The sequence below is a fragment of the Phalacrocorax carbo genome, chromosome 4 (assembly GCF_963921805.1).
Source record: "Phalacrocorax carbo chromosome 4, bPhaCar2.1, whole genome shotgun sequence".
In the NCBI taxonomy this organism is placed as follows: Eukaryota; Metazoa; Chordata; class Aves; order Suliformes; family Phalacrocoracidae; genus Phalacrocorax; species Phalacrocorax carbo.
Window position 1 is genome coordinate 2,254,436 of NC_087516.1, and position 69,957 is coordinate 2,324,392.

General features: G+C 52.8%; 1 protein-coding gene across 1 annotated transcript; it reads left to right on the forward strand.

The window, feature by feature from the left end:
• The first annotated feature begins 3,211 nt into the window (after positions 1–3,211).
• Positions 3,212–35,638, forward strand: ADAM33 (ADAM metallopeptidase domain 33). The gene is made up of 24 exons (XM_064448820.1): positions 3,212–3,371; positions 6,224–6,306; positions 13,391–13,467; positions 17,064–17,139; positions 17,625–17,701; positions 18,258–18,444; positions 18,878–18,943; positions 19,061–19,132; positions 19,623–19,789; positions 19,903–19,987; positions 20,672–20,814; positions 23,047–23,224; positions 23,589–23,678; positions 24,449–24,644; positions 26,255–26,363; positions 26,904–27,108; positions 28,044–28,121; positions 29,611–29,719; positions 30,067–30,217; positions 30,836–30,926; positions 31,666–31,911; positions 32,215–32,378; positions 33,136–33,153; positions 34,450–35,638. The coding sequence occupies exons 1-24, from the start codon at positions 3,248–3,250 to the stop codon at positions 34,499–34,501; spliced, it is 2,844 nt and encodes a 947-aa protein (XP_064304890.1). The 5' UTR covers positions 3,212–3,247; the 3' UTR covers positions 34,502–35,638.
• The last annotated feature ends 34,319 nt before the right edge of the window (positions 35,639–69,957 follow it).

The following is a 69,957-nucleotide window of genomic DNA, read 5'->3' on the forward strand; positions in this document are numbered from 1 at the left end:
CAGATCAAACTTTAATCCAGTAAAGAATATCTTAATATATTGCTTCCTATATGCTGCATTTATTAGTTGGGCAGCTGTACTTCTGTAAAGCTTAAAAGCGTGACATGAAGTCATTGGACATGCTCGTAGGCTCGGGGAAGGAATTCAGCTGAACTGCTGTAAATGGAAAAGACATGATTCTTTCACACAAGCAAGGTTTGAAAGTCAAACTTTTATTAATATTTTTCTCCCTACATCAGCAGATAAACTGAATTCTCCAGGCCAAATTAGACCCTGCGGGAGGGTGAATGACCTCCGCATGACAAATGAAAACCACGTTGATTAATACGCTTCTGGAAGGCACTCAAATTCCACGGTGATGAGGACAGTTGTAAGAGGTCTTGATAGGGAAGAAGGGTTTGGATTTTTTAAAATATAATTTAATTTTATTCATGTACCCATGTGCTGCAGCCCTGTCGCTTTCTAGCTTTATCAGAAGCTACTTCAAACTTCACGATGCAAGAGAAAGGAGACTCCAGCTCATTCTCCCAAAATTGTGTTGGCTCCTCTATCCGAGTTCGCTTTGGTACGTCCTGTGAATCACTGTGCTGTAGGGGGCTTCCTGCTGGCCAAGTCTCATTGAGTCATCTCCTGAGTAGCCAGCCCTGGCCTTCCCCTGGAGAAGAGTAAGTCTCTTGGACTCTGCGACTTGCCGGATGGATCTGGAGGGCGTAGCATGCCAGCTGTGCTCCGTGGCCTCCTGAGCACCTGTGCACGAGGTGTGGAGTTCCTGCGGCATCGTGTGCAGACTGAATAGTCATTTTAATGGGAGATTATGTGACATTGGGTCTAAAGGCACAGGTTTTTATGGATGGCATCGAGCGGCTTTACTACGTTACAGGTGTCCTTGTCCTTTGCAGAAGGACCCGTAACAGGCTGAGAGTGATGGCCTTTGTGCTGATGAGGCAGTGGTGGAAGACCCAGAGCGTGGGTGCTCAGGATCTTCCTGAGCACACCCCCTGTGCTTGCGGGACTCGATGTGCTGGTTGCCTCCTTCGTGACTGAAGAACTAGTGCCTGGGAGGACAGGAACACCCAGAAAATAGATACCAAGGGCCTCTCCCTGTCTTTAATTCCACAGTTGTGAGTGATCCCCCGTCCCTGCTTCACATGTGCTGCTCTTGGCTCACGCCGGGATGCAGAAATCCCCGATGTCGGTCTCAGCTGCCAGGCTGTGTGACCCAGCTGCAGACCATGGTCGGGTGCCACAGCTTCTGTAGGCTTTTGTCAGCAGAGATATCAAGTGATCGAGGCTGTAGGCAGGAGGAAGAACGCCTGTTCCTTTGCACAAAAAGGCCTTTTATAAGCTGCTCTGGATAACCACCAGCCGTTACAGCCCCCAGCCCCGTGTAGGGCCATATACTCCTCCACGGCCAACAGCTACGCTCAGGTTCCCAGTGCCACTGGGAAGCCGAGAGGACTCTGCCTTCACCTCCCCCTGCGACAGCCCTACTTTCAGTAGTTTGCACTGATTGTGAAAGTGGAGGAATGAGTAAAAATGTCACGTAACGTAGTAACGGTGCAGCTCTGCTGGAACTGATGGGCTGCTGGGGGAAGACCGGAGCCTGTTGGCTGCCCAGGGTTTCCTCTGGCTTACGGTCCCTACTCCATCCCAGCCCCTGGCTCACCCCTCCACGGCAGTCCTGGCCACCAGCTGCCCTTTCTTGGAAAGACGTTCGCAGCGCTCTGCAGCTCTGCGCAGCCTCGTCCCTCTGGACCTTGCTGATGATGGTTTCCTGATGGCTGAAATCCCTGTCGTGCGTTTGAATCTCCTGCTTGTGTGCCAGGCTTCCGATTTACAACTGCTCTGCCCGACTTCCACCGAGCCGCCTGCATCCGCGGCGGGATGGCAGTGCCCTCTGTTCCTCACCGCGCTTCCACGGCTTTATGCTTTGGGGTGACTTTATTTCTCGCAGCATTTGGCCTCCTGTGGAAGTGGTGGGACCTGCGCAGCCCTGCCATGGTGAGCTTTAGCAGGAGACGGCCTTCAAGCTTCAGGGAGTCCTCGCTGGTGTTCTGCAAAGCTTGAGCCAGAGAGAGAGGAAGATGCCTGGGGGAGCTTGTGGTGAGAGCGAGGTTTTGCCAAATGATATTAACCCACCTGAAAAAAAGCTGTATCCGAGGCTAATGGGGCTTTGGAGGTGCCTCCGAGCTAGCCAAGACTCGCTAACACTGCCCAGATGTTTGCATCTGCTGGTTGCATCCGAGGGCCGTGTTTGAGTGCCAGGAGGGCTCTGACTGCGCTGCTGCTGCCGCTGTGCCATTTCAATTCGCCCTTTGTGCTGGGAAACCCCAGAAAAGTCCCCCGTCCCTTCCCCCCCTGAAATGCCACCTTGGGCAGGCGTGCCCAGAGGTCCCTAGGGCACTTTGGGTAAGGGTGTCTTGCAGCTGTCCCCATTTTTAGAGTAAAATCATTCGTAAAGCATTAATTACTAGCGTTAATCAATATTATTATTAGGGCTTTGATAACTATTGATGAATCCTTGCCCTGAACTTAGGAGGAGAGTTGGGTGATGCCAGGAGAGGGCCCAAAAGGGTTGAAACAGAGTGGGGAAGGCACAGCGTGCGTGCAGGAAGGAAAGCGAGCAGCACCCCATCCCCGCGCCGCCTCGGGCCCTCGCTTGGGGGGCGGTGAGCTGTGCCCACCGCCCGCTCCATGGGGCTGGATGCAGGCGCCAAGCTCCAGTTAGAAAAAAAAAAAAGTTAATATTAGTAATAACTGTGGAGTGTTTTGAGGGTCGCAGAAGCGTCTCTGCTCCGTCTCACCCCGGTGGGACGGGTGGGGTTATTTAATTGCTTGCTTTTCCCCCCCTTTCCTTGGGCAGGCAGCCTCTCGGTACCCCCTCGCTTCTCCTCCCGGAGGAAAGGCGGCGGGATGCCCCGGCGGGGGGAGCCTGGGAGCAGCCTTCTCCTCCGGTCTGGTTTTCATTAAGCTGGGCCCGGCTGGGCCAAGAAACACAGCAATAAATAAAGGCGAACAATACCTCCCCCACCTCTCCCTCCCTCCAGCCGCCCCCTCCCGCCGCCCAGCCCCAGGACCCAGCCGGGCGCCTGGGAAAGGGGGCTCGGGCGAGCGGGACCGGCCGGGGCGAGTGAATGGGGCTGGTGGGGGGAAGCCGGGCGGAGGGGAGGGGACCCGAGAGCATAAGAAGGGAAGGCAGAGCCGGAGGCAGCGAGCAGAGGCGGTGACAGCCCCGGGGAGCGGCGGCATGGCCGGGAGGGCCCCCCGCAAGCCCTCCGGCCGGGGGGGCTTGACTGCTTTTTGGGGGAGCCGCATCTTTCTCCTGGGGTTGCTGCTGCACCCCGGGCGGGGGGATGCTTCTGGACCTCGAGGTAAGGAGAAGGGGGCGAGGGGGAGGCGCACCCCACATTCGGCCCGTGGGGTGGGGGTACCCCGGGGTTTGCAAAGCGGGGGTGGGGGATGGATGTGGATTTTGGGGTCACGTCTCTGGGCTTGGATGGGGGGGGAGACTGCAGGCAGCGCTCTCTCCCTTCGGCCCCATTGCCCTGCTGGGGATGTGCCCCCCAAATCCCCCCTCTCGGCAGGTCCCCCAAACCCCATCCCAAAGCTGCCCGGGCCAAGGCGGCCAGACCCCGTGCTATGACTCTATATGGTCTGGTTGGGATGGGAGGGCTGGGACTGGCCAGCGACCCCCACCCCCCCGCCCCCGAGAGGGGATGGATTTGGCTCCTCACCCCCCTGCTCCCCCAGCACCCCCCAAACGGCAGAGGCACCCCTCGTCTCCCCCATCCCACACCTCCCTTGGGTCCCTGCAGCCGTCCCTGCTCTGGGAAGCGGCACCTTGAAAGGGAACTGGCAGCGTCTTGTGTTGCTGATGCATGTTTTAGGGTGAAACCTGGCTTTTTTGGTTGTTGAAGAAATACATTATTTCCCTTAGATGTTCTTATCGCGTTTCAAATGTGGAGAGGGGCTGGGGGGGGTGCCAGGTTGGGTTCAGCCTTGTGTAATGTCTCTTCTCCATCCCTAATTCCTTCCACGACCCCACCAAGAAGCTGCTTCTCCACGCAAAGCACAATTTTTATTATTATTTTCTTACTTTCGAGCTTTGCTGGGTTCTCTGCTGTTGCTGAAAATAAGTTTTCCAGCAACTCCAGGAGGGACCCGTGCAAGCCGCACAGCTGGGAGAGGAAGAGGGAGGGTGGTGGGAGCCAGAAACCTCTGTTTGGATTTAAGAGGAGAGGAGCGACAGACGGGAAAGCTGCCCGCTTCGGCTGGAGCCTGGGTGCTGTGGGACTCATCTTTGGGCTCAAGCATCACCCAAACGCGGGGCTGCCCGGCCGCAGTGGTGCAAACATCCCAAATACCAAAGCAACTCTGCTCCCGGCGCAGCATTCCCAGAAAGGGCTGGGAGTGAATGTGTTTTTAGGAAAAAGAGAGGGGGGGTGGGAAACCCCCTCTGCACTACATTTGGGTTTATTTGACTTAGGTTTTTAAGGCCCTATCTCATGCTCTGAGTCTCTCTTCCCAGCAAAATCCCCAAATTCCCACCAAAAGCTATAGTCAAAACAGTGAGATGCTTAATATAATAACCAAGAGGTTTTTTGACGTGGCCCGAAGCCCAGACGAGTAATCCCTGCAGGATGGTGGCCCCTCGTGTCCCATCCTCTCCCCAGACGGTGTGGGAGAAGAACGGGCTTTGCAGCAAGCCGGGAGAGGCAGCGTCTCCCTGCCCTTCTCCCTCTGCGGCAGCCAGCAAAATAAAAATTGGGCTTTTTTTTTCCCCCCCTTTCTCTGTAACGGGGAGGCAGCAAACCCCGACGGAGCCGCTCGCCCCGTGTGGCTGAATGCACGTTACGTCGTGGCCGCGCCTCAGTTTCCCCACCAGAAAACTGGGCTTATATATGGCTGGGGGGTTGGAGGGCTTCGCTAACGCTTTCGGAGGAGGTGAGGAGACGGAAACTGGGATGGTGCCACCACCTTATCTGCAGTTATTCCTGGAATCTGATTACATGCTATATATAATGAAAGCAGATTAAATGCCACTGCATGATAGCGCCGGGTGTGTCCTGGTGCCTGGTGGGACAGACGTGGCGGGACTGGGTAGCTCGGTCACATTAAACACTCAATCTGCAGTTCCCAACCAATAACTCCATCTTTTTTTTTTTTAAATCTTTTCAATAACTTTAACTTTCCTCAAGCCAAATCCCCCCCAGATCATTGCACAGGGAACCAAAACAAGCATATAAAATTATAAAGCCATAAGCCCTGTTATTCCACTCCCTTAGTAAATAACTTTGTCCTTTGCTGGGGAAAGTTATTAGATCCAAGCTTTCACTGACAACATTTGGCTTGGCCAGGTGGTCCAGCCCTTGACATTTCTGCTAGACCTCATCCCCTCTCCGCAACGTCTTCAGGTTTTATTGTTTTCTGTTGTTGTCTAGGCTTAAGTCAGCAGTAGCTGGACTCTCTGCTGCAATCAAATGCCGCCACATTGTTTAGGAAAAGGAAAAAAAAAATCTTAGAAAGTCTGCCTGTGTCTAATCGAGCCAAGGAATTGCTTGTACTGCTCTGCCAGGGGGAGCTGGGATGGCTCAGAGAAACCCATAACGTGCTGCAGCTATTTTAGCTCCCTGCTCAAGCCCAGCTCTGGCTGGAAAGATGATGGCTTGATTTCCGTGTGATCGAACCACGCTTCCCCATCCTGTAAATGACGATGATTGATGGCGTAAAAGCATCAAGCCAAAAAAAAAAAAAGCAAAAAAAGAAGCTGTTTGTGTGATTCAGGGGAGATGGGGTGGGCAGGCGGACGCCGCTCCGGGCTGGGGTACTCTGCAGGTGCTCGGTGGGGTTTCCCTGGGCTGGCTGGTGATGGCAGGGATGTGAGCAGAGCCAGGGTGGTGCCACCCATGTGCCAACTGCTCCTCTAGGATGTGTTTCAGGGGATTTAGGCCACTGGTTTGGGACCTGGGTGGGCAGCAATGCTCCTGGGAGGCTTCCAAGGCTGGGCCGGCAATGAGGGTGCTGGCTGGAGAGGGGGCGATGCTTTGGCTTCACGCTGGTATCTGTCCCCCACAAGCACCTAAGAGGTGGTCCTGGACATCAGCCAGAGCCTCCAGCTCTGTCTCTTCCCCCCGTTTCTCTCTTGCTGTGGCTGCGGAGCAGCTCCCGCTCTCAAGGGCTCGCGAGGCCGGTTCACACGCTCACCAGGTCTTCTCTTTCCCAGGGCCACTGTCCTACGGAGAGCGGGTCACCCCACGCTGGCTGCTCGGGGGCCGTACCAGAAGAGCCGTCAGCCTGGATGAAAAGGTAAGGGCAGAGCCGGTTCCTCTCCCCTGCACTGCACGGCTGGGTCCTGCCCCCAGAGGTCGTCATGGTGGGAGTCAGATGTCGAGTTTGAGAGTCCCATGAGCAGGATGTTCAGTTTATAGGACCCTTCATCCTGTTCAGGTGATGAACAGGGAAAGCAGAGGATGCAACAGCGAGTTAATTAAATGAGGTCTTGACTATCGGGCTGTAGGAAGGGTGGCCCGAGAGCTACAGGGTGAGCGGAAAGGAGCTGGGCCGTTTGGAGAGAGGAGATGGAGGTAATTTGTGAGACTGATGGTTTGGCCAGGATAGACAGACCAGCTGTATTAGCTAAAGGGAACGTGCTGCAGGATTTAAGAGCGATATCCTTGGGAAGACTGTAGAGAAGCCGGGCATGGGCTGCAGGGAGTAGGGAACATCTCTTCCCAGGGCCGCTCTGCTGGCTGTCACACCCTCCCCGCCACCCCCACCGTCTCCAAATCCACTTTATGAGATGCTTGTGGTGACCCTCGCCTGGATTTGGCACCTTGCCGTGCTCTGGGGTCAATTGGCTCCGCAGCTGCCCATCAGCTGCAGCAGCTGGTCCTTGTACCCAGCAGGTGGGAGGGTCTCGGGGGCTGTGGTCTCCTTTGGGGCAGATTAAATCACTTCCCAGCAAAACAAGCACCAATATGGATGGTTACGGGAAAATGTGTTTTGGGGCTAAGCAGATTGGCTGCTGAGAAGACTTAGTGCTGGGAAGTGACTTTCTGCAGTGGTGTCTTCCTGGAGCAGGGGCTGAGGATGTGGCTTTGAAGCCACCTGAGATGCCTCCAAGTGAGACCTCGTTGCTCCAGGCAGGAGATACTGAAGGAGGGGGTCAGCCCCGCTTCCTGGCAGCAAAAGCAGAGGGGCTTTGTGCTGCCCTGCCTCCTCTGAGGGGCTGGATGATGCCTTTTCCCAGGGGAAGTGGGAGCATCGCCCCCGTTGGTGCCAGCTGCTGGGAATTGTGCTCCTCCGGGAGCTGAAATAGCCCATCGTGTTGGGGAAGCTGTGGTCAGCCTGCAGAAATGTTTCCTCCCTTCCTAGCAGCCCCAGATCGGTCTATATTTAGGTTGGAGGGCACTCGAGATGAGAGGTTTATTTATACTCTCCCTAACTACCCGATGCCCAAAATTGCTGGGTGCAAATCGCAGGCGTGCGAGGTGTTTCAGGAGTCGCGGGGGGCACCCCAGGGCCAGTGGGGCTGGGACGGCCACTGGCCAGGGCTGGGGTGTCTGGGCAGGTCCTGGCGCATTTCCTGGCATCTGCTCTGCCTCTGCTGGCTCCAGCCAGCCCGAAACAAGGAGGTTCCTGTTCCTCGGAGAAGGGAGAAGGAGGGGAGAGGGAGGGTGGTCGCAGCCGAGAGTGGGGAAGCTTCGTGGGGGAAGGACGGTGGCAACCAGACAAAGGATGGGGTAGAGGCGAGCGGGCTCCCCACATCTGGACAGACCCCCAGACTTGTCCTTTTTGCCCTGGTACTGCTGATGTGTATTTTTAGGATCAATTTAGTCCCCTCCATGCCAACCCCGTCTCCTCCTGCCTCCGGCAAAGATCCTGGAAATAAATATGACTGCGTGATTGCTGCCAGCCTGCTCTGTTTGTCCGGGCATGGCTGGCTTTCGAGGCAGGAGTCTGCGAGGACAAAACACCCGAGCATGTGAAATGGTGGGTTCAAGTGTGGTGACTGCCCTGAGGGTCCTTCATCCCGTCCCTGGGGACTGCTCCTCTGCACAGCGGGTGGGATGCTGCGGGGTGGCCCGTGCCACGCTCCCAGGGGGACATCACCGTGTCTCCTTTCCCTCCTCCCCAAGGAGCGAGGTTGAGCCAGTGGGAAGAGAAGGAGGATGGTGGTGGTGGCTCCGCGGTCCCATCGTGTGTGGGCTGGCATGGCACTGGGCGGGCCGGATCCTGCCTCCCCCCTCTACACCCTCTTCTCTCCTATTGTTCGTGGCTGAACTCCCTGCGGGCTCGACGGCTCCCAGCACACATGGTAGCGATTTCGGAGAGGCCAGGGAGGAGGTCATGGGGACCCTGATTGCAAACAGCTCCCTCGCTGCTGCAGGCTTGGGGTGGGCTCCTGCCCCGCTGCTGCTGGCATCCTCCTCCTCCCGCTCCTTCAGCCCCACTCGGGGCATGGGGCGAAGGCTGCCAGAGCTGACCGTGGGCTTTTCCCACCCTTTGGAGCTGGAAATTGAGGTTGTGCCCAGCATCCTGGCCCAGGCGTCCCACCGGTACCCAGCCCTTGGGCGCAGGATGCCCTTGTCCCTACCCTGGGGACCCACCTAGCGTGTCGTGCTACCTGTGGTTCCCCGCCTTCCCTCCTTCTCTTTGTAATTGCTTTTTCTCAAGCATGGTTTCTCGCTGCAATGGTTTTAAACTGAAAGAGAGTAGGTTTAGGTTGGACATGAGGAAGAAATTTTCACGATGAGGCTGGTGAGACACTGGACCAGGTTGCCCAGAGAAGCTGTGGATGCCCTATCACTGGCAGTGTCCAAAGTCATGTTGGACGGGGCTTTGAGCAACCTGGACTAGTGGAAGGTGTCCCTGCCCATGGCAGGGGGTTGGACTAGGTGGTCTTTGAGGGTTCTTTCCAACCCAAACCATTCTGTGATCCTGTGATTCTGTAAACTACAAGGACTGATCCTATAAATCACAAGGACTGAGGAGCGCCAAGGCAGAAGAACCCCTCGGCATCCCTCCAGGATTCTCCTGGCACCCGGTCCCTGTACAGGAACACACCTTAGTGTCAATGGAGCATCCTTGCACCCATCGCTACCCCTCACACCACGGGATCATCTGCTGGGTCCCTGGGGCAGCCGGTGTCTGCTTGTCCTGGGAATGGGACGTGTCTCCTTCATCCCCGCTGACGAACGCTTGGAGCATCGCCGCTGGTCACGGTTGGGGTGCGATACCCCGTCCCTCCCCCAGCCCTGCGGTGCGGGCCCCTCCCCTGGGAGGATCACATCCGTGTGGGGTCACAGCCCTGCTTGGGCAGGAGGAAGGGAGGAGAGGACCGTTCGCGGTTTGGGGCGAGCTGCAGGTGCCAAGGACATGCACTCCTGCAATCTGTTTCCTGCAAGAAAGCCTTTTCCCTTGGCAACGTGTGGCAGGACTGAGCAAACCCTGACGTGATCCCTGAGCCGAGTTTGCTTCAAAACAACCAAAATCCTGCCTCTGCCTCCAGGGCCTGGATTACCCTGTTCCCCTCGACTCCCCTAGAGCTGGCTGCTGCCAGGATGCTTTTTTCAATGAGCAGCTGGAGCGAGAGGCTTGTCCTTGAGGTCTCGGATCCTGATCCCGGTGTGTATTTTGGGCAAGGCAATGCAGTCTCCAAGCTGTGCTCTTCAAACCCTAACTCTGCTGCTGGGATCCAGCTTCCCGGGGAGAACCTGGCTCAGCCATGATGCTCCAGCTGCAAAACCCATCACCAAATCCTCTACGGAGCATCTCCTGGTTACTCCGATCCTCGTCTTCCTCATTATGTCCAGGCTTGCATGCGTTTACTTAGGAAATCAGGGCTTGTGGGACCTGCCTGAGCAGATGACCGGGCTGTGATCTGAGCGTGGCTTTTGGATTTTGGATTAACCAGTGATTTCCCAAGGAGCTCAGCACTCTCTGAGCCTGCTCCTGGGTGAGCTGTTCTTCTGCAGGGCAGTGGGAGCTTTCCAGCAAGGGTGGAGGAGGGAGCCTGGGTGAGGAGGATGGCCAGGAGCCGTGGGGAAAGAAAGATCGTCTTTCCCCTCAAAAAAGCAACACAAACCCTTTGGCCTCAGCTCCTCTGCAAGCATCACTGTGGTTTTTCTGATCAGTGGACTGAAAAAGAAAAACAGACTCGAACTCAGGGCACTGGGTCTTCTGGGCTGCTCACAGGCTGGCTCCTGGCCAGGGAGGTTTCATCCCAGCTGCTCTTCGCCTCTCCCAACCCAGCCGCCGATGGGACTGGCTTTGCTGGGATGTCCTGGAGAGGAGCCACCACCTCCACATCCAGCCAGGGCGTCGGGGAGGTTGCTCCTGCAGCCTGTGGCAGGGCTGGTGCGTCCTTTTCTTGGCCGCTGGAGAAAGGAGGTTGTGGCATTTGGATGAGGGAGGAAGACGCTGGAGCCCAGGAAGGTGCTAGAGCCTGGGACGATGCTGGATCCTGGGATGATGCTGGAGCCCAGGAAGGTGCTGATCCTTGCTCATTCCTGGTGCATAACATCTTGGCTGGCAGCTCTTGGGGACCCAACTGCCTGACAGCCTCAAGGCAAAGTGATCAATGTTTAATTAATGCAATAACCTTTTCTGGCCTTAGAGTTGGGTTGTTTGGCTCCTGCCTGGCACAAGGGGTGCGCGCACCCTCCCTCTCCCTCATCTTACTCATTGCTATTTATTTCTCCAGGGACTGAGCTGGTTTCAGCCCATCTCAGCTGGTGCCAGGATCGGTTCCCTGCTCCCCACTCACTTGTGGAGAGCTCCACTTGCTCTCAGGGGAAACTGAGGCACAGGGAAGGAGAGAGCTTGCGATGTGCCACCTCGCAGGGGTCGGGCAGAGATCCCAGTAGCAGTGGTTTGTTTTCCAGCCTTTGGCAGCCTGGGAAACGGGACGGGGCATGGATGGGAAGCTGCAGATGCTGGGATGACTCTGCACACACACGTGTCCCTTTAAGACGGCAGCTGGGAAAGAGCATTTTGCCAGTAAAGGCCCTTAAGTCAAGGCAGGGAGTAATTGCTGGGGAATTCAAAACTGGGAAGGAGCCGGCAGGGATTTGGGGGGGAGGAGGAGATGGGCTGTGGGGAGAGGGTGTTAGGGAGATCGGAGACGGGGAGAAACAGGCTTGAAAAAAAGGGAGGGCGGGGTAGGGGGGGAAGAAGGGAAATGGCAAGAAAAATGTACAGACCATGTTTGGCTAGGGAGTGATGTTTGTATAAGATCATGTTCTAAAAATACAGCCCGTTCCCACCACCGCTGAAGGAGGGGAGCCCTCTGCCCTGGCTTCCTCCTCCCTGTATCACACAGGGCCCCTCGCCGGGAGCGGGGACCCTGGCCATGCCGTGGCTGTGCTGTGGCCGTGCCGAAGGGGCTCGTCGGGAGGCAGCAGGGCCTCAGGCTCGGCTTGCTTTGCTGTTGTTTTTTTGTCTTTAAAGTACTGTGTCTGGTCTCCTTTTTTGGAGCTGGGAAGATGGTGTTGGAGGTGGAGTGGGGGGCTCAGCCAGCCCCACTCCATCACTGTGTCCCCGTGCTGCCATGGACTGGGGTGACCAGCACCTCCCCATCCTCTGGAAATGGGGCCATAAGGGCTCAGACCTGTCGGTCCCCTTGGGGCCAGAAGCAGCCCTGTGGCCAATTTGAGCAGCTTAATGGGGTCCCTCCACCCGTGGAGCTCAATTTGGAGCGGACCTTCGGGAACACCCATCCTGGCAGCACAAACCCCGTGTCCTGGGGTGCAGCAGTGGTGGTAGCCGGCTGCCCTGCACCCTGAAATGCTTTGTCCCATGATGCTGCCCCTTAAAAACACGATGGTCTTAAGGAGGGTGGCCCTGGGCCTGCCAGGCTGGAGGTTCCCCAGTGTCCCAGGTGCCCAGGACGTGACGTGGGGACCAGGGCGCATGAGGAGCAAAACCTTGCCGGCCATCTCCGTAGGGATGAGAGGAGACAGCAGGATTTGGCCTCTGTTTCAGCCCAAGCTGGGAATCACCCAACTTTACCCCCACCCCACTGCATTCCTAGTGACCGGCTGCAAAACCTCGTGATGCTCAGAGCAGCCGAAGCCAGAGCCTTGTGGGGACAGCTCCTTCTTCTCCCCTTTCCCTCCGGAGCTGGGAAAACCTCGCCAGCTCGTGGTCAGGGTGCCGGAGCCCCGCAGCAGAGCCTGAGCACGGGGCCGAGGGCTGGCAGCCCGCCGGGCTTCCTGCATCCGTCATGGATGGGGAGGGACTGAGCGAGGGAGACAGAGCCAGCCACGCCGGCGGGGCCATAAACAGTGACAGGGCAATGCTTTTAGTGTCCTCAGCGCTGGAGCCGGGGAAGGGATGTGGGGACACTGGAAGAGGGCAGCACTTCTGGGCTCCAGCCCATCCTGTCATGTGCAAACGAGCTGTGCTGGTGTGGATCCCTGTGCAGAGTCACCATTTAATGCCTTCCAAAGTGAGGGAGTGAGTAAAACCACCAGCATCCTGGGGAAGCTGAGTCAATTCTTCCCTCTTGCTGCCCTGCTGTATTTTTAACGGCACAATTATCCGGTGCCCGGGCGGTTGCTATTTATTTCCGTACCCTGCAGGGGTGCACGCAGGTGCTGACCCACCCAGAAACCAGCCTCCGCAGGATCCAGCTCAGCATCTCTGGTGGGATGGAGCTGTGGTGGGCCAGAGCACACAGAGGCTCCGTTCGGCATGCTCGAGGCAGTGCTTCGGATCCTGTATCCCGTATTGGTCCCCTCCTGCTGCCTTTTTCTGGGGGAGCTGCCAGTAGAGGTGGGATTTGCTTTCTCACCCTGACTCTTGCAGGGTGAACCCCAGCGCGAATCCTCTTTTGTCTGTTGCTATTCATGGGAAATCAAGCCTTCCAAGGGCTGGCGGTAGGGGATGGAGTAGGTGAAGCAGATCCATGGAGGAGAGGCTGGGATGCACCCTGAGCTGGGGAGCAGAGGAAGAGACAGGGACAGGCAGAGGAGATGGTGTCTGGTGGGAACAGCACAGGGTGCCCCATGGTCCACTGCCAGCTTGAATTGAGGGACTGAGCTTCTGGGAGGTGAGAGGTGGTGTGGGTCGGTGTGGGATGTCCCCTGCAGAGTGGCTGGGGATGCTCAGGCACCTCCTGGCCCCCGTGTCTCCCCTCACGCCCACCCCTGCCCTGGGGCACACGTGCTCTCACTGCTCCTTCTGCATTTTTGCAGTTGGCAAAGCAGCTTCTGCTTTTCCAAACACGGATAGCGCTCAAAATTCGTTGTTCCTGCTGCCTTTTGTGTTGCTAATGGAGCAGTAGGTCCTACAATAACACGGGCAGGCAGCAGGACTGACAGAGACCCGGCTGGCAGTGTCCTGGGCTGTTTTTTCTAACCCCATCCCTCCTTTGCTTCCTCCGTAGGTGCTGGCGCCTGCCCGGGCAAAGGTGGCTGTGATGGCCGAGGGCAGAGAGCTCGTCCTGGTGCTGGAAAGGAACCAGTAAGTGTCAGGGCTGGGGCTGGGGAAGGGGCACTGGTTCCACCTGGAGCGGTAGTATCCTGGCTGCCCTGTCCTGGCTCTCCTGCCTGCAGGGGAAGGGATGGCCTGGTGTGGCTTCCTGCCGGCTGCAGCTGATGCAGCAGTTTGGGCTGAAATGCTGCTTTTTCCGCTGCCCACGCCCAGGTTCTGCAAGAAACAGCCTTGGTTTGATGCCACGGTGCAGGACCCAGCACGGGTGAAGGCGGTGTGGGGTGCTTAGGGGATAGAGATGTGCCAGGCAGAGGGTCAGCAGGATGGGGGCTCTTGGGCTGCCATCCCACTGGTAGGGCTAATCCTGTGAGGTTTTTTGGAGGTATCTCATGGTGGGCAGTGCTGACTGCCGGCAGTGATTTGGAAACCTCTGCTGCTCTTCTGCTGGACTGGTCTTGGGCTTGGGCAGCCTGGCACCATTCCTGGGTGACCTCGCCATGTAGCCTCGCTCAACCTTTTCTGGGCTCCACCTTTGGCTTGGCTTGGATGCAGGTGCCAGCAGCATCTGTCCCCTGTGGCACTCACCCAGCCTGGCATTCCCTCGTGCCGGGGCTGGAGCAAGGAGAGCAATCATCTCCATCTCCTGCCCTGCTCTCCTTGCCCCTCTCCCCGAGACCTCATGGAATTTGTCCCTTTCTGGGTTCAGGTCCCTCCCGCTGCCAGGCAGCTCTGTGGTGGAGCAGGGCAGAAAGCTGACCTGTGCAGGATGGGCTTCTGCTTCCACTTCTGCTTCTCACTGACAGCCGTGGGAGGCTGTGCCTGGCAGATCCCTCTCCTTGCTGCCGTTTGGGCACAAAAGCAGCCCCGATGGTGTCCCCTGAACAGCCCTGCCAGGCAGCAGGTCCCAGCGATGTGCAGAGGGGCTTTTGGTGTGCAGGAGGGAGATCTGGGGGGGGTTCCCATGCACGTTGTGTTTTAGCACTATAGGCAGTGGCAAGGTTGGCAGTGGGGGTTGAAAACTCATGTGCAAAGCTTCGCCTTGTTTCTAGCTGGGGCACGAGGCCTGCAGGTGTTTGTATGTCTCCTCATTACCCTAATTCTGGCTTGGTACCACTTTGCCATGCTGAAGGGATGAGCGTGGCCAGGAGGGGTGAAGAGCATCTCTGGTAGCTGTGGTGCCTCTGGCAGGACTGGAGGAACATGGGGCATTGCAGGATGAAACAGATGAAGGGGTTGGTGGCAGCAAAAGGGAGCTGAGCATCCAGGGCAGTCCATGGCACCCAGGACCATCCATGGTAGCCAGGATCATCTATGGCACCCAAAAGCATTCATGGCACCCAGGACTGTCCGTGATACTCAGGACCATCTGTGGCACCCAGGACTTTCCATGGCATCAAAGAGCATCCACAGCACACAGGACCATCCATGGCACTCATCATAGTCCATGGGACTCAAAATCATCCATGGCACCCAAGATAGCATGGGACATCCAAGAGCACTGTGGCACCCAGGGCAGTCCATGGCAGCCAGGAACGTCCCTGGCAGCCAGGACCACCCATAGCACATAGACAGTCCATGACAGCCAAGACATGGTAGCCAAGGACTTCCATGGCACCCAGGACCATCTGTGGCATCCAAGGCAGTCAATAGCACCCAAGAGCATCAATGCAATGAAGACTATCCATAGCACTCAAGACCATCCATGGCACCAAAGGCAGTCCATATGGTACCCAGCATAGCCCACAGCACCCAAGCCTGGCTGTGCCTAGCGGTGTGGCTAGGGGGGAGACCAATGCAGCCCTGGTCATCTACGCTGCTGTCTTGTGCAAGCTTATGGGCCGGTGAGGCCATGCTAGACCTCAAATCTTCTTTCTTCTGGTACTGGGAGATGTGGTTGGCCTCCAAAACCATCCTTTGTGGTGTTTTCCACCAAGGCCTTCCCTTGTGCTGGAGGAGAATACACATCTTGCCCTTCCTTCCCTGGGGCTTCTGGTCCTTGGCCTGCCTGGGAGAGGACATCCCAGTGGTCTGAGCCATGCTGGGACTCACTGTGCCCCTGGATGGGACTTGCTGTGCCCCTGGTTGGGGGATTGGCTCAGCCCTCCCAGTTCCCCCTATTCCCCAGGCATGGCATGGAGGCTTTTGCCTCTCTGCTGTCCTCAGCCGACCCGTCCCCATCCCTGTCCCCATCCTGCACAGGCAGCTGCCCATCTGCCCCCACGTTGGCTGGGCACTTGTCTTGCCAGGCTGCCCACAGGTCCCTTTCCAGGACCCAGGCTGAGCTCTTGTCTCCTTTCTCTGCTTTATCTGGAGATACTGGTGCCAGGCACCCACTCACAGGCAGGCTGGGAAGGCAGGAACAGACCCACAGCAACATTTTTGGGGCCAAACTGGTTACAAAATAGGAACCAAGAGGCGGGAGGGCTATTCTGGGGAGGCTGCTTGGTTTGTTTTCTTCTGCTGCAGAATAAAAGCCCTGGGATGGAGCCAAACCCCAGGAATCAAGGGCCAAACCCAGCCCTGCTTTGTCCTTCGGGTGGCTGAGACCCCTGCATGCACGCTGTCCTGGGGGTACCAGCTGTCCCCACGGTGGCTGCAAGCTCTTAGTGAGGTGCCCATCACCCTGGCATCTGGGCAGGGTCATGCACCCTTCAGCCGCTGGAGGAAACCTTCATCCCTTTCTCTTCTCTCCCACCACCCGTGGGGGTAATTTCAGTGTAAATCCCTCCATCTGCTCCCCGGGACCCCCAGCCCCACACGCTTGCTGGTTGCAAGCTCAGCTCTGGCTCTTCCCTGCAGCAGGAAGCAATTTGTCAGCGTGGGACGGGGCTGCGTCACGGGCAGCCCCGGGCCCGGCCTCAGTGGGAGACGGCTGGCGGCTGGGGGAAGCTGAGGCACACAGGGTGAAGGCGGGGGTGTGTGTGTGCAAGCTTTGCTAAAAACACCCTGAGCTGTCTCACATTCAGCTCTGGTTTTTTGGGGCCCCCGAGCCATGTTCCTGGGGTGTTGCATCAGGAGCATCACCCTCGCTGTGCCGTGACTGAGGTGAAGTGACATGCCCAGGGCTAGAGGGGGTGGCTGTGTCAGAGACCCCAAACCTCCTGTGTCCTTGTCTGGACCCCAAGTACAGGCTTGATCCCTTCTTCTCCCAGCGGGATATTCCCCCCCTGGGGACTTTTGTAGTCCCAAAGGGAGTTTAGTCCCTATGAAGGAGCTGTCACCCTGCCTGCTGCTCGTCCTCAGTGGCGGCCCCCGAGCCAGGGGGTGGGTGGGCAGCCGGCCTCCTCCTGCGCAGGTCCCCTATCCCAGACCAGCAAGACCTTGAAGCAGTATGGGCAGCCACTTCCTTGCTGAGGTGCAAAGGGGGACGTCGGACTGTGATTCACACCCCCGCTGGCCGTGGGCAATCGCTGGTCGGGGGCCAGCCCTGACGCAGTGGTGATGGCCGCACTGCCAGCTCCGCTGCCCAAAGCTTTGCGATGGGGGGCTGTGAAGGGGGACCACACGCACAGCTCAGCCCTGCATGGCTGCCAAGGGCTGGGCACAGAGACTCAGCGTGTCCCCTGTGCCGGGACACCCAGAGCAGCTCGAAATCCTCACCCCTCTCCCCTCTCCTCTCTCTGCAGGCTGCTGGCACCGGGCTACACCGAGACGCACTATGCCACAGACGGGCAGCCTGTGACGGTGACCCCCAACCACACGGTGGGTGCTGGGGGACGGGCGTAGCTCACCTCCGTTTTTCGGGGTGCCTTGGCATTTGGGATGAAGCCAAAGCCCACCAGGACAAGGCGCGGTGTTTTCGCTGGCAGCATCCCCGGCGCCTGTCGCGGGAGGAATGCAGCAACACGTGGCTCCTGTATCTCTTGGCCACGATACAGCACCTCGGGAAATAAACACAGGCAGCGCCGGGCTCGAGTAGCCCTCGCTTTTCTCGACGTCCCCCCACCGGCCATTTGTCACCCTTCCAGCACGCCGAGCCGGGCGTGGGGCTGTCTGTGTCCCTGGCTGAACCGCCGGAGCCGGCAGCCTCCCGGCTCCATCCCTCCCATTCCCTGGTGCAGAGGGACACCGCTCGCCTGGCTGGGAAATGCAAAATGGGTGATTTTTGGGGATGAGACCATGGGATTTGTTGCTGCCCAGCCCTGCGTGGTGGTTCCTAACGGAGTTCTCCATCGCCTCTCTCCCAGGATCACTGCTACTACCATGGGCATGTCCGGGGCTACGGTGGCTCCTGGGTCGTCCTCAGCACCTGCTCGGGAATACGGTATGGAGATGTGCGGGGTGGGGGCCTTGTGGGGCAGATGAAGAGGGGGATGGATCTGGCTGCCCCTTCCTCTCTGCAGGGACCCCCTCTGGGGTCCCCCGGAGCAGCACCAACAGTCCTGCGAGCCCAGCTCTAGACGCTTCATGGGGCTGATATTCCATAGCTCCCCTTCTCCTATCCTTCACCCAACCCCGGGGGTGGGTGGGGTGGGCAAGAGGCCATTTTTCTGGCAGCATGAGCTGCCTTCAAGGAAATTCGTCTCTGGAGGTGGCAAGATCCCGCACCCCGCAGCAGGTACCCCAGAACTGAGCTTTTCCCTGTTGCAACCACCAGTTGCCATCCCATGTTCGCATGGTCTGACTGGCATGAAGGTTTTAATGCTAAAGATATATTAGCCATAGGGCTGTATTGACAGAGATACCCATCTCTTGTCCCTGCTCCCACCCTGGGTATGGACCAAGCTGAGGTGCAGTGAGTTTGTGGGGGCTCAGCAGGGGCTGGGGGAGCTGGAGTGAAAGCACCACAGGAGCCATTGGGGGCTGCTCTCCATTGCCAGGGGCCTGATAGTGCTGAGCAGCAACACCAGCTACTACCTGAAACCCCTCGGGACCCCTGAGCCAGGCCACCACGTCATCCACCGAGCAGAGCACTTGCCCATCCGAGGTGGGACCTGCGGCCACGGTGACGATTTTGGGAGCACCATTGCTGACATCGCTCAGCTCTTCCAGCCAGTGCCCCACCGGGTAAATCCATCCTGGGGTCCTTTGCTTGTGGAGGGGCAGAGGGCTGAGAGCGGGGCCATCCCTGCCCCTGCTAAGTGCCTGCAGCTTGCGGCAGGGTGCCCGTCACCCTGGCATCTGGGCAGGGCTGCATAGGCAGATGGGACGTGAGGGGTGTTTATGGGCAACTCACCTGGTTTGGGTTTGGGCAGGAGACCTCCAAGGGAGGACGTGTGGGTTGGGGATCAGTGCTGTGTCATGCAATGTGGGATGTGATGTAAGTCGACATTGGGAATTGCACTAAAGCTGCCCAAATTTTCCTGGTCTCCTCGTGCCTCAGTTTCCCCTCTCAGCTGTCCTTCCTGGGCAGCTCTGCAGTGTCTGGGCAATCCGTGATGCCCAGAGCCATGGGCTGCCTGCCCTTTCACTCCTCCAAGCCTTGCTGTCTGTCTTGCAGGCGAAGAGAGATGCCTGGAGGACCATGAAGTACATGGAGCTCTTCATTGTCGCTGATCATACACTGGTGAGCACTGCAGGGGTCAGAAACCTGGTCCCCTGCTGAAAAGTCAGGACCCCTCTCTGCCTCCCTCCCTCTCTGGTCTTCGCCTGGTGACCCTTCCCCACCCCCGTCTCTCTGCAGTACCGGAACCAGAACCTTGACCTGGGCCTCACCAAGCAGCGCATTGTAGAGATCGCAAACTACGTGGACAAGGTAATGGCCGGCAAGAGGGACCTACCACCACCTCTGTCTTTCCAGGTGCATGTGAAAGCACCTGAGCTCAGGGCCAGCCTGGTGGCGGCCCTTAGGGACTGCCCCCATGCCACTGGGGCTAGGCGTTTAGAAGGCAGATGGGAGCATGCGGTGGAAAATGCTTTGCCACCCATCGGCTGAGCTGCAGCGGTGAAGAGGGTGCTGGCTCTTCACCCTGCTGTAACGATGGGGATCAATCCTCGACATGAGCAGGGACAGGCTTAGGCATTGTCAGCTGATGGATGGCATCATGCCACCGCGACTGGTTCCTGCGTCCGTGCCTGCGCCTGTAGAGCTCATGCTTGCAGGTGGATTTGGGACAAGTATGTCCCCGAGTCACCCAGCTGGAGGTAAAGCACGGAGACCCACCAGCTGAAACGCTGTGGCAGTGAGGGGGGGTGTACAGCGAATGCCAGTCCCCACCCCCTCCATCCCCGTCCCCTCCCTGCAGTTTTACAGGTCGCTGAATATCAAGGTGGCCCTGATCGGCCTGGAGGTGTGGACGGAGCGGGACCAGTGCGCCGTCACCAGCGATGCCAACGCCACGCTCTGGTCCTTCCTGCAGTGGAAGAAGGCGCTGAGGTCACGCAAGAAGCACGACAACGCCCAGCTGCTGACGTGAGCACCCCTGTGGAGCCGGGGATGTTGGGGCAGGGTCATCCCCGCTTGGACTGGGGTCTCCAAGCCACCCCTGGGGTGCTAACTGCCCCTCCGTTCTCTTTTCTGGGCAGAGGGAAGACATTCAGGGGTACAACTATTGGCATGGCCCCACTGGAGGGGATGTGCAGTGCGGATAACTCCGGAGGTGTCAGCATGGTAAGGAGGGCATGGGGGTCTCCATTGCTCCTTCCAGGCTGGAGGACCCCATTACCACCCCGTCTTGCTGGAGTTCTTCATGGGCTTTGAGGACCAGCCATCCGGGGTTGGGATGCAGCCAGAGAGTGAACAATGATGCTGGTAGCCCCTTACCCCTCTCAGGTGTTGGCCAGGTAGTACAAAGGAGGGTGAGAAAGGGCTGGTTTAAAGGTCTCCTGCCCCAGGTGCACCCCCAGCTTGCAGCTAGCAGCAGCGTTGGGATCTCCTGTGTTGCTTCTGCCCCTCATATTGAATAGACCCTGCTTGTTCCCTGCTTGTGCTCTCTGGTTTTGTAGGGTTGTCTCCACCCCAGATAGCTTTTATCCTCCTCCTGATGGGGTGATGGTGGCCCGGGTGACCTGTGGTCCCTAGGCAGGGCGGTGGTGTGGGGCACCGAGGTTTCTGGTGTTTGGGCTGCGCCTTCCAAGGCCCCAGGTTTTCAGCAGTTGGCTCCAGCAAAAGAACTTCCCAGCAGTCCCATGGGGAACTTTTAGGAGACCAAACCCCACTTCTGCCATGAGTTCTCCTCCTGTCTCTGACCCTCCCACGGGATCCAGTTGCAATCCCAGGGATGTTGTGGTCCCTCCATCACCCCTTTCCATCGCTCCTGGCTGCTGTGTTGATGCATCCCCCATCCCTATGCAGGACCACTCAGAGCAGCCCGTCGGAGCAGCCGCCACTATGGCCCATGAAATCGGCCACAATTTCGGCATGAGCCATGACACCACAGGCTGCTGCGTGGAGGCCACCCCGGAGCAAGGCGGCTGTGTCATGGCAGCGGCCACCGGGTAAGTGGCGGTGGGGATGGGGTGCGGCCCCTGAGCCCCCCCAGCAGGTTGTGGATGCTGTTTGCAGCTGGGTGGGCTGGGGAGAGGGTCCTGTCCCACAAGGCACTGTAGTGGGTGCAATGCCCTGTTGCAAAGGGGGACCCAGCTGGTTGCCCTCCTCCCCATGTGTCCTACACATCTTGGTTCCCTGGGGCGAGCACATCCTAGGGCCCAGGATCAGACAGGGCTGCTAGTCTCTGAGGAGTAGCAGCCCTATCCCAAAAGAGCTAGGGATGGAAGCAAATGGATGTTATCCATTGCAGGAATCCAAGGCATTTTCCTGTGTGCTAACCCACACCACAGCACGATGAAATTATCCTTTATTGTAAGACCGGAGGGCAAAGCGGTGCCCAGTCCCTGGCCATGCTGGTGGGGACTCATGGCACCACAGGGCTGTGGTGGGGTGAGCTGACATTCCTCACCCCAACCCCACTAAATCTGGATGTGGGATGCTCCGGAGTGGCAGTCATGAGCTTTCATGCTCTCTGGCATCCCTGCAGGGTTTGTTTTCCTTTGCTTTTACCATTTAATTCAGCCCAAAGCTGTATGAAATTCAGCTGGTTGGTGCCACTTTCCCTTCCAAGGCCGTTCTCCTGTGAGTTTTCTGGCTCCTCACAATACAGTCGTCCCAGATTTCCCTGCACTGCAGAAAAGCAGCTGTTTGCTCCCTGTTATCTGAACCTACCTGCTCTTCCAATTAATAACTGACAGTCAAAAACCACAATGCAGTCTCAGGGTGTCCCCAGGCTGTTTTCCCGTGGCTTTCAGGGCTGTCAGACCGCGGCGCTCACCCCATGGGGTTTAGTCTCTGCCTAGGTGGATTGTGGTGGGGAAAAGCACCAGCTTTCCAGGACGAGGCAGTTGTGCACTTGTTTATTTAGTTATCTTACTAATTAATTATCCTGCCCCCATCCACTGGAGCTGGATGCACCGGTGCAAAACAGCAGCAGATGCTGTAGCTCAGCTGTGCCCCTGCTCACCCCTGCAGGCAAAGCTCTCCGAGCTGACATCTATCTCCCTGTGACTTTTCTTCCTTCTTATTTTTGCTGAAGTATTTTTTTTTTCCCACATGGGCAGGAAATACATTTTTTAACTGTCTTCAACCTGTCCATGTTTGCACATTCAGAAACCAGATATTGGCTACATTTACTTGCTCACCCTCCCATAACTTGCATGGACATACAGCCTTCCCTACAGCTCAAGAGATTTCCCCCAGACTTCAAAAATACTTTTAGTAAAAGTCCTCTGTGTCATCTTCAACATGAAATGTCCTAATATGAAATACAACTTTTTTTTCAGCTGTAGGAGGAAATGAAAGCAGCACTGAAGTGGAGAGCAGTGCACAGCTCTTACCCTTTGCTTCCTCCTTCTTAGTATTTCATACGAAAAACCCCACAAGCGTGCAAAATTACAGAAGAACCATGCTCAGAGCTTGTCTAGAAAACCCCTTTTCTCTCCAGCTCCTTATAGGAAAGGTCAGTTAGGCTGTTAGAGAAATGAAAAAATAGTAGGCTCTGATTTTTAGTTTTTGCTGCTCAGGCCCTGTGAATGATTTAATATGGTTTCTTTTTTTGTGTTTATTTTCCATTTTCTTTAATTTTTTGGAGGATTTTTCTCCATCTCAGTCTCAAGGTTATTTAAATAGCCCCAGACGGGTATTTCTGATCAACGGTTTGGTGGTAGCAGGCGTATATTTAGCAGACATCCTGAGCAGACAGACATTACAGATGTGGAGACCTGCCTTGTGGTTAGAACGGGGGTGTCTGTGGTGTCGCAGGTGCAGAGGACCAAGGCCCAGAGGTGACATCTACACCAGCACTGAGCAGGCAGAGCACGCAGGCACGGGTGCTCCCTGGGCTTTGAGGTTCATGGGGGTCTCCAAGAGGTTTCTGGCTGGAGGGTTGATGCTCTGGGGGTGGTGTATAGCAGCTCTGCTTCTCCACCCCATCCATTCTGGAAAATATTTGGGTTCAGTGTGGCGTCCCCTGGTTGTTAATCTGATGCTCAGCCATGCGAGTTTGGTCGGGGGATGTTCGTGGTCTTGATGCATCTGGCTGGTAGTGGCTCCTGCTCTTGGAAGGGTTTGTGCCAGTTCGCCCATGTCCTTATTTCCCAGCTCTGACTGTGGTTTTCCACCTTCTTCTGGTCCCGATCGCCCTGGTTCCCATCCCTCCCCATCTGTCCCCCGCGCAGACACCCCTTCCCTCGCGTGTTCAGCTCCTGCAGCAAGAGGCAGCTGGAGAACTACTTCCAGAAGGGAGGTGGCATGTGTCTGTTCAACCTGCCCGACACCAAGGACCTGGTGGTGGGACGGAAATGTGGCAATGGCTTTCTGGAGGAAGGAGAAGACTGTGACTGCGGGGAGGTGGAGGTACGGTGCTGGGTGCTGTATTGCTTTCCCACAGAGGCTTTTGCAGCTCGGCTCAGCTGCTGGGTGGCAGGACGCAGCCCACATGGAGAGGGGTATTTCCAAGGGAAAGGGGTTTTCTGGTCACCACAGGGACTCTATCTCAAGGGCTTTTCCCAGTCCCACCTTCCTAAATCCATTTAACCTGGCCCTGGCTTCCTTCTTGGCTTTGCCCCAGAGTGCTCAGGTCTTCCTCATCCCCCATGTGCCTCAGTTTCCCCATCGTCAAAGTGGAAGAACAATACTGTGATGGGTGGAGAAGGGGCTGGGGGCAGCCGCGGGGAAGGGATGAACTCCCTGACAGTGGTGGTGTCTCCTCCCCACGCAGGAGTGCACCAACCCGTGCTGCAATGCACACAACTGCACGCTGAAGGCAGGGGCCCAGTGTGCCCACGGTGACTGCTGCCAGAACTGCAAGGTAAGCCCCACGCTGTGTCCCCCCCGGTGCCCACCCGCCCGCCTGTGGGCTGAACAGGGAGATACGGCTCCCACCACCCTCCTGGAACTCACACACTGCACATCTCTGAGGTCAACCCCCTGGGCTGGTGCCAAATAAGGAGGGTTATACCTAAACTCATGTCTGCAGAGGAGTCACTCCAATCTCCAAAGAGGGCAAGAAGGAGGACTTGGGAAACTCCTGGCCAGTCAGCCTCACCTCCGTCCCTGGAAAGGGGATGGAGCAGTTCATTCATCCTGGAGGTCATCTCCAGGCATGCAGAGGACAAGAAGGTTATCAGAAACAGTCAGCATGGATTCACCAAGGGAAGATCATGCTTGACCAACCTGATAACCTTCTCTGATGGCGTGACTGGCTGGGTCGATGAAGGGAGAGCAGTGGATGTTGTTTACCTCGACTTCAGCAAGGCATTCAACACTGTCTCCCATAGCATCCTCACGGACAAGCTTAGGAAGTGTGGGTTGGATGAGTGGACAGTGACGTGGATAGAGAACTGGCTGAATGGGAGAGCTCAGAGGGTCATAATCAGTAGGGCAGTGTCTGGACGGAGACCTGTCACTAGCGCTGTTCCCCAGGGGTCAGTGCTGGGTCTGGTCCTGTTTGACACATCCATCAATGACCTGGATGAAGGGATAGCGTGTACCCCAAGCTGTACCGGGAGGCAGCATCAGTCCCAGCTCGGCCCCTTTGCTGCCACTCAGTGCTGATGTTTCTCTCTCCTCCTGTGGCAGCTAAAGGTGGCTGGGACGGTCTGCAGGGAAGCGGCGGGATCCTGTGACCTCCCAGAATACTGCACAGGTGCCTCACCCTACTGCCCAGCCAACGTATACCTGCTGGATGGCTCATCCTGTGCCTACGGCGAGGCTTACTGCAACAACGGCATGTGCATGACCCACCACCAGCAGTGCATCCAGCTCTGGGGACCAGGTGAGTCCCACCAGCCCCAGCCCTGCCTCCTTGCCACCCCTCTCCAGAGCAGGAGCCATGCTGGGTCTCAGTGCTGTGTCTGCATGTGGGGTCTCCGTGCCCGTGGTGCTGGAGGGTGGTGGATGGAGGGGTTGTGCTGTCCCCATCCAGGGTTGGGGTCAACATCCAAGGGGCTGGCATGGAGGGCTGGGGGTGCTGCGCATGCACACTCACAGGTGTCTGCTGTGCACAGCCCGTCTACTGTCTGCCTGTGGTCCCCACGCTGCATACAGCCCGTACGTTACATACAGCCCCCATGCTGCACATGACTCCATATACTGCAAGTGACCTCCTCGCTGTAGTGCAGCCCGTACGCTACATATGGCTTCAGCACGGCGTATGGCTCATGCGCTGCATAGACTCCTTGCTTTAGGTAGCCCATATTCTGCATATGGCCCTCACGCTGCCTACATGCCCTATGCTGCATATGGCCCATAGGTGATTATTACAGGATCACACAGAATCACAGAATCCCAGGTGGGAAGGGACCTCAGGGATCATCTAGTCCAACCTTTCTGGGAAGAGCACAGCCTAGACAAGATGGCCCAGCACCCTGTCCAGACGACTCTTGAAGGTGCCCAACGTGGCTGAGCCAACCCCTTCCCTGGGGAGATTATTCCAGTGGTGACTGTCCTCACTGTGAAAAACTTCCCTCTCGTGTCCAGTCGGAATCTCCCCAAGAGCAACTTGTGTCCATCCCCCTTGTCCTCTCCGTGGGACTCCGTGTAAAAAGGGAGTCTCCATCTTCTTTGTAGCTGCCCCTTAAGTACTGGTACATGGGGATGAGATCCCCTCTGAGCCTCCTTTTCTCAAGGCTGAACAAACCCAGCTCCCCCAGCCGGTCCTCGTATGGCAGCTTCCCAGTCCTTGGATCATCTTGGTGGCCCCTCTCTGGGCCCCTTCCAGCCTGGCCACATCCTTTTTGTAGAGCGGGGACCAGAACTGTACACAGCGCTCCAGATGTGGATGTGGGTCATAAGGTGCACATGGCCAGATGCTTTGTATGGTGGTTACACACTTCATATATATATGTATATATATACACACACACACACTTTATATGGCCACAGACTGCATCCAGCTCCCATGCTGCATAAGGCCTCTGCTCTGTATATGGCCCATAGCTCATACGCTCCATACGGCCACCTGCAGCGTATGGCCCTGAGCTGCGTACGACCCCTAGTGCTACATATGGCCATGCACAGCCACGTGCTGCACCCTGCCCCTGTGCACCCTACAGCCCCCATACCCACACTCCCACCACCCCGCTCGCACCCCTGTACACCCCTCTGCTGCTCCCACCCCATACAGGGCACAAGGTCCCCGTTTGCATAGCGGGGCTGCCACCGTCCAGCGCCTGTGGGTGCCCCCAGGAAAGCTGCAGGATGCACAGGGGGGAATCCTCCCCCAGGGCCAAAATTCTCTGCTACACCCCAGAGACAAAGGGATTTCACCCTTCCTGTGCTGTTCTTGGCCCAGCACCCGCAGCAGCAGCTCTCCAGGACACTTTTCCATGGTGTTTTCTCCATGAGCATCCAGGTCCCAGGTTTGGTATTCCTCCCTCCCTGCAGGTGCCTGGCCAGCTCCGGACGCCTGTTTCCAGGACGTGAACATGGCTGGCAACACCTATGGCAACTGCGGCAAAGACAGCCAAGGGCGCTATGTGAAATGCGACAAGAGGTGGGTGCAGCGCTGGCACCCATGGGTGCCCCATCTCCTCCTCCTGCACGTGCAGCCCTCTGCTGCCCACCCCTGTAAAGGGGCTGGTGGGGCCCTACCCTGGCCTCCTGGTGTCATCCCTTGGGCCAGCTCTGTTTTGGACCAGAGGAAGCCACCAGGTCCTTCCTGGGCTCAGTCCCCACCTCTGCTGGGAGGTTGTCCTACTGTACATCACCTCCCAGCCCAGCCCGAAGGGAAAATCAAAGGCAGCATCAGCAGGAGATGGTATTTAGAGAGCGTGTGCTCTCCAGTATTCCCAGTTAGACCAGGGATGTTAGAGGGGCTCCCCTGCCTGTTCCCTCCAGCATTTCTCTGTGCTGTACATGATTTATCTAAGTCCTTTCAGAACCTGCTGAGCCTCTCCCATCACAGCCTCCTATGGCCATAAATTCAGAGGGAGGTGAGCCAGCAGGCATCAGGGCAGGGGGTGAAGGGAAAGGGAAGGTGAAGCAGCAGATAGCCACGTCTCCTGCCCTCACCTCGGCTGCGACCTGCTCCTAGGGATGCTATGTGTGGCAAGATCCAGTGCCAGAGCTCAGCTAAGAAGCCCCAGGGGACCAATACTGTCTCCATCGACACCACCATCCGCTTCAATGGGCGGGAGGTGAAGTGCCGAGGCACCTACATGTACACCACAAAGGACGATGAGGAAGACCTCTCCGATCCTGGGCTGGTGATGACGGGAACGAAATGTGGAGATGGGATGGTGAGTACCTCTTCCTAGGGCTGGGGTCTCCTCCAGGAGATCAGTTCCTTGGCTCTTGTCCGAGCTCTAATGTAGACATTGGCTCTTCTCTGTGTTACAGCCGGGGGCCATGGGAGGTGGTTCCCCTCATGCTTGCAGACATTGCCTTGATGGCACCTCAGCTGGGTCATTTCTAGACATCACTGGATGCTGTGTGTAGGCCACCAAGTTCTGTCTCTGGCCTCCATGCTTCTTTACTGGTTTAATGCATAGTGGAGCAACCCCAACAAGAATTGCATGCTCCAGGACTTGACGGATGAGGCTTCCTTCTATGAATAAACTGTTTCTCGGGAAATCTGTGTTAGGAATCAAGACCAAACAGGTGCAGCTAACTGAGCATTAGTCTCTTTTACAGCTCCTGAATCTCTGGGTACTTTACAGAGGGTCAGTTCAGCTGAGAAAGGGCAGAAGCCTGGTAGACAGCACGGTAGCAGGGATGCATGCCAGGCAGAGTTGGCTGTGGAGATATGGCCTTTGCTATTTGGAATTTTAATTGTGAAATTTTCATCCCAGTTTGGGATGGAAGGCCAAAACGTTGACATTTTTAATGAGAAAGGATGGCTGGTTTCAAAATCCAGTGTTGTTTTTTTTGGCTGGTGCCTCTGTTTTAGGACCAGATGGGAAATGCCTTCTCCAGGAGTTGCCAGGTGGGTTGTCAGGAGAGGGGGGGTGGGAGTGGTGGTGCCTGGTCTCCGCTGAGCCGTCCTGGATGGGGGAATGACAGAGGTTTCCCGGGCTGTGCTGAAAATTGGAGTAAAATGCATTGACCTGGAACAATATGATTTAACCAACCTGCATTTTCCAATGGACAACATCCTTCCCAAGGACTCCCATCTGTGAAGCCAGACCCCTGCCTCGGGTCTTTCTCTAACCTCAGCTTCTTGGCTCTCTCTCAGGTTTGCAAAGATCGCCGGTGCCAGAATGCCTCCCTTTTTGAGCTGGAAAAGTGTGTTTCCCGGTGCAACGGCCATGGGGTGAGTTTTTGCCTGAGACCTACAGCAGGCTCCCGAGATGAGCACACATTCTTAAGCAAAACCAAGTGTCTCCCTCAGGGATGACCCTTGCAATGCAGTGGGCATCTGCTTTTCATAACCCTCACATGTGTCAGCTATGGGGTGAGACTGAGCTGAGATCTTTGCTTACCTGTGTCCAAGCTAGAGGAAGATCATTCATGATGTAAGGACCATCTGCAAAATTTAGATCAGGGTCCAATTTGAACTGGAGAGTGTTTAGAGCACAGAGCAGGTGCCTGTTCCCTCTGAGAGCAAAGCAAGTTAGAAACACAACTGGGACTGCAAAAAGGCAAGGGAAATGGTTCAGTGAACAGAAACTGCCACTATAGTCTAAAGCTTAAAGGCTACAAAGATTTGACCACTGCAGCACACAGGGCTTCGTCAGATAAGGCAACAGCAATGCTATGGTTTAACAGGAAGATCCCCAGGGGAAGATGTTTAACAAACCTGGCCTAATGCAAAGTATTAAGGGCACCAGGCTTGTCTAGTCAAGCGGTGTGAAAGCTGAGGGTATAAGATACCTGTCTTCAAGGTTTCTGCAAAAAGCAGGGAAATTAGTGTGTCAGCAAGAAAATATCTCTGTACATCACACATTTGAGGACAACAGAGACATGATCCGAGTGATGTTCAAGGGGTAAATATTGGCAGGGTTTAAGCTCCTTCAGCCTGCTCTGATCCCCACCATACAGATCATTGTTTCCATATGTCCCTCCTGGGATCCACCTGGCTGGAGAGCAGCTCTGTGGGAAGGGACCTGGGGGTCCTGGTGGACAGAAAGCTCAACATGAGCGAACAGTGGCTGCTGCGGCCAAGAAGACCAACAGGGTGCTGGGTTGCATCAAAAAGGGCATCACCAACAGAGATAAAGAAGTCGTTATCCCGCTCTACTCAGCGCTTGTCAGGCCACCCCTGGAGCGCTGTGTGCAGTTCTGGTCCCCGCTCTACAAAAAGAATGTGGCCAGGCTGGAAGGGGCCCAGAGAGGGGCCACCAAGATGATCAGAGGACTGGGAAGCTGCCATACGAGGATAGGCTGGGAGAGCTGGGTTTGTTCAGCCTTGAGAAAAGGAGGCTCAGAGGGGATCTCATCCCCATGTACCAGTACTTAAGGGGCAGCTACAAAGAAGATGGAGACTCCCTTTTTACACGGAGTCCCACGGAGAGGACAAGGGGGATGGACACAAGTTGCTCTTGGGGAGATTCCGACTGGACATGAGAGGGAAGTTTTTCACAGTGAGGACAGTCACCACTGGAATAATCTCCCCAGGGAAGGGGTTGGCTCAGCCACGTTGGGCACCTTCAGGAGTCGTCTGGACAGGGTGCTGGGCCATCTTGTCTAGGCTGTGCTCTTCCCAGAAAGGTTGGACTAGATGATCCCTGAGGTCCTTTCCAACCTGTGATTCCATGATTCTGTGATTCAGTGATTCTTCAATGCTCCTTCTCATCCTGCAGGTCTGCAACAGCAACAAGAACTGCCACTGTGATGCTGGCTGGGCTCCCCCCTACTGCGAGAAGCCGGGCTTGGGTGGCAGTGTGGACAGTGGCCCTGTGCAGCAAGACAGTGAGTCATGACTTCTTGTCCAGTGCCTTGTGATGCTGATGGGGCTGGAGCAATGCCCTGAGAGGGGGAAACGGGGCAATAAAGCTGCTGACAGCTCTGTTCCCAAATGTGCTGTGTTGGGTCCATTCAGGCAGGCTCACAGCCTGTGCCCAGCTCTGGTTGCTTGGTGGCCACCCATTTTTATTAGAGGCCACCAGATGGTACTGCTCCCTTTTCAGAGGTGTGATCAGCAATGATGTCTCTAGCCTGGGTGGCTGGGAATGGGTGGATGGGACTGACGTTTGCATTGGATCTGGAGGCTGCTGGCTCTCCCAGCCCCGCACTCATCTTTGTGCTTTCCCTGCCAGATCATGAAGCCATCTTAATAACCCTTCTGCTCATCTTCCTGCTCTTCCTTCCGGGCCTGATGGTGATCACCTACTTTTGCTACCGGCGGGAGAACTCACTCCTGAATAAATGGATAAAGGAGATGAGGAGGAGGAGCCAGGAGACATATAGGTGGGTGATGCATCCTAAAGCCCTTCTCCTGAGGACCTAGAGAGACCCTGAAACATTTTCTTGCCACTGGCAGCATCCGGCCTGGTAGGAATGGTTGTGGGGGAGCTGGCAGTGCACAGGGCCTGTTTCAAACTGGTATGAGACCTGGCTGAGATATGAAGAGACAATATGAGGCTCTCACCTCTCCCCTGAGCAGAAGACAGGAATGGTCCTCTGGACAGGACACCCCCAGAGAGTGATGATGAAGGTGGCCTGGTACAGAGGAGCTTTCTTGCCATCTGCTCCTAGCAGGCTGCAAGAACTGGAAGAGCTCTAAAGGACCACTGAATTTAGACACTCTCATGATTTCTCCTCCCAGTACAGGTACAGCCACTCAGATACCCCAGGGCCCCTGCAATCATTTGGGAAGAAAACCCAGAATCAAACAAGTTCCTTCATTTCCCTCATTATCTCAAGATAGACTTGTCACCCCTGCTCACCTAGCACTGCAAGATTGTCTGCTAATGATCTGTTAACGGAGACAGAATCTCACTGTTGTGCAGTATTTTGAGAGGCAGCTGTTGCAAAGATGGTTGCTTTATTTTGCCATCTGTGGTTTATGTCTGTGATCCCGAGCAGGAATAAAACCATCAGTCGGAAGTCAACCAGTGGCCATCCCAAAGCTGCTTTCACCTTGCGGAACATTTCCACCTCCAGCCACACTAACAAAGTAAGTAGTAACTTGCTTTCCAGGTTTGCTTTCCCTCCCTGGGGCTTGATACTTGTGGATGATCACATCTCCCTTTAGCAACTGGGGAAGCAACTGGTACTCTGTGCTGTTTTCGCTTTGAGTCTACACTGTGAGCCGTTGGTCAGTAGTACACATCCCTCTTAAAAGTGAGTCTCTTGAGCTCAGCCTGCTCAAAAAGACCCTGGTGATTTCCATGAGCCTCCGTTGCGAAATTGCTCATCACCATGGCAAAGCTTAGCAGGGGCTGTGCAATCCCACTGATGACTTTGTGCTGGGTCTCTGGGGAGGCAGATGCTTCTGCTGCTTATTGTGTCAGCTCTGGTCACCTTGGGATGGGTAAGCCCAGGGCTGAATTTAGGAAGAATTTAGGGTTTTTGAGCATGGCTACAGTGGCTGAGAGTGGCACAGAATTATGTCTCCCATCTGGTGGAAATCTGGTTTGGATTCACCATACCATTCACCACCGGCTGGCCTTGCCCCAGATCTCCTGAGACCAACGCATTTCTCATCTCTGTGTGCTCTTGTATCATTAGTGAGGAGCAAACATGCTCAGCTTTTGGGTGGGACGGTAAAAGTGGTGGTCCCAGAAAGTGGAATAAACACCCAGTACTCCTCCTGCAACTCCCTAGCACCCAGACCTTGAGGGGACATCTGCTTTTCAGCACCCAGGAAAATGTACCTAAGGATTTTCTCCATACTTCTTTTCTCATCCCTGCAGAGAACACAGGCTGCATTCCCCCTCAAACCCAGCGCTCACCAGCCTGGCTCTCAGCCTGTTAACGTTGTCCACCCTCTTCGCCCGGCTCCCCACTCCATCCCTCCAAGCCTGAGAGACTCCAAGCCTGCCAGGCCACCTCCACCAGTCAGCAAATCACCCGTGGTCCCCACCAAAAGAGTTGTCTCCCAGGTTAAGCTGCCACCTCCGAAGAAACCTCTTCCCTGCAGCCCTGTGAGGACCCCGCTGGTGAGCTTTGCTGGTTGGCTCTGCTTTCTTTCCAGACTCATAGAAATTCCCTGGTTTTTTTGGCTGCCTGTGGCTCTTTTGGGTTGGGCACTATTAAGGAGCTGTCACACCACCCTAAGAGATTAATCTGTTGCAATGATGAAGAAAGCTCATTAGATAATGAGAATATTTTAAGGTAGTTTGGACGTTGTTGTTACATCCTTTGAAACATCTTAGCTCTGCAGCGGGGGAGAGAAGTTTGTAGGAGGTCATTGGATGCTCCTCTAAGGATGTTGTCTCTCCCCATACACTTTGTGATCCCAGGTCATCCCAAAGCACCAGCCGCCCCGTCGGCCGCTGCCTGGCAGTCCTCTTCTGGCCAAAGAGCTGCCTCCTGCACATGGACAGACCCTGCTGGTCATGGTCCCTCCTACCAACTTCAAGGCATCGGGTACAAGTGCCATGAGCCACCCCACGAGGCCATTAAAGTAAGTTGAGAGAGGAGTTGAGCTATCTCCCACAGCTGCTGGGGTCCTGCAGGTGGACACAGTAGGGGGTCTTGTGGCTCACATCTGGGTGGGACATTCTAAATGTCGTTGTGGTGTGCTCTGGTCTGCCCCTCATGGTGTCTTCACCTGCACTTCCCCGACATAGCTGGTGTGTACAGGCCAGGCTGCTGAGAAGCGGGAGAAATGCTCTGTGCTCTGGGGTGTGTGGGTCTGTGCATGCTGATGAAGCTACAGAGGAGTTCAAAGACCACCAACTTTGGGGTAGCTGGCCTATAGGGCATTGTGGATCTTTGGTACAGGGCTTTTGGGGGCAGCAGCAAAAGGTAGGAAGGAAATCAGAAGACCTCCCGAATTCTGCTACCTGGGGAGCATCTGCAACAAAAGTGTTTGTCCAGATGGGGATGCTACATGCATAAACAGTCCTGTGCCCTTGATCCTTCCTGCATGGTGCAGGAGAAAAGCCTGCCCACCCAAGCAAGGCACCTGCAGGTGCCCAGGGTCTGCAGCCATGCCTCCACCTGGCAGGACCCCACAGGGTTTGGCCAGGGTTGGCCAACAGTGACCACGGTTGGGACTTTGTGTCTTGTAAGGTCCTGGGTTAAGGGAGACACCAATGCTTTGTGGGTGCATGTGGCCTCTTATCCCAGAGCATGGAGGGAGCTGTTGGTGTTCTGCTGGGGGACAGTGGAGTGAATGGATGGACACTGATGATCTCTCTGATCTTTCCTCCCTGCAGGCCGATGCCACCTCAAAGGTGAGTCACAGACACCATGCAGGACCATGGGGACTGCCTGGGGGGAGAGCGCCTTTGGTTAAGCACTGGGCTGGGAACCAGGAGGCTGGGAGTTAAATGTCCACTTTCCCAGAGGTTCCTAGATGAGCAGGACATAGCCTCGCTGGGTACCCCAGCAACAGCAGGGCTTGGGTACCTGTGTCCAAGGGAATGGAGAGTGTGAGTTTTCCAGTTCAGAGCTGGGATATTAAGTCCAAGTCCTTTACAATATCACTGCTACTCTCAACTCTTGCTATACTAGTAAATCCTCTGCATATGGGTCAGTGGAGCCTCAAGGGATTGTGCTTGCATCAGCTCCTGCTAGCCAGGCTTGTGGGCCATATCCAGCCATGGAGAGAAGGCATGCTGGTCTGAAGTTGGCCCTTATCCCCAGACAGTCTGCTTTGCTAATTACTGCCTTGACCCTTTTACACTAATTTAGGTTCCTATGCCTTTGTAGTTGCCACCACAAAGAGGCTGAATATGCCCCAAAATTTCTCAGTGTAACTCAATCCCTATAGCTTGTCTCTTCTAGTAGATAAAACATGCCTATTCTGTGGTCTTGAAAGAGAAAGGCTGGGCGTATCCCAGCAGCCAGACTCAGCTCCCTTCCCCAAACGGTGTAGTTTTGTCCTTGCTGCCCACTGAGAGCAGTCCCTGCCCATCCTCTCTTTAAACAGTGCCCATGTCAGAAAATGTAGACTGGCAGGGCCAGACTTGGGCCAGGGAGCAGGACGTGCCCATGTCCTGGTCCGTATTCATTACCTGACACCGTCAACCTGCTAGGAGAAGGGCAGGGAACTGTTGTCTTTCCTGGATGGATGAGGTGAGAGATTTCATGAATTTCCAGGATGGACTATAGGGTCCATATCAGGTTGGTTGATTTGATGCTGTCTCTTGGTAGAGCATGAACCATCTTGGCTGCTCTTGGGAAGCCAAGAGCAGCAACCCCTTGGGGGACATCACTTCCACAGTTGGTGGGCTCCCAGTTCTCACTGCTGGTTACTGCCCAGTGTCACCACATGCTTTGGTGGACTCTGTGTCCTATCAGGGTTTTGAGGGTACACCATAGGAAAACACCTCAAAGCAATACAGTTTGGGGTTGTATCTTTGAGAGAGGACACGGGTGACTGTGACAGTCCCAGGTCTCCTCTGGTCTCAGGGACAGCAGCTGGTCTGTCTTCCCCGAGCTGTGGAAGGGTGCTTGTGGTGGAGGTGGTGAACACTTGGTCTCTGCACTGAAATGAGTTGTCTCCTTTCTCTTTCTTCTTGCTCTAGGCCAGTCCCGGCCATCAAAGTCCAATCAACCTCCTTCTCCTTGAAGAAGTGAAAAACCAAGGACACCTTAAGCCCATCCTTCCTGAGCTGGCTCTCCTGATTTGCACTGCTGCTGGCGACAGGGGTCTTTTATTCCTCTCTTGTTTTATTTGTCTTTTGATACCAGAGGACTATTTTTATAAGACAGAATATATATTCAGCACAAAAACTGTAGAGGGGGTGGGATGAGAGGGGAAATTGGTACCACGACGTAACTAAGGGTTGGGGTGGGTTGGCAGTGGGGTTACCATGACGGAGACTCCGCCACAGCTCCTGGCATCACTTCCTGGCCAATTTACCCCCCAGCTTTAGTTTCTTCTTGACATTGCACATGGGATGGGATGGGATGACTTGGGGTCAAGTGAACACCCAACACTGATGAAAGATGCTGACGACAGTGGCAGCAAAAGCCGTGTAATATCCTTCTAGCTACCTCCTCCTTCTCCTCCAGGATAGTGAGACCCCCGCCCCCCCACTGCCCATTGCCACCAGAGTTCAATGTTGGGCATTGTCTTGGGGGAGACATTTGCCATGAGAGAAAAGTGGTTTCCAGTTTGGACTGTGCCATACAGTGCTGGGATATTTCCATGAAGGATCCAAGGTCTCAGAGTCCTCCTGGCCTCCTGCCTGATTGCGAACGAAAAAAACAGTGACAATCCTGGGGTCATACCTGGAAGGAGAACCTGTCTGGGAAACGGTTTAATGTCTGAAGTGCTGGTGGCAGCTGGTTACCAGGGTGCTTTCAAGGGTCTCCAGAGCCCTCCATAAACACTGCATATTCCTTTCTCATGGGGCAAGCCCAGCAGCAGCTCTGTGAGCTGCCAGCACTCTGCTGTCCAAATGGGGAAGGAACCACAAGCTGGGAACAAGAGCAGGAAGACCTCCTGCCTGTGTCATTGGCTTGCCCAAAGGCCTTGGCCAAGCCATTGCCTTTCTCTGTGCCTCAGTTCCCTCCGTCTGTAAAATGGGGGGGGAAATACCTACCTCACGGGTGTTGTTGTGAGGTTTAACAAACTGATGTCTTGAAAGGGCTTTACAATCCTCAGATGAAAGGTGCTGTTACCTGCACAGTATTATACCGTGCCACTTTCTGTGACTTGACATGCAGCTCTGACAGGGTCTGAAATGAGAACAAAGGCTTTTTACAGTCCCCTGGCTCTGGCTCTTTTCTTGTTCAGAAGTTCCCTGAGCCTTTAGACACCAAGGTCTCTGGATCTCCTACCCCACCAGTGCAAACGGATCCCTGGAGCCCCTTCTGTGAGCCCTTAAACCTGGGATCATTTGGTCCAAGTGTGTGTGACATGTCAGCTACCCTGGGGTAGATCCCATCTGACCTAGGGCAAATCTTCTTGAGATGTGTCCAAGCAATGTAAAGGTTGTTCATGATGTGGGCTCAGGGACAATCCTCAGGAAACTGTTCTGGAGTTTCATTATCCCCAATGTTACAGAATGGGCTGCTAATTGCAGGTTGTGGTTAAGGCTGCCTAAATGTAAACTTTCCTTACCCTCTTATGGTTGGATTTTGTTTCTAAGTCTTTGGTCATGCACAAGGTCTTCTCTGAAGCATCGCTGGTACCGCTGTACTTGGTTGGCGGATATCCAGGTGGGATCTAGGATCCACCATCTCCTCTGATAACAAGTCACAAAATCACAAAGTCATTTAGGTTGAAAGTGACCTCTTGAGGTCATCCTCAGATGCACTGATCCCCAAACCTCGCCAAGGCCCCATTCTTTTTTAGTGATCTCCCAGGTACTTCTGATGTGATCAGACTTGAGGAAGAGCCTACGTAGCTCCTGGAGAGGGTAAACCCTGCTCCCTGCCTGTGAATGCCCTCCCTTCTACTGTCCAGTCTAGGTGTTAGCAGAGGGTTAAGCAGTTGGAGAGGGTTTGGAGAAGTCACTGCAATAACAAAGTGGTTGGAAAAAGCCTTTCTCAATGGGTCAGACTATTTACCTTAATGACAAAGTGAGGGATGGCAGCACTGCAGTGAAAAAAACCTTACTGTGAGACCAGCAATTGAATGATCACATCAAGCTTACGCGATGCCCCTGGGCTTGGATTCTTGCCCATTAATATCACCTACCAGGCCACCACACACCCCTTTTGTCTCCTCCTGTTGCCAGTAGGGAGGGATGGGGAATTCACCCTCTGCAGCTACCCAAACTTCACCAACAGTGCACAGCTAAGACATGCACATTTGGGGTCTAAATTTGAGCTATTTATGCTAGAAAGGAGTTGATGGAAAGCCCCGTTTCTGATCTCAGGGATCCTGCAAAGTTGTATCGGTCTAGGGCTCTGCTCAGCAGCACAATAAGCACTCAAAGATATTTTCACTCTTCTCAAAGACCCTTTCTCTGCCTGGGCGATGTCTTTGCATGCACCAGTGGATTTTTCTTGAGGCAGATTGGCTGTGCTGTGGTGCAGAATGGCCCATCAACTCCCTTTCCCCCAGGCAGAGCAGCAGTGCTGAGAGCATCCCTCCCAGTCCACATGCCTAGACCAACCCAGCTCCTCTGCCCTTGAGCTGCAGGCTGGCTCCTTGCTTGGAGCAGAGGTATAAGATCGTAATTTAGGGGTGATGCACAGTGGTCTGTTTGCTGGCTTTGTCTAACCTGAGATGGTCACAGGGAGTGCAGGTAGATGAGATGATGTCCATCCTGCTGCATCCACAGCTATAAGATGTGGCCTGTGGGCAGGACTTGAGACCCGATTAACGAAATTAGCGAAATTAGCGAATCTAGAGAGGGGTTTGGGGTGTCCAGATGACACTAGATGGCAGCAGATGACCATGAAATCCGCTGCTCAGCCTTATCTCTGAATTATTGCTGGGATTTCCAGGGACCAGATCCTCAAGTGGAGCTTTTCTCCTTGCTCTTTCTCCCCTGCCCCATCCATCATCTGCAAATCCATTAGAAGTGTGAGCTGGACATGAAAGCTGCTGAGTGCCTCTGATGACTCGTTGAGCTTGCAGTCTGTGCAAGTGGAGCTTTCCCCTTTATAAAGGGGTCTGCTGCCAGTTTGGGTACCTTTGGAGAACAGTAAAAGAGCTGAAAAACCACAGCCCTTCACTGTACCGTGTCTTCAGCATTAATGGCACCTTCTTGGCTAATGGAGCCTTGCTCCGACAACGTGTATTTGGTGAAGGGGAAGGGGGAAAGCTCCTGTGGTAGTGGTCCTGGATCACTCATTTCACTGAAACCGTGGGGCACTGAGACGTGCATCATGGTCCCATCTGCTACTTAAATGTCTTTCAGTCTCCCTAAGGCTTGGAGTGTTGGGTGTGGGATAAAGGCTCAGGCCACTTTTACCTTCATCACCTTGGTGTTTCTGGGTGCTTGTCCCAGCTTTGCTGCTGTATAGGCCAACTCATATATCATGTCTGCCGTGTATGCACTTTGAGGTGGAGACCAGCACCAGAGTGAGTACTCTGAGCGCTGTAACCTGCTTTAGCCCATCTGCATTTTTTGGCATTGCCCTGGACATGTCTCACAACAAAAGTGTCCAAAAAATGCTGCATCTGCTGGGAGGTTGGGCCTCACGTTTTCCTCTATGGTCAGATAAGGGAGAAGGTGGGACATGTGCTGAGACTCTCCACCTCCAGCAAGGTCTTGAGCAAGGGCTGAGGCTGAGAGGCTCAGGCTAATGCTTCACTGGTGGTTAGGGCAGTCCCTTTGCATACACATTTCTCTTTTATCCAGTGGTACTTGTACTTACCACATGGCAAAGTTTGTGAAATTGAAATGAAGAAGACAAAAACCTCCTGGCTAGCTCAGGAGAAAGCACCTATATCGAATTCAGTGGGTTTACACTGTACACACTGGAGGGAGCAAACATTTTATAATTCCTGGTAACATCCTGGAAGGCAGGATGGGCCCATCCCCTTGGTCCATCTAGTCTGATGTCCAATTTCCAACAGCTACAAGATCCAGCCATTTCAGAAGACAGGTGGAGCAAAGCCCAGCTCCTTTCAGATTTTAAGCTGATCCCTGATGGAGCCTGGTGTCAGCTCTTTGCTCTGCCTGGTATATTTGCCCTTATGTTCTTCAATCCTCCAGTGCTGGAGAGCCCACACCCCTTGAGGGAGCATCTTCCTGTGCCTTCTTCCCCATGGTACAAATATTTTCTCCAGCTTTGGTATGATTTACTGGTCTCCATCTTCCTCCTGCACTGAGATGCTCCAGGTCCTGTGCAAATGAAATGGAGAGAAGTTAAACTGGGGTAACTTGGGTTATTCATTTCCAGAAGTGCATCTTTCTCTGCACAGCTCCTGTTCTCTTGCCGTGTCTCATCGCTGTCTGCATTCTTGCCCAGACTTCTGAGGTCCCTGCACACCAGGCACTTTGCAAACAGCAAGACTGAGAGCTTGTGATCCAGCTTGCGGTGAAATTAGTAGAGGCCTCTGGGCTTTCTGGATGCTTTCATCCTTACCAGGGATGATTAAGGGGTGTAGGAAGGTGCATGGAGGTATTTTAACATCTCTAGGCTTCCTTTTAACATGGTGACCTCCTTTGAATTAAACATCCTGGTGATATGACAGGAGAAAGGTCCTGCTGAGCTGATAGGGCTCATTTGGGCCCATTTGGGTCCATTCTGGTCCTAGAGGTGGCCAAGAAGATGTGACACCACAGGGAAACCACTCGAGTGGCACTGGATGGGATGCTACATCGCTCTTCATCTGCTTGCTGGCAATTTCACCCTGAGACTGAGCTATTGGTCACAGGCAGACCTGGCCAAGGCACTAGGCCTGGGTTAGATCCTCCATTTGAGGCAGGACTGCTCTAGCTCGCTGGGAGAACACCATGGTTCTGTGGATGTTGGCCCCAGAATAGCTACCCCAGCAAGTTAATGGGCTCATTGGGACTGGCTGCTTTTCCCTATGGAGCAGAAGAAAGCTCAGCTTGCAAAAGAACTCAGGACTGTACTTCCTTGGCCATTTCAGGGGGTCACTGTTGCCCACCACACTTGTGATGAAGCTGGCATGCACTCCTTGCCCTTGGGCAAGTCGTTGCCTCTGTCTCCATGTCTTGGTTCCCCCCAGTTTGTGAAATGGAGCCATCAGTCCTTTATCTGTCCTACCTGTGCCCTGTCCTGCCCAGTCATCCTGGGGTGCAAGAGCCACAGCAAGTGGATAGATCCTGATCCATGGCAGCTCCATGGGCTTCTGGCCTGCTTGGGCTCTGCAGGGGTTTCCAAGGGATGAAGTGGTATGTGGAGGAAGGGCCAAGCAATGGAAGGGTCAGGGGACAGTCCCCAGCAATTGAGTGGCTTCCAGTGAGCTTCAGAAATCGATGGGCTTTTCTGGAGCACAGTGGGGAAATCACCTTGGGACAAGAAGTGTCCTCCTTGGCTCCCTGGAGCATGAATTTTGAGGTGCACCAAGTTTGCACCGAGTTTGCTGTGGGTGTCCTGGCACCAGGCAGGCTCTGTCCCCTGGGACTCAGCATTAGATGACATTGCTAGTATAAAATGTAAAACCATCTTATTATTATTTTTCTCATTTAATGCTGTGTCCTGAGTGGGAGAGATGAGAGGGATGGGTACCTGAACTGGGACCACACAGCCTCAGACAGGCAGCGCACTCGTGGGCATACAGAGCTGCAGGCAGACAGTTGTATGCAGAGCCAAATGGGGGGAAAAAAAAAAAAAAAGAAAAAAAAAAGGCAGTGAAGCAGTTAATGAAGAGGCTCCTGCAGCCGAGGAACTTGAACCATTCATCATCTTCCAGTGCCTTTTCTTTCTTTTTACTTTATTTGTCTTCGGCAGAAAACAATTGCTCTCTCCACCCGTTCTTGCCATTCAGGGGCTGATAGTTCTCTCCTTGGAGCCAAGAATGGTCCCATAAAATATGAAAGTATAAAGCACAGCTTGATTTTAATTCACCATGTCAACATTTCTATATATACGGAGAGAAGGAGAGAAATAAATTTATAATATTATGCACACGCATGCTAAAGACTGAGGTCCTGTTGAGTGCTGTCACTGAAGTGTTGCCTAAAGCTGATGTCTTATCGCTCTAATTTCCAAGTATTCCTTAAAGAAGTGAGTGTCTTTCAAGTCCCTGTGCTGTGAAGTACAAAGCAAGCTTGGAGATGGAGCTCTTCTGTTTCAGCAGTGTCAAAGCAGGATGCAGCTCTCCCTCTCCAAGTTTCCTTCCTGTTTTAAATCCTGGCTCAGAGAAATAAATGAAGAAATCAGTGCAAGTTTGGACAATGTTTGGAGCTGAGGAGAAGCCCTGCCCTGTGGCTACGTGATGATGTGACTTCTTGATGCAAAGACACTGCTTCTGCCATCCACCTTGAAGAACATGAGTGAGTGGAGGCAGGGCTGTACCTGGATATCAGAGAGCATATGCCATGTGTCTGGTTTGGTCCCAGACGCTCAGCTGAGATAATCAAGCCGAACCATTCCAAAGAAGTAAAATTAGGAAGTTGGAGAATGTAGAAATAGGGGTGGGAACACCACAGTATGGCTTCAAACGCCCTGCATGAGATCCAGGTGTCCAGCACTTGTCAGCAGGTGAGATAGATAAATGAAGGAGGAGCTGTTCTGGCCTAATTAGCAAAGACAAACCAAGTTACTGCCTTGGGAAAGACAACTCAAAGCTCTTTCCCAGCCTCCTTTACACCTTGGCCGCTGATGATATTCTGTGAGGTGTTTGCAGAGGACAGTCATGACTAGCCAGGGACTGAACGGGGCTGACAGCGCCCAGAATGGCTGAGTTTGCTATCATCCCTGCCAGCCCACGCCTCCACCGTGCTTGCCTGCAGCAAAACGCTGAAGGTCAGGATGTTGCTCGCCAGCCTTCCTACCTGGACAGGGAAAGCTGGTGGGACACTCGCCCAGGGACAGAGGGCTGTTTATTGCTATTACTGCCACTTCTTTGGTACCCAAAGGAGCTTTAAAGAAATAAGTACAAGATGAAATTTTTGTCGTAAAGAGATCATTTGATCTTTACTGGGTTTGCACAAAAATAAATAAAGAAGCTCTTTCAGTCCAAAGTAGCCTCCTGTGACTGGGGGACTTCATGCACTGTGTGATCCCTAGGCTTGCAGAGCAAGGAACTTCGGTCGTGTCTGTGCTCGTAGATTAAAATGTGCTTGGGAATGTTTTGGGGGTCCTGAGGCCAATGGCACAGAGCAGTCTTCATCTGTGTTATTAAATTCTCCTACTTTCAAAACAAAGTGGCCATCAGCAAACTGTCTGCTGGGATGATTCATGGGCCACATAAGTGGCTGACCCATGTAAGAATCATATAGTGCTTTGTGCTAAGGCCAAACGTGTGCCAGGAAGGACTAACAATTCAGCAGCTTGAGTTCAGCCCACTGTTCACTTCACGAGTACAGATGCAGCTCTTGGGACTAGGCTAATAAGAAATATATTTCATCTCTGTGGCTCTCCTCAACCAAAGATGGTCCATTTTAGGCCCTCCTTGCTTCTGGCTGTGGTTGGTAGAGAAAAGAAGAGAGTCCTTAAGTCGTCTTAGACAACATTAGTGCAAAAGGACTGATCTAAGAGGTACCTCTGAATGTCTAGATGAGGAGTCCCTGGTGACAACATCTACTTTCACTATGAGAAGCTAGTTTTTCCTGTGGTCAGTGGTATATAGAAGGAACAAGAAAATGTTAGCACCCTTGCAAGGTCCCTTTCATTTATGAATAGTCACCCTATGATTCCCGACTGGATCAATTCGATACAGCTTTTGGACTAATTTTCCAGCAAGGTGTGAATTTACCCTTTTGGATTCACAGCAAGATTCTGCTAAGATGAAGAAGGGCAGAAAGCACAAGGGGAAGGGCAAGGCAGAGCTTACAGCTTCAGGACAGGACCTACCATGGTAAGACTGAAATAGAGGGTCTCCAGGGCCTGAGACCTGCTCTCACATGGAGGCCCCATCAAGGCTGGTCCTGCTATGCAAAGGTCTCCAGCCATAGATATGTGTGTTTGGGCAGAACTTGAGCTGAGTACATATGTCAGATCAAACACGTAGGACAGAGGTACAGGTGTCATCGAGGGAACACGTGATAGGAGGTACCTGGTCTCCATTGGACTTGAGGTGACCAAAGGCTAGAGTCCAGCCATTCTGCTGGCTTTGCTTAGTGGATCCAAAATGAGCCACAGTTTGGATAAACAACCTAATTTTCTCCTGGGCATAAAAAGAACAGGTGGCTTTTCCAACTAGTTTTTTCTTCTGCTTCACTTTGTTGGGTTTCCTCCCCCTGTTTGCCCTTTCCAGAAAGAAAAGCTATAACTGCAAGACAAAGTTTAGTCATTCCTTGAGTTTCAAATCATTCCTGTCATGATTTTTCTTCAGCACAGTCTCCTCAACAGTGTCTTTCCCAGGAGGGTTTTACATGCCTGAAGCTTTTGTATTGCAAGCACCTCAGGACTGTGTCAAGGTAGTATTGTCTGTTCCTGTGCCTTGTCTCTGCAGGGCACTTTGTTAGCATCAGTCGTGCAGTTTGGCATTTGCATGTTTTTCGTTTTTATACCAGCAGTGAAAATAGCTCAGTTCCCTTTGATGTTCCCATGGATGGAGCTCTTCTTTTTTTTTCCTTCCCCATTTAGAGCAGAAGCAGAAGGAAATCAATTTAAACAAGATGCAGAAAGGTTTCAAAACACAGTCTTAATCAAGCCAGCTTTGCTTCCAATCTTCCTCTGGCTCAGCTCTGAACCACCCCCCAAACCTGGCAGTTAATGACAAAAGAAAATCAACAGTGACACTCTTTGAAATCCTTGGCACTGAGTGACATACACAATACTTTAAAAAAAAGCACCAGACAATTGGCTGGAGAACTTACTCCATTAAACTTCAAAATTTGAACACATTGATTTCTGGGATGGGAAGTGGCTGCCCTCCTTTTCTGCTCTGCCTTGTTAGAGAACAGGCCCTTGAGTATAGCTAAATTGAGCTCTGCTGTATTTCCAGCAGGTGGTCAGGATCTTCTCCAGGACTTGCAGAGCTGAGGCTGGTCCATCCCAAACACGCAGATGACACTGTCTTATTCAGTTGACTTGCAGCCCACTGGGAATATCTTGTGGCAGGGCTTGAGGATGAAAAAGCACAAGTAAAAGTGGCATAACTGCCCTTTTGGGTGCCCATGTGCTGGATCTTTAATATTATTCAGACAAAACCTTGGTGTAAGAAGAGCTTTGAGACCTGCTGGCCCTTATTTCTGTGAAATGGTCTTGGCAGCTTCACACGTGGTCTGAACTCTGCTGCCTGGACCTTGCTATCTGCAGAGATCAGAGGTCCTTGCAAGTCACACAAGTAGAGCTTGCAATGCTGGTCTCTCCTTGAGAGCCAAGGAATGACCATGGGGTTACTGGCAACAACCCCAGGACAAATGCTGCCTCTGATGGAGATCCCCTGGTGCTGCAAAGCTCTGTGACCCTCTGGATGGGACAAGGTCCTCTCTTGCTTTGCAGAACGTGAATTTCATCCATCCCCAAGAACTGCAAAGATGCTAGTTGGAAAGCACCTCTATCAGCTGTCTAGAGTATCTGCTCAGAACCTTTCCTTTTCTTTCCAAGGGAAGCCAGTCAATATGATCTTTTTGGATTTAGTAAAGCTTTCGATACTGCCTCTCACAGGCTCCTCCTGGACAAAACGCCCAGCACAAGCTGGATAAACACGTAATGCAGGGGGTGGGCGATGGGCTGATGGGTCGGGCTCAGAGGGTCATAGGAAATGGGGTCACATCGGGCTGGCGGCCGGTCACTAGCGGGGTTCTGCAGGGATCCATCCCGGGGCCGGTGCTCTTTAATCTCGTCATAAATGACTTGGATGCAGGACTGGAAGGAACACTAATTAAGTTTGCTGATGACACAAAACTGGGAGGAGCTGCTGACACCCTCGAGGGCAGGGAGGCCCTGCAGGGAGACCTGGACAGGCTGGAGAGCTGGGCAGTCACCAACTGTGTGGAGTTTAACAAGGGCAAGTGCCGGGTTTTGCCCCTGGGGCGCGGCAGCCCTGGCTGTACAGACAGCCTGGGGAGTGGGGGGCTGGGGAGCGGCTCTGCAGGGACCTGGGGCCTCTGGCCGATGGCAAGTTGAACATGAGCCATCAGGGTGCCCTGGCAGCCCCGAGGGCCAGCCGTGCCCTGGGGGGCACCGAGCCCCGCATCGCAGCCGGGCGAGGGGGGGGATTGTCCCCGCGCTGGGGCAGCCTCACCCCGAGTGCTGTGGGCAGCGTTGGGCGCCGCAGGACACTGGGGGTATAAAGCTACTGGAGAGTGTCCCGAGGAGGCCACGGGGCTGGGGAAGGGTTTAGAGGGGAAACAGTAAGAGGAGCAGCTGAAGTCCCTTGGGTTGTTCAGCTGGAGCAGAGGAGGCCGAGGGCAGCCTCATGGCGCTCTGCAGCTCCCTCCCGAGGGCAGGAGGAGGGGCAGGGCTGGTCTCTGCTCTCTGGTGCCCAATGCCAGGGCCCGAGGGAACAGCAGGGAGATGTGCCAGGGGAGGGTTAGGCTGGGCATTAGGAGAAGGTCCTTCCCCCAGAGGGTGGTGGAGCCCTGGCACAGGCTCCCCAGGGAGGCATCACGGCACCAGCCTGGCGATATTCCAGAAGCACTTGGACAAGACCCTCAGAGCCATGGTGTGAATTTGGGGTGTCCTGTGCAGGGACGGGAGTTGGACTCGATGGTCCTTGTGAGCCTCTTCCAACTCAGGGCATTCTGTGATTTCCAGGCAAAAGTCAGTGGTGATTGCACTTAATGTCTGGTCAATTCTAATCTCCCTGTTAGCTTCAACAAGGGAGTCTTATAAAACCTGATCTAAGATGGAGGGACAAGTCCCATGCTGAGTAAGAGCCAGTCCCTCCTTGTAAGACTCCTCAGGGCCCCTTTCAGCCCCTCTCCCCTGAGTGACACCTATATGTGCATGTGTGTGGGTTACACGACCTTCTAGGGTTGGATTGTTCCAGCTGTGATGGTGGTGATTCACTTTTTTGCCATTGCAGTTCTGCAAATGACACGAGGACTCTGCCAAACACTGACCCAGCCCCAAGGCCTTGAAGATCTATCACACTGCTGGTTTTGCCACCATCCACCTCCAAAACAGCATCACACTTGAAGAATTCATGACTCCAGGGCTGATTAAGCCTCTCTCCCAGTTATTTGTCCTCATTGCAAGCACACAGGAGTTATTGCATGTAGGGCCCTGCTTGCTTGCTCTGCTGATGAAGGAGGCCCAAGCAGACTTTGTGCAAGAACAGATGTGAGGTTGATTCTGTACTTTCTCCTTGATCCCTAATGACCAGCAAAACTTAGCCTGGAGTGAAAACAGGAGATGGGTGATTTGCAGCAGAATACCAATTTTGATGATTATACACTGCACCGACACACCATCAGAATAAGGGGGGCAGCTGATGGATTTGGTAGAGCTGGGAGCTTAACGCTCTGCCTTGTTTTGCCTCCTGTCATTTCATGGTGCTAATGGCTTCTCCGTGATTTGTTAGATTACATGACCTCAAGGACATCCAGCTTCCTCCTTTTCCCTTCCCTCCTTCTTTTCCTGCGTGTGCAGACGTGCACTTTTGTTTTAATAGAATCTAAATGACATGTCTCTGCTTTGGACAGAGTTCAGGAAAGCCATCGCAAGGACAGTGAAACCACAAGCGTCCTATGAATGATTTCAGCTCTTCCTTGATAAGCAGATGACCTGTTATAGCGATGAAGCTGGGGGGCTATTGATTCAGCTCAGGGCAATTGTGCAGGTTTTTGCTGAATTGGCTTGGCACGTTGGCTGGAGATTACACCTATTTTCATGACAAGAATGAATAGCTGCTGAACTGTTCTGTCTGCCTGGTACCCAACAGGACTGGGAATGGAGGAACAGATCTGGGAAGAGTTAAGGTGTTAGATAAATACTTGATGCATTTCCAGTCGTAGGCCTTACTTCACCATCACCAGCTCATGGGACCAGAGGTGGTGCCTGGGTTGGGGAAGCCAAGGTCTTTTTAGTTCCCAGGACCAGAAATATGTCCTAGTTAAATCCCAATGTCCATGTAGGAACAAGGATGAGGCGATCGAGTGCACCCTCAGTAAGTTTGCAGATGACCCCACCCACCAAGCTGGGTGGGAGTGTCGCTCTGCTGGAGGGCAGGAAGGCTCTGCAGAGGGACCTGGACAGGCTGGATCCATGGGCCGAGGCCACTTGTGTGAGGTTTAACAAGGCCCAGGGCCGGGTCCTGCCCCTGGGTCACACCAACCCCAGGCAGTGCCCCAGGCCTGGGGCAGAGGGGCTGGGAAGTGCCCGGCGGAGAAGGCCCTGGGGGTGCTGGCTGACAGCCGGCTGGGCATGAGCCAGCAGTGCCCGGGTGGCCAAGGAGGCCACCAGCCCCCGGGCTTGTGTCAGCCCTGGTGTGGCCAGCAGGAGCCGGGCAGGGATGGGGCCCCTGTGCTCGGCCCTGGGGAGGCCCCACCTCGAATGCTGGGCTCAGGTTTGGGCCCCTCGGGACAAGAAGGGCCTGGAGGGGCTGGAGCGTGTCCAGAGAAGGGCAGCGGGGCTGGGGCAGGGTCTGGAGCACAAGTGTGCTGGGGGGCGGCTGGGGGAGCTGGGGGGGTTTAGCCTGGAGCAGAGGGGGCTGAGGGGAGCCCTTCTCGCTCTCTGCAGCTGCCTGAGAGGGGCTGGAGTGAGGGGGGGGTCGGTCTCTGCTCCCAAGTCACCAGGGACAGGACGAGAGGGAACGGCCTCAGGCTGCGTCAGGGGAGGTTTAGGTTGGATATTAGGAAAAAGTTCTTCACCAAAAGGACTGTCAAACATTGGCACAGGCTTCCCAGGGAAGTGGTTGAGTCACCATCCCTGGAGATATTTAAAAGACATGTAGACGGGGTTCTTGGGGACATGGTTTAGTGGTGGACTTGGCAGTGATAGGACTTGATGATCTTAAGGGTCTTTTCCAACCTTAACGATTCTATGATTCTAAGGCCTGGGCATACATTTTGCCATCTCACAGCCCTAGCTTGCTTTCCAAGCACAAAAACCCCTCATGAATGGTTGAGGGGGAAAGCCTGCATGAGTACAGCCTGCAGGAATGGCAGAGGTAGGTCCTAGTTAGGGACAGGGTCAGTCAGACAACTCAGCTCTGTAGGTCCAACAGAATGGACCCTCCAGACACAGAGCACCCCTCGCGCTTGTGCCTACCTCCAAGTCATCTGCAAAAGTCAGATTCTCAGAACCACAGACTGGCGGGGGTTGGAAGGGCCCTCTGGAGCTCACCCCGTCCCACCCCTGCTGGAGCAGGCACCCCCAGAGCAGGGGCACAGGGCCGCGTCCAGGCGGGGGGTGAATGTCTCCAGGGAAGGGACCCCACAGCCTCTCTGGGCAGCCTGTGCCCCTGCTCTGGCACCCGCACAGGGAAGGGGTTTGTCCTCATGTTCAGGGGGAACTTCCCGTGTTCCAGCTTGTGCCCGTGGCCCCTTGGCCTGGCGTTGGGCACCGCTGAAAAGAGCCCGGCCCATCCCCCTGACACCCACCCTTCAGATATTTATAGGCATTGATGAGATCCCCCCTCAGCCTTCTCTTCTCCAGGCTGAACAAGCCCAGGTCTCTCAGCCTTTCCTCACAAGGGAGATGCTCCAGCCCCTGATCATCTCTGTAGCTCTCCCCTGGACTCTCCACAGCAGTTCCCTGTCCTTCTTGAACTGGGGAGCCCAGACCTGGACGCAGCCCCCAGATGTGGCCTCACTGGGGCAGAGCAGAGGGGCAGGATAACCTCCCTCGCCCTGCTGCCCACACACCTTTTCATGCACCCCAGGACACCGCTGGCCCCCTTGGCCCCAAGGGCCCGGTGCTGGCTCAGGGTCACCTCGCTGCCCCCCAGCACCCCCAGGGCCTCTCAGCAGAGCCGCTCCCCAGCAGGTCACCCCCAGCCTGGTGCGGCAGGACCTTGCACTTTCTCTTGTTGAATTCCCTGAGGTTCCCCTGGGCCCAGCTCTCCAGCCTAAAAGTCTTTTAAGGGGGATGGGAAATAGAGACAGGGTCTGTGATACCCTGGAGATGGTTCTGCAAGCCACTCTGAAATTGCTAGTCTTTAGGACTTACCTGGGTGCTTCACTGAAATCACTGGGCCAAGTTTTCTGCTGGGATGACACTGTGGCAGCAAATGATTTTGCTCCAGAGCTGGTCTTAATGGGTGGGTTTATAAACCTGTGCAAAGCTGCCTCCACGTGATGATCAAAGGCTTTTGCACAAACCACAGAGCTGGACTGTAGTACAGGCAGCTCTTCAGAAGAATTTGGCTCTTGTCCTATCCCTGCTGACCCATCTGGCCTGGCCTCACCGTACTCTTACCCTCCTGCCCACAAGGCTGGTATGAATCAAATAAACAGCTGTGCCTCTTCACTGCATTTGGATTGATCATGAGCAAGGGCAGCTCCTTTTCTGCAGCTGTTCTGACCAAATTTTGCCTCTCCTTCTTAAACCAAATTGGGTCTTTTTTGGAGGAAGCTGGGTAGTCACGGCACACATATCTTGCTGGCGCGGAGAGGATTCCCTGTTTAGCACACATTAAAAAGACTAACGGTGACAGCTATTAGCTATTGAGAAGCTGATGTCTCCTGAGACCAGTCATCTAGGTCCTATGTAGATGTCCTGGTGTAACTCACGTGTCCTCTCTGTGCTGCTCCAGAAGACTGCATAACTTTGGGTGTCTCAGATAGCACGAGGTACCTAACTTCAGGCAGCTGAACTGAACCTTTGGTCTCTGCTGGCTGTGACAGGAGCATAGACAACTACACTTAGACACTGAAATTTATGTGTTCCCATCTATCAGCTAATCCCGTCAAGGGATTCAATGTGGTTGTTAATAATAAGTGTCTAGCAGGGCAGGAGGGAAGTGTCTCAATTACTGGGCTTATTCAGCCTTGAAAAAAATCGTCGCTGTACTGTTGAGCACCTGCGGTGATGGAGCTGCTTGCAGGATGTCTCTGGAGATGGTGGGCCCTGCAGATGAGCTGGGGTGGCGGGGTTGGCTTGAGCAGCTTGGCTGGGGTGAAACATGGATGAGAGCCTACAGCTGACATGGAGGCAGCAAGGGGAGGAGATGGGGAGCCCACAGCTGGGCTTCATCTTGTCCAAGAGGGGCAATGCACATGCCTGATGGGCTGGCTGCGAAGCTGCAGCTGCAGCAAACAGAAGCGGCCCTGCACTGCAGACCTGCCCCATGGCTTAGTGGGGAAGGTGAAGGGCTTCATGCAGAAAGCTGTGGACCAGCCCAGCCCCTGGGTTCCCCTCTTCCCTACAAGGTATAATCCTGTTGCCTTTGAAGCAAGACTCAGTTTGCTCCTGCTCCCATTTTTCTCCTCACTTTGCTCCCACCCTTGCAAGAGGAATTACTCGGTTGTGAATAGTTGCAGGTTGCTCTTCTCCAGCTTCGTCAGCTCAGTCAATAACAACAGCCCCCTGTGTTGTCCCTCCTGCCAATGGGGCTTTTTCCTTTCTCTTTTGTCTTCAACTTCCAGATTCCTCTTAAGCTTCAAAACTGAGAAATCCCTTATCTGCAAGGTGAAAGGAGGGAGAAATTTTCTTCTGCCTTTGGGAAGATAAGTCACGTTGGAGTCTTCCCCTTTAGAAAACTCTCTAATGCCATTTATCTATTAATTACTGGGTTGCATTTATACCCATTAATTCTCCCTGCTGTCTTTCATTTTTGGAAAGGTCTGTGCTGCTCAGGATCTAATTGTCCTGGTCTTACACTGCTTTCTTTCTCATTTTCAAGTTAAGTGGATGCCAGAGCCTTTTATGGCTGCTCTTGTATTTCCCCTGCAGATTCCTCTGCTCCCCCTTCTCCTCCACCCCAGTCATGTTCAAAGAGGATTTGACTGGGTTTGGGGGGAGAGGATTAAACTGTGTGGCCCAAGCTTTAAATCCTAATTCTGCTCATGAATCAATCATTGCTGGAGCCAGGAAAACTTTTTCACCTGGAACTTTTTACGCTGAAAGAATCATTTTCAGGTCACCGGGAACATGCTGTGTTTTTATATCAATCTTGGTTTGTTGTTTGGGTTGAAATAACCAAAACAGACAATTTTGAAAAAGAAAAGCTTCAATTTACTTCTTTTTTCCCCCCAAACAGTTTGATGTCTCCATTTGAAACAATATTTCACTTGCTTCACTTCAACTTAAAACACAGAAGTATTTATTTTAAATGGAAAGAAGTTCTCAAGTAAACAAAATGGGCTTATTTTGTTCAAATGATTTGCCAGTGAAAAATTGAAAAGTACACCTTTCAGACAGGTCCAAAAGAAGGTTTTTCTTCAGTTCAATCACTTAATCATAGAGCTTTTCTCGCCACACCCCTGCCCCACAATCACCATCCCTGGTGCCACTGAGGAGTGCAGAAATGCTGCCATTTAAGCCCTGTTTCAGCAGGGAAGGATTTTCTAATATGTTTGGTGTTAACTAGGCCAGCTTTTTAGAGACCTGAGCGGGTTCTGGCGGCTCGGAAAGGTACTTGATACTCAAATTCAGCAAGACCTCAGCGTTTCAGGATTCTTTTCCCAGGGTACTCCATGGATTTTGGAGGACATCATATTGAAAGCCAATTAGAAGAAAATTTTTTGTAAAATCCCCAGCTTTGGTTAGAAAGAGAAGGGATGTTATTTTGCTAATTCTCCTAAATCCCTTTGGTTTCTACTGAAATATAGACGTGTCTGGTGGGCACAGATGTGGTTGTGGCACAAGCTGGTGGGGTTAAAGCTGTGTGAGTTCTCCTATTGCCATGTCTCTCTGGAGATGTGGAGGACATGAGCTGTAATGCAAAGACAGGGCTTTCTTCCAGGTGTCTTCACCAAAGACCATGGGTGGGGTGTTGCTTTTGCTGTCTCCAGCAGGTCATGACCCCATTTTTCTTAAGTAGGGAGAAACTTTCCTTCATTTACACCATCAAAGCACGACTTAAACCATGATGAGTGCTCTCCGGTAATGACTCCAGCAGCCCAGACAGCTCAGGGGAGGTATCAATGCGCCAGACACCTGAAGGAGAGCAGGTTGTCCTGGCTGTCAAACAGATGCAGCAGTGACTGTGTGAAACCAGTAGCCTGAAATATAGGATATTGCAAAGCTGTAACCCCGCTGGCAAGTGGGTGGTTGGGCAGAAATCCACGCAGTGACCTGCAGGAGCTGTCACACCAGTCAAGGCTACTGGTTTGGAGGTGGCTGGGGTCTGACCGTGCTGGATCGCTGGGACCACAGGGTAGATGTCCCTGGTCTCCTTGCTGTTGTTGCTACTGATAAGAAACGTTTCAAAAAGGAGAGGATCCAAACTCACAAGGTGTGAATCTGAATGCATCTCTCAAACCAGGTATCTGGAGCTGGGAAACCATTGTAAGCCCTCCTCTTAAAGGTAGATAAGCATGTTTGACCCAGTCCTAGCTTTGGACTTGCTGCTGGGATTTCTCCCCATTGCTCATGGGGAATGCATGGGGCTTCTCTTCAGGAGGCTGGGCAGGGAAATCATAAACAGAGGTGCTGAAAACCCGGTGAAGTCTGAAAACTAAGTATTAGTAGGGTTAAGATTTACAAGCACAAAACTCCCACTTCAGAGAAGGGGAACTTTATGCCTAGGTTCTGCACAAAAACGTTCATGAGTGGCAGAATGTGGCAGTCGCTTGGGCCGAATGGGACAGATATTTAAAAATTCACTGTTGGATCAGATGCAATGCTTGGGCAGAGGCAAGAGGTCCTGCTGAGGTGGAAGGGGGTTAGTAAACTGGGAGGCAGGAGAGGGAAATACACACCTACATGGGTCTGGTGTGCTCATTGTGTTTTCAAATTCAGGTTGAAATTGTGCACAGGCCTGATGCAGGCTCTTACACCAGGGGTGATCTTCACCTGAGGAGGGCAACAAAAGCACCCTGGCAAAGCAGGCTTGTGGAGAGGCTTTAAGTTAACTATCTGTCTAATTAGTGAGCCTCATTCCCCATTTTTCACTGAACTTCGGTGGCACTTGAAAGCAGCTGCTGCCAACGGTGCCTTTGTGCCTGCTGCCTCCGTGTGCAGCCTTCAAGCCGTGGCAACCCAGGGAGAGAAGCAACTAACCTTTCTTTCTCAGTGGCTAATGACAAAAATGGGCTGTTTGAAAAATCTTCCCAAATCCTGGGAGGAGGTGGTAGTGGTGGGAGCAGAAAATGCAGTGCTTGTTACTTAGGGCTAATATCCCATCTACAGAAGACAGGGACTAAACTGGGGGGGAAAAATCCAGGTACTATTAACGGCAGAGTTGCTGCACCCCATGGCCAAAGCCAGCACGCCAGTGCCATCTCTGGAGCGATTCCCATTTGCTCCTTGTTCAAAAAAATTGGATTTCTCACCACCTGCCTGCTATTCAAATCTTTCCATTCTGCAGGGCAAGTTATTCCAGGGCAGTGGATCCCTCTCCTGGATTAGCCCCTCTGCTGTGGGAGGATTTATCTGCACTCATCCCAACTGGACTGTGATCACCACTGCACTTCCAGGTTCCTCACCAGCTTTGTGTTTGGTGTTGCGTTCCTCCCCTACATGGGAACATGTTGGCTGATCAATGGAGGCCCTTGGACGACTCAAAGCCAAAGCCATCCCATTGTTGTGGTTTAACCCCAGCCACCAGCTCAGCCCCACACAGCTGCTCTCTCATTCCCCCCGCAGTGGGATGGGGGGGAGAATCAGGAGGGTAAAAGTGAGAAAACTCATGGGCTGAGATAAAGACAGTTTAACAGGTAAAGCAAAAGCTACGTGTGCAAGCAAAGCAAACCAAGGAATTAAATCCCTGCTTCTCATGGTCAGGCAGGTGCTCAGCCATCCCCAGGACAGCAGGGCTCCATTCCTCTCCATTCCAACTTCCCCTCCTTCCTCCTTCCCCAGCTCTATACCCTGAGCATGACGCCATGTGCTGTGGGACATCCCTGGGGTCAGTTGGGGTCACTATCCCGGCCGTGTCCCCTCCCAACCCCTTGTGCCCCCCCAGCCTCTCGCTGGTGGGGTGGGGTGAGGGGCAGGAAAGGCCTTGGCTCTGTGCAAGCCCTGCTCGGCAGGAACGGAAACACCCCTGGGTTGTCAACACTGTTTCCAGCACAAATCCAAACCACAGCCCCGTACCTGCTACTGTGGACGAAATTAACTCTACCCCAGCCAAAACCAGCATACACATAAACATCACACTAGTGTTCTTTTTTTATTTTGAAGAAGTGGATATGATGGGTAAATAAGCTGGTCCTTGCCTCTGTGCCTCCTTGCTAAATGATGGTCAGCTTCTTGTTGCACTTTCAGACATCTTTCTGTTGCATTTGTGGAAAATTAGATCGATTTGCTAAGCTGTGGATGTGGCTGCAATTGGGAGAATTTAGCAGACTCTGTCTTCATCTGGACAGGAAAAACAAAGCCAACAGTATCTGTTCCTGCTTTTACTGAAATTGGTGGGAAGTGTGAGAAAAGGGGTGTTAATTGGTGACAGCTCAGTTCCTCCAGGGTGGAAAGTGAAAAATGAGCTAACCCTGGCAGCATGTGGCCACACTGCCCAGAGAGCCATTAACTACCCTTAAATGTCTTTGGCTCCTCATGTCAGGGTAGAGCAAAGAATGGACACAGCAGATAAAGCCAGCTCTCACCCTAAGAAAATGGAGTTTCTTGTTGTTTTGCAGGACTTTTTTAAAATGGTGGGATGCAATTCAGGTAGGACCAAGTTCTAGAGGAAGTCCATCATGGGGAATATACATGAATTTCCTTTTATTTCCTACCTCCCTGGGGTACCACAGTGGCAGAAGAAGGGATAGAGGTCAAGCTTATACCTGAGGGATGAAGACAAGGTGAACCTGTCTGTGGACAAGTGAGTTGTGAAAGAAGACAGGAAGGAATCACCTTCACCTGCACTTTTCCACTCTTTTCTTTGTGAATCCCCAATGTGCTACAATAAAAAGGGAAACCCATAAGACCTTCCCAGCTGAACATACTTTTCTTGGGCATGTTGATCAGATCCCTAGAAAACCACAGGTCCCTGGGAAATCTATAGGCTGGAAACCTCTGGAAGACAGAGAAAGAGTGGGGTAGAGAGAAACCTTGGCAAATTGTGGAAGGAGAAGAGTGGATGTGGAAAAAGGAGCAGCTGTTGCCATGTGCTAAGCCTTAGCAAAGCCTCTTTCCTAGTGGGCTGACAGGAGCTTAAATAAATCACCTGGAAGGCCGGAAAGAAGTGGGTCTGTGCTCTGCCTTGCCTAAAGCAAGAGAGATTCATGATGCACGAGCAGGCAAACGGTATTTACACAGTGGGTCGAGTAATCCCCATCCACCGATGCTGGGGTGCTGCAGCTGGTGGAGAGGAAGCTTTCAGGGACTGTGGGAAAGGTCCTTTGGGGAGGATGTCAGCAGAGAGAGGTCCTCTGCACTGGCAGAACTCAGCCCCTGCAAAGGTGGAATAAGGACGCATCATCCCAGCTTGTGCCATCCCTCGGTCTTTTCTCTGTGCAAGTGAGGGTTGTGCTTTTAAGCAGCACTAGCTGGAGGCATGACCTGCTTGTGCACAAATGCCCAACCCGGAGGGTTAGAGAAAGGTGGAGAGGTACCATGCCGGGTGGGAGTCAGTTTCCTGAGCCTGGGATGGTCCTACTAAGTCCATCCATTCCTCCCTATTGCAACCCCAGCTTTAGGCTATGTGTAGATCCCAACTTCACTGCTCAGCACCCCCAAACTAGATTTAAGGGTGGCAAAGGATGGCTAGTTTTCTTAGGGAGCTGGGGAACCTTTGCCAGGTTAATGCGGGCTGCCTCCAGTCAGCCTTGCCACCTGGACTGTAATTTTCTCTTCCAGACACTCAACCAACCGTTCTTTCTTCCCTCCAGGTGGGAAGGCCAGAGAGCAAAATCCATCCTTCGTGCTGGCCCCTTGCCATTCGTATTTTGAAGCAGCAGCTGTTGCCTACTTTACTGCACAAACCTTTGCTAGCCTTCCTCTTCGCTCCGTTCCCCCTCCCCCTCCCTGCTTCTCCTGCTCTTCCTCCTTCCCCTCCTTATCTGGCTGCTTGCTGATGCCAAGCCAGAAGCCTGACAGCCAAAGTGACATCGTAATTTTCTCCCTGGCAAAGGAACTGCAGAGATCTGGGTTGTCTGAGGACATGCACAGCAAAAACGAGGGGGGAAGAAAGGATGGAACCTGATTTGTGAAGCCCACTGTAATTTTGGAGGGAGGAGTTTGGACTGCCCAGGGGTTGTGCTGGATTGTGGTTCCCTCTGGACTGGAAGGCAGCAGATTTGATGATGGGCGCTCATCCTTTTCAACTGGGTGATCAATACTGACCCTGTTTTTGCCATGTCTTTCCTGGAGGTGCTGCAGCCCCAAGTGTGATCTCCATGGGGAGGTGGTTCATGGGTCCCTGCAGTGGCCTACAATCATAGAATCATTTAGGTTGGAAAAGACCTTTAAGATCATTGAGTCCAACCATTAACCCAGCACTGCCAAGTCCACCAATCAACCATGTCCCAAAGCACCACATCTACACGTCTTTTAAATACCTCCAGGGATGGTGACTCCACTGCTTCCCTGGGCAGCCTGTTCCAGGGCTTGATGACCCTTTTGGTGAAGAAATGTTCCCTAATATCCAACCTAAACCTCCCCTGGCACAACCTGAGGCCGTTTCCTCTCATCCTATCATGACAGTGCTTGGATGCTCTGGCAGTGCTAGGGACAAGAGTCTGTCTTTTCTTCTCAAACAGTGCAAAAGGGGATGCAATGATGCACGCAAGCTCCTTTTGTAACCAGACCACCTGCAGGCTGGTGTGCTAATGCTGGCACACTGAACTATTTTGGTGACGGGACCGGGACTGTGGGGCCTCCTGGGACAGTGTGAACCTCCTCTGCACTGCTACTCTCAACCCTTCTAGAAAAAATTTTTATAATACCCCTTGGCGGGTGGCATTCCCCTCCATTTCATGCCGATGATGCTTGCTTTCTGTTAATGCCCACCTTAAATAACTTGTGGGATGGTTCTGCAATTTCAGCAAAGGTGGAATCAGTATGTACAAATGGGGGGAGATGGAGCAAACGTGTAATTGGGCTTAATCTTTCCACACTCAAGGAAGGAACAAAACATCTCTCTTTGTCTATTTAGTCAAAACACGGCGACATCATTGCTCTGCTGCTCAGGAACTATAAAAATGCAAATTATGTCAACATCTCCCAGGCTTTTGCCAGGATGGTTACTGGGGAGAATATTATTGTGTTCTGATTACTTTGTATGAAATCCACTATCAGTGCCCGTATGTGGCTTTGCTTCTTGAGGATGCTGAACTGAACTGGAATGGAAATGAGAACCACCGTCACTGCTGCTTGGCCTCCATGATCTGACTTACGTTTTAGCTCTGGAGGCCAAGCTGGGGTCTTCAGTAGTGCTGGGAACAGAGAGCAGGAATGTCTGTGCGGTTTGCGTTGCGTGGCTTGTGCATGCGTGTCCGGGGGTGGGAGGGTGTCTGGTGCATATGACGGTGTATGGATGTATGGTGCAGACTGAAGAGAATGCGGTTAATAAATTTCCAGTTTCACTGGCTGCACTGTGCCTAAGTTTAACATGTACTGTGTGTACGGTGATTGTCACTCCACTCAGTTTCCCAGGGATGCTTTGAGATCCAAAGTAGACGGAGCTTCTCTGCCTCCTTACCTTGATGTGGGGACATACCTAAGGCATGTCTATGCTGCAAACAGGAGTAGGATATGGGTAAGGATAAGGTTTGCCCATTCCTGAGTGCTGAAGGAGCTTAGCTGCAGCTAAGAGACGATGGGATCTTAGCCTGAGAAACAGTGACAGAGCAAGTTATCAGCATTTCTGAGCTGCATCCAGGTTTTCCTTTCACTGGCAGGGTGGGAATTCTGGGGGCCTAATTTTCCTTTTGGCAGTCCCTGGGACATGGTATTCTGGGGGCTGAGCTATGATGAAATGGCTGGGTGTCACAACCGCCTTCTCTTCTGCATAAATATGTAAGGCAATTAAGCTTAAATAAATATATATATATGGACAGATATATATTTATATCTGTCCAATACAGAGCCAGAGTGATGGGAAAAGCAACCTGGGCAGGAGGAGGTGGGTTGGGTTAGATGGGTAAGCATGAGATGGCTGGTGTGGGAGGTCAGTGAGATGGAGCTGGAAGGTCAGAGTACCTTTGAGCAAGAAAAAACAGAGCTTTTCTGGACTCAGTGCTGGGTGAAGGAGGTTGGGGCTGGGGAAAGATTGCTCTGAGGGTGAGGGTGACCTTAGTAAGCCAGGTGGCATTGCCAGCTCCAGCGTCAGTGTCTCCTGCTTAACAGAATGAGTTGCTGCATCCCAGGAACAGCGTGATGGTGGGTGCCAGTGGCCTCTCTGTCCTAGGAGGATCCAGGAGCTGGTGGTGCTTTATGTCAGTACAGTGACTGTCAGCTCCTTCCCCAAAAGAATTTGTTACCCATCAACAACAGCCACGAACCGCTCATCACTTGTGACGCTGAAGGCTGCATCATATGACTTTAATTACTGCTGATAGGAGGCAGTGACAGATATTTATCCAAAAAAAGAATCCATTGCTCCTGAATGAAATATTCGGCTGAAAAGTGAATGGCATCTCTGATAGAGGATTTGAAAAAACTCAAGAAAAGAGGTAAAATGATACATGGTAAGCAGATATCTAGTACATGCGTGAGGTTCATATTCTAATATCGAATGTAGGAGGTGCTGCTCTAGCTGTGCAGAAGGAATGCAGTAGCATGGGCTGCTGGACCAAACTCTGGTTTCCAAGCACTCTCTCCCCAGAATAGTACTGATACAAAAGTAGAATTAAACTTTTATTGGAAAGACTTGATTTTTTGCCAAGAAATTTAGAAATAAAATGAGATATGCTTTTCAGTTTGGCTCGAATTGAATTCTTCTCATTTTTAATTGTTGAAAAGCTGTTTTATTGCAGAGTGAAAGGCATAAGACTCATATTTGAAATGCAAGAGTTTTCCGGGATATTTCATTAATTCTCAGCACAAGACTGAGAAAAGATGAAATAAGAGCGCTCTTCTTAGAAAACAAAATTACAGTGGGATGTTCATTTGCAAACACCAACGTATTTGGATCTGGAATCCTGTTTGGCTCTACCAAACCAAGCAGAAAGATCCTGTGTCTGATCCTTTCCCCCTTGCTTCAGCTAGTGTTTTTCTCTTCCCCTTTTGGGGGAGGAATTGTATGATAAATATTTTACTCAGTTATATCCCAAACCAAAGAGTTTCAGAAGGACCGTTCAATTTGTTTGGTTTGTTTTCCTTCAGCACTGCAGGAGCTAAAAGTTGTGCTGTGGCATGTGCCTGCACTGTTGAAAGCCAGGGAAAAAGGTCTTTAAAGGAAAAAACGATGTAGGTGTCTACATCTACTTTGAAGAGAGATTTAGGCTCCTTAGGTCATTTCTATGCCTTCAACATTCTTTTCCCAGTCCTGCTAAAAACCCGCAGACTTTTGCTCATACCCAATATAAATCACAACTGCCCTGATGGCCCTGTCCCATGGTGTGTTTCCAAGCTCAGATGGTTTCTACCTCCGGCGTTGCTTTCTTGCCCGTTTAACTGGTTCATGCTCCAGACTCTGTATTTCCTTCCTTCCTCTCACTCACCAGCCCACCACTTCGACCATTTATCTCACAGATGAAAACTTCTGAGAAGCTCTTTGAAAAAAATCACAAGCTGAGAGACTCATTTTCTTCCAATACTGCAGTAACGATGCCTTCAAAGACGTTTGACAAATGATCTGAGTGAGACCTCTCGTCCCTGTGCTCGCACTGCTGTCTTTATTCAGGGCAGGGTTTTATGTGGCTTTTCCAGGGTCCGCATGGCTTTCAGTGGTGTTTAACTCACTGAACGCAACTGAGAGGTGTGAATCAAGAAGTGAGGGAGGTGGATTATTTATTTTTCTCTAAGACTGATGTCCACCCTGGAGAGGACAGCAGGTCTGGGAGGAACACAGAAAGGGTTTGACCTTTCCTACTGGCTCCAGGGTTACCAAACCCTCCAAAGGGACCTGTCTACCCTCTCCCCCATCCCTTACCTCCCTTTCACTCTGAGCCCCATGACACCTCTTCAGTCATCAATGCCTGCCACTTCCTTCACTATCCTCAGGTGCAACCCACATACCGCCAACCCTGCCTGTTCTTTTATTGCATCTCCTCTTCCTCCTCCATTCCTCCCACCACCCCATCCCTGTCATTCACATTTCCCAAGATGTGGCACTTCCCACCATTCAGACTCTAAGATTTCCAAGGCATCTGCTCAAGGGTGGCAGATATGATGTGGGACAAGAGACGACTCATTTTAGAGGAGACGCTGGAGGGCAGATAGGACACCCAAGACCATCTCCAATGGCACTGGAAGCCCTGGATGGGGAGTTAATTCAAAGCTCAGTTCAGTTGCCCAAACATTTCTACTGCCTTTGAATACCCCAGGGCATCCCGGCTGCCCTCCAGCTGCCCTAGGTAGGTGCCCAACTGTGCAACAAGTATTCAAGCTCCTCTGTAACTACTGGAGATCTATAGATCCACTCAACTCCCTTGAAATTAGACCTCTCTTGTCAATATAATGGTACTCCAGGATCCCTTAACTGTTTTGACTGAGTCGTCAGTCAGCTCAATCGCATGAGGGGATCGAGTGCACCCTCAGTAAGTTTACAGATGACACCAAGCTGGGTGGAAGTGTTGACCTGCTGGAGGGCAGGAAGGCTCTGCAGAGGGACCTGGACAGGCTGGATCCATGGGCCGAGGCCACTTGTGTGAGGTTTAACAAGGCCCAGTGCCGGGTCCTGCCCTTGGGTCACACCAACCCCAGGCAGCGCCCCAGGCCTGGGGCAGAGGGGCTGGGAAGTGCCCGGCGGAGAAGGCCCTGGGGGTGCTGGCTGACAGCCGGCTGGGCATGAGCCAGCAGTGCCCGGGTGGCCAAGGAGGCCACCAGCCCCCGGGCTTGTGTCAGCACTGGGGTGGCCAGCAGGAGCCGGGCAGGGATGGGGCCCCTGTGCTCGGCCCTGGGGAGGCCCCACCTCGAATGCTGGGCTCAGGTTTGGGCCCCTCGGGACAAGAAGGGCCTTGAGGGGCTGGAGCGTGTCCAGAGAAGGGCAGCGGGGCTGGGGCAGGGTCTGGAGCACAAGTGTGCTGGGGGGCGGCTGAGGGGGCTGGGGGGGTTTAGCCTGGAGAAGGGGGGGCTGAGGGGAGCCCTTCTCGCTCTCTGCAGCTGCCTGAGAGGGGCTGGAGTGAGGGGGGGGTCGGTCTCTGCTCCCAAGTCACCAGTGACAGGGCGAGAGGGAACGGCCTCAAGCTGCGCCAGGGGAGGTTTAGGTTCGATATTAGGGAAAATGTTTTCACTGAAAGGTTTGTCGAGCCCTGGAATAGGCTTCCCAGGGAAGGGGTTGAGTCACCATCCCTGGAGGTATTTAAAAGATGTGTAGATGTGGTGCTTTGGGACATGGTTTAGTGGTGGACTTGGCAGTGCTGGGTTAACGGTTAGACTTGATGATCTTAAAGTCCTTTCCAACCTAAATGATTCTATGATTCCAAAGTCTGCAGTGGGTACTCAGACCCTTGGATAACTACATGAAGACATCTAAATGTGAGCATTGAGATCAGTGAATTAAATCCCACCTGCAGCGAGTGGGCGGTGAACAGTTCTTGACCAGCCACACTCAGATCCTGAGCTGGAACTTGGCAATCCCTTTGCTAGGCAAAAAGTGAAGAAACGCCCTTCCCATCACCTCCACCTTTCATTGTGGGCCACGATGATTAACAGAGCTGGGAGTCTTCCAGAAAACTTGGACAGAAGCAAACTCTTGCAACATGCTCAAAAACAATTGAGCTATTGTGCTTTAAAGAGATACCACCCGGTGGTAACTGATCTCACACACGTTAATGTAGGATGTGCTGGTTTCAGCCACTGGGGAGCATTGGTAGTTTGCTCATGCTGTGTCATGGACCTGGGCAGTTCTCTGTAGCTATGAAAAGTACCCTGGTTTGGTTCAAGAGCCATTGGGGTGGAGAACTGGTTCCTTCAATCTCTATAGAGCTTTCCAGCACAAAGCAGTTAAGTTATTTAGGGAATAACGTGAGTCCAGAGGGAATACCGGTATCTAACCCTGCATCGTTCTGCATCATTCCGGGCAATGAGGGTCACTGCTGTAGATGTCAAGACAGGTTTAGGGAACCCAGTATCAGCTCCAAGAGCAGTCCCCGTTGAGGAAGCAGGTGCCTGATGCTACTGGGTCTTAAATACTGTCACGGTTTAACTCCAGCTGGCAGCTCAGCCCCACACAGCCACTCACTCACTTGCCCCTCGGTGGGACAGGGGAGAGGAGCAGGAGGGTAAAAGTGAGAAAATTCATGGGCTGAGATAAAGACAGTCTAAGAGGTAAAGCAAAAGCCGCGCACACAAGCAAAGCAAACCAAGGAATCCATTCCCTCCTTCCCACGGTCAGGCAGGAGCTCAGCCATCCCCAGGACAGCAGGGCTCCATCACGCCTAACGGTGACTTGGGAAGACAAATGCCATCATTGTGTCTGTCCTCCCCTTCCTCCCCCCAGCTCTATACCCTGAGCATGACGCCATGTAGTGTGGGACATCCCCGGGGTCAGCTGGGGTCACTGTCCTGCCCGTGTCCCCTCCCAACCCCTTGTGTCCCCCCAGCCCCTCGCTGGTGGGGTGGGGTGAGAGGCAGGAAAGGCCTTGGCTCTGTGCAAGCCCTGCTCGGCAGGAACGGAAACATCCCTGGGTTGTCAACACTGTTTTCAGCACAAATCCAAACCACAGCCCCGTACCTGCTACTGTGGACAAAATTAACTCTACCCCAGTCAAAACCAGCACAAATACATTCTTCAGCTTATTCAGTGTTACTGAACAAGAATGCTTGTCTTAAATCCTTTGCCACCACCCTTCTCCAATCTCTTTGGGTCCCCCCCTCCCCCAGCCAGCTGTTCCCTCTCATGAAAAATCTTTCCTCCCTTTGCACAGGCAGTGCCAGCACAAATGCCCAACTGGTATGGCTACTTGCCCTCCAGCAATGCTTGAGAAAAACATCCTGAAATGGATGTCCTTATCTGGCGTCTATTGTGTGCAGAAGGGAATGGATTCCTTGCTGCTAATTACCAATGCTCTCTGCAATTTGTTGCACATTATTTCTTTTTTTCTCCTCTAATTAATGATTGCTTTGTGTTCTCTCTGCTTGTTTTGTGGCTCTCACTCTTTCCCCAGCTCAGTCTCTGTGCTGTATTTTTTTTCTGATGCTGTTTCCTCCCCTCTCCTACTCCCCAACATCATCTGTTTGCTCTCTTGGGGGGTCTCTTTCCAGCTAAACTGCTGCTGTTTCCAGCACACCAAGGTTTTTTTTCACATCTACTTTTTGTTTTGTTTTGGTTTTTGTCCTCTTGATTGCTTTCTCCCCAACTGTTCCTTAAACACTCCTTGCATTTCTGCTTCCAGAGTGTGCAGAAATTGTCCAATCTGCTCCAATTTGGACCTGGGTTTGCATTTCTAGAAATTGCCCTGGATTTTCTGGGTCATTTTGTTTTTACAGAGACTTCTAGCTGATGGTGTTTCAGATCAGGGATGGGGCTGGCAAGTCCTGAGGGACCTTGGACATGTAACAAGGGAGTATTCAGAGGGTTTAGTGTGCCATCCTTCTCCAAAACTGTTGATGCAACTAGTTGAATATGGATCCTTGATTCAAAAAGCACATTGACCATTTGGAAAGCATTCAGAAAAGTGCCACTAGAAAGATCTAAGTTGTGGCAAACTTGCTGTCCAGGGAAAGACATGGGTTACATGTCAGCATGGATTTCACTCTGCTCATCATTGGAGCCAATTGCAAGACAGCTCTGAGGCAGAAATGAAGTAGATTTGGCAAGCACAAGGGCTTTCCCGGGTTATTAAAGCTCAGCAGCGTTCAAACTAAGCTATGATTTGAGTCAGACCTTGTTGGGCATCTGTGCTGAGTATGGACACAGTGAGTTCAGCTGTGCCTTGAGAAAAAAAAACCCTGCAGGTCTGCCAGTGGTGGCAGAGAGCCCTGGGCAAAGGACTTCCACCTCCTGACCTAGTTTCCTTCCTTAGGCTGTGGCTCTGCTGGGACCTGCAGATCCCTCCCCAGCTCCCGGGGCTGGGTGTTTTCTTGTCAGAGCCTGCTGCTGGGTGAAGGAGACTTCTTACACTTTCTTCCTTGCCTTCCCCCATCTTCCCCAGGGACATTGCCTCTCTGCTACTGCCTGCTTGAGAAACGTGGGCAGATGTGCCTCTACCCAGAGGAGCAACAGCCCTTCCACCCTCCCCTGTCTAGACCCATTGAAGTGCTTGTGCAGTGCTGGCAGCTGAGGTTTGCAGTGCACTGGTGGGTCTGTGGGCTGCTTTAACGGCCCCATACAGCACTTGGAAGTATTTTCGGTCCAGCAGCATCAAGACAACAACTGGTGAGGTCTTTGCACAACAGCCTCCTTCTTTTGTGAGAGCAAAGAGGCTTTGAGGAAGCGTGGTCCTCTCTTTAATCAGTGCTGGCTTTGCTCTGATGCCAGCTGAAGGCAACATTTCATGTTCCTCAACTCAGGACAAACTAGTCCTTCTTTCTTTGCACCATGGCATGCTCAGCACAAGAGAATGCTGTCCACACCAGGTCACCATATATCCTCCCTCTGAGAGTGGTTGGTAGCAGACATTGAAGGAAAAGGACAAGCGCAAGCAGAGTGACACTTTCTCAAAAAGGCTCCAGCGAGTTTCCTGTTACCAGCAGGCTGTAGTTCAGGACCTTTCCAAGCTAAAACGTGGCCTTGACATTTACCCGATGGAGTTTTCTTCCATGAACATGTTCTTTAATCTGCCATCAGGAACAAGGGGAGCTGCACGCTCTCCAGAAACACTGAAGGAAACAGGAGCTATAGTGTACAGCCCTGACATTAGCAGACAACCAGCCTGGACTGACCTGCATCTTCCCTCCCTCCACCTGTGAGAATCCAAGGATGTGAGAGATGAAGCAGTGATTTGCTCCTTCATACTTGTGGAGTTTTTGTTGGTTTGCTGACCAGCTGGGGGCTAAAATGTGAGATGTAAATGCCCTGTGCATAAAGCTTGATTTGTTTTCTGGGCATATGGCTTTTGCTGTGACATGTTCATGACTCTACAGGTGGGGGCCAGGACTTGCTTTGCTCCTGCAGGACTGTCATCTAGTGGACTGGAATCTCCAGATTACCAATCTAATGCCTTCTTCCTGCAACAATTTGTTAGTTTGCAGGGGCACAACTCTACCCCTGTTGATGGGCTCTAAGTCGGTGAAGGGCAACTCTGATGGCTGCCCATGCAAAAGTCAATGCCACGGTTTAACCCAAGCAACCAGCTGTTCTGAGATGAAGATCCCAAATGCTCAGCCAGCCTCCAGGAGTTATCTCCCTTCCATCCAGCTGCAGTAGGCATCACTACCTTTGGATATCTCCTCCAGATTTTATTTAAGCAGTCAGAGATGATAGGACAAAGAAGCCATGAACCCTGATTCCTCACCTGCTGATCTAAGCACCCTAATACCCAATCATTCTCTAGGCAAAAGTTTGCGTACTCCTGCACAGCTTCCAAATCCACGTGCTGATCCTGCTGTTTGGGGATGGGGAAGATAAGGTCCAGAGTGAGGGTGTGCTACTGACATCTGGGACAAGGAGACAGGCATATCTCCTGGCTTGCTTGGCCACATACATCTCGGAAAGGCAGTAACGCTCATTCCTGGGGTCTGTGCTGTCACGCCAGCTTGAACAAAAGCTGCAAACACTGTGTGGGTCAGGAGCCCCATTGCTGTGGTGCTCTACTTGCATTCCACTGGGAGGATTTGCTTATGAAGGGTTCAGTCAGTGGCAAGTGGGATAGGCTGGGAGAGCTGGGTTTGTTCAGCCTTGAGAAAAGGAGGCTCAGAGGGGATCTCATCACCGTGTACCAGTCCTTAAGGGGCAGCTACAAAGAAGATGGAGACTCCCTGTTTACACGGAGTCCCACGGAGAGGACAAGGGGGATGGACACAAGTTGCTCTTGGGGAGATTCCAACTGGACACGAGAGGGAAGTTTTTCACAGTGAGGACGGTCACCGTTGGAATAATCTCCCCAGGGAAGGGGTTGACTCAGCCATGTTGGGCACCTTCAAGAGTCGTCTGGACAGGGTGCTGGGCCATCTTGTCCAGACTGCAGTCTTCCCAGAAAGGTTGGGCTAGATGATCCCTGAGGTCCCTTCCAACCTGGCATTCTGTGATTCTGTGATTCTGTGATTCTGTGATCCTTGATGCTTTCTGCTGCTGCACCAGTATGGATGTGACAGGGAGAGAGAGGTACCCCATGGGTCATGCTTTAACCCCTTATCCTCTTATCTTCACAGCCTCACTATAAACATAATCTTCTCCCCCAGCATCTCCAGGCCTGCTGTGTCTGGGGAGGAGGAAATCTATTTCTTCTGAAGGAACATGACCACCCAGGAATGGACTTTTACCTGTGCCTTCTGCTCTGCACTCACTAATGGAGGTCATTATGTACCCTGCCATGCTGTGGCAGTAACGGACTGTGGCAATCTAAGCATTTCCCTGGGTAAATGTTTAGCATTCCCATCTGCTCCTTTAAAATAATGCAATTTAACCTGATTTTTGGTGTCAAGGCATTTGGTTAGGGAAATTATATTCTGTCACCAAAGCGTCAGGCTTGTCTGGGTTTTAATAAAATTATGACACCTTGTGCAAAACGGTAAATGAGTAGTTCCTGTGATCAAGCCCTGCCACAGACCAGCGATTTTTCCTGCAGTCCTGGAGTAAACACTAGATGACAGTCCTGCAGGAGCAAAGCAAATTCATTGTGACTAAGAATCACCTGCCACATGGCTGGGAACAGTGGGATACAAATATGTTCCGGCACTGGCAGCAGGTCCCACTTGAATGGGTTTCTAGGAGTAAGTGGCTGGGCTGCTCAGAGGTGATTTATTCTTAACCCTTTCAAGGGAAGAGGAAAAAAATGTTGTAAGGCATATCTGAGCTAGGAGCAGTGAAAGAAAAGGCAGTGGGAGAGCTGGTAGAGAGGGAAGATGGGGAAGGAGTAAAATAGAGTTGGTTTCCCAAATCTCCAATTTGAAGCAGGAAAGGAACTGGGGAGACCTGGAAATAGTTAAGATCTTGGTTTCTAGTGGTAATAGGACAGAAAGAAATGCCTAGGGAAGCCTAAGTGGAGCACTGGAATAAGAACTCTTCTTGAGGCCTTAAAATTCAGGTTAAAAATAGGCGGCTGGATATCAGTCCCTCTCTGTTATAAAGACATCCTGAACTTGTGAAGGTGGAGGATGTGGACTTTCCATCCCTGGCTTCCAGCCATGGGAAGGGGAGCTCCTGCAAAGCCCCTGTTCAAACAGGGGAGAATAATACTTTTCTTGTGAAAAGGAAAGGAATTTCCTGCACTAACACCGGCAATGGAAGTCACACCTGACTCATATTTTGACTGGCAACTCAATCCCAAACCTGGAGGAGAAAGCAAGCCCTGTCTGCAAAATATGGAGCTACACTGAGCCCAGGGGCTTGACCAGACTTGTTCCCTCCAGCATGGGGTGCAGACCCATTGCTGAGCATGCTGTTTACATCCATCTGCTGCTGTTGCCAACGATCCTAATGCGATTCCTTTTTCACATAAACCAAACTCTGTCAGTGAGGAACATATGTTAAATAGAATCCTGTTGCCCAAATGGAGATTTAATGCATGTTTGGATACAGGGCGAGCTCCCTGCTGGCATTGTCCCACTAGCTTTCTGCTGCTGGGTGTTGGTGGAGCCACAATGCTTTACACCAGCAAAGGACCTGGCCCTCAATTACACCTTGCCTTGGAGCGGATGGATTTTGTATTGCAGAGTGTGTGGACTGTCTCCCTCCTGGGAAAGCTCCAGCCATCAGCACTGAAGTGCTCCTTGGGATGAGGTTGGCTCCACCTTAGGGTAACCAAACAGGTTGATTTTGCTGGAAAGCGGTTTTCCAGGTTACCCCATTTCAGGGCTGAGCCCTGAGCTTGCCAGGCATCCATCCTATAGCTGAGGCTGTCAGCATTGTGCTTTAACTCCTAAACCTGACCCAGAACTTCCAGCTTCATGGCAAAGGCTGAAATCTCCATCTCAGAACGACCATTTCCTGGTGCTTGCCTCTGAAGAAGGGTCCCATTTCTAATCACATCTGCTCCTCCCAGCTCTGTTTGAGCCCTTTTTCCTTCAAACCTATCACTCGTAGAGGCATCACTGCTTCTGGAGTAGCCTGAGATAACCCTCAAGATGCAGAGAAAATAAGCTGGAAAGGATTTCAGACACCTCCCAAGAAATGACCCTGAAAGTTACAGCAAGTGTCTTCCTTTCTTTTTGGTCTTTTCCTTCTGACTATTCTAATACAGACCCCTTAAGGAAAAGCAGAATAAAGCATATGTACGTTACAGGGGCCTGTTGCATTGCCACTGCTTAGCTTGCTCAATTAACTGGAAAATTCAGAATTCACATGTAATTTCACCTTTGGGGGAGGGGGGAGAAACTTATCCCTTCCAAGAGAGTAATACTGGTTAATATTAGTCTAAAATAAGGCTGGTAAGCAAATAGACAGTGCATCTGCAAGGGGCAGGGGGGCACTTCCTAGAGAGGGGAAATCTTCCATTACAAATGTTTCAGTTTTCAGAAAAGAAAAGCATCCAGATTCAGAAGGATTTCAGCTGAACTTGCATATGTAAAAATCTCAACATCCAGATGAGATCTTTATTGCAGTTTTATAACTAACCCCTGATTTTCGGTATCTGAAGTCCAGATGTCTCGAAAATTGGCTCTGCTAAGTTTAGCCCACCTCCTTAACAGCTTCTGAGCTGGAAATGTAAACCTCCTGAATTCACAAGGTGAAGGATTTGTTTTACAGCCTCTGAGGAATCACAGGGTTCATGAGCCCTAATAAAGTGCTGTGTTAGATGCTCAGCTTTTATCCCATCCCCAGCTCCACGAGCGGACAGTGTGAGCTCCCACACACCCGAGTCACTGACCTCTGCCAAACCACTGTGTTTCAGCAAAACACTTCAGTTGCAATGAGTCAGTGGTTTTTTTTTTTTGGTAAGGGCAATAATCCTGCAGTCCTGTTGAGTCGAAGAGCTCGCTGGAAACCTCTGGACATTGCAGTGAGTAAATCTGAAATTGCGGCTGCTGACATCAAGGGAGTGATGTGATGGTTAAGGAGATCAGATCTGTGCTTTCTGGGGGTTTTCCCTCCGCACAATGTCACCTCAGTTCCCAGAGCACTACAGAAAAGGCTGTTTCTGCTGCTAGATCATAAAAGAATTATGCTTTTAAAGCAGGAGAGATTCAGGTCCAGATTCACACCCTGGCTTTAGCTCTGTACTTGTAGATGTCTCCTAGGAGCAAAGCATGGGAGCTCATGTTGTAATTTGGTGGAAGTACTAAGTATAGTGCAAGGAGCCTAGAGAGCAGTTCTGCTCCCTCTGGAGCAGACATAGGCTCAGCTCAATTGCCTTCCAAGCTCAAGTGTGAATTTATTAGGGGCTTGACTCAATTTTTTAGACACAGCTGTCTAGTGGCATCTGAGATATCATGGGGCACCTGAGGTGCCTGCATGGGGCTTGCAGATGATGTGAGACTTGCACCTTCGTGTCGTGGTCACCCTATAGATAACCAACAGCATCCTTCATGTCATATGTCACATTTAAGCAACTGAATCAAGCACCCAGATCTCACCGAAATGCTTATGAATAAGTGTCTGAATCTGTGTACAGGGTCTCCTCCTCCAGCGCAGTGTGGTGTGATAGCAGGCACGGCGGTGCTGGGATCACAGACCGACAGGAGGACTCCGCAGGGAAATCTCGCTGCTCTCTGGCATTTCCACACAGCGCTTTTATTCAGATGAATGGGGGAAGACACCAAAGGACTGCAGGGCCCTGATGTGTAACAACCTTAAGGGACCTTTTTGCATCAAGAAGCAGCTGTGTGCAGCAGCTGTGTGGTGACAAAAGGCCATTCGAGTTGATAACTGTTCCATCTAAATGCAAATACTGTCATGTTCAGGGGCTAGTGAGGGGAGGGTGCATTCCTTGGCTCAGTGCTTGGGGCATCCTGGATCCCTGGTCCTTCCACACAGCCAGCCCAGGTAGATCCAGAATAGGATTATACAGCCATTCTCTGCATCATATTCTCTATCATTTGTCTTCTCGTTTGTCTTCCTGCTTTGGGGGGCCTTCTCTAAGTCCAGGGCTGAGAGACTGGGCTGGGGGAAAATGCCAAGAGGGAATTCGGCACTCAGACACATGCCAGGCCATAGGAGATTTGAGCCATTGAGTCTGGCCCCATGACCATCCTGTGTAAACGCTTGGTTGAGGATAGGCCCAGGTGGTCACACATGGAACAACCCGTTCAAGCATTGCAACGCCAATGACAGAATTGAGATTGAGAACGGTACAGCCTGGAAAGATTTCAACATGCTTTGGAAAGACAAGAAAAGAGACTGAATG

Coding starts and splice junctions, on each gene's coding strand:
- ADAM33 (XM_064448820.1), top strand. CDS start 3,248: ATGGCCGGGAGGGCCCCCCGCAAGCCCTCCGGCCGGGGGGGCTTGACT. Junction 24,645..26,254: donor CATCCAGCTCTGGGGACCAG/GTGAGTCCCACC, acceptor CCCTCCCTGCAG/GTGCCTGGCCAGCTCCGGAC. Junction 28,122..29,610: donor CCCGGTGCAACGGCCATGGG/GTGAGTTTTTGC, acceptor CTCATCCTGCAG/GTCTGCAACAGCAACAAGAA.